This window comes from Diospyros lotus, chromosome 9, assembly GCF_014633365.1.
Source record: "Diospyros lotus cultivar Yz01 chromosome 9, ASM1463336v1, whole genome shotgun sequence".
In the NCBI taxonomy this organism is placed as follows: domain Eukaryota; kingdom Viridiplantae; phylum Streptophyta; class Magnoliopsida; order Ericales; family Ebenaceae; genus Diospyros; species Diospyros lotus.
In genome coordinates, this window is record NC_068346.1 from 29,608,316 (window position 1) to 29,680,404 (window position 72,089).

The window sequence follows — 72,089 nt, forward strand, 5'->3', positions numbered from 1 at the left end:
TTAATTTGCATTTCGATACAGAAAACACAAACTTAATAATCCAATATTTACTCGATAAAGACGATTCTGTCCCAATGCCCTCACCGGGCTATCGTTTCATCCTGAAACCACTGAAGGGTTGCTCGTTATGCAAAACCGGAGCCCCCCTAGGCTTCCGTCGATTTTTCGGGAGTCTTCTACAACGATTCGGTTTTACAGCCTAAATGACAGCTGTATTTTAGCTGTACTGAAAATTGTTCCCGATCCGATTTCTTTCAATACCATAAATCTTATCTCGGAACGCTCGTCGAGACCATATAATTTTCTTTAGACAATTTCACTCCAAGGCATTTCCTGCAGTTGATTTGGTACCTGAAATTGTTATAAAATCAATTTTTCGGTATTCTAAACTCATCAAAATTACATGGCATCCTCATATGAATATGGGGTATTACAGAAACCGTCGCTAAAATTAAAATTTTATTTTTTTTTAAATTTTATTTTTAAAAATTTTAAAAAATATAAAATTTTAATTTTAGCCGCGGTTTCAAAACCGCCGCTAAAATTAATAAAAAAAATTAAATTGTTAATTTTAGCGGCGGTTTTGAAACTGTCGCTGAAATAAAAAATTTAATTTTTTTACTGCCTGCACAAGCCAGCCTGCCCCGCACCCGACTGGCCCTACCCGCCCCGCCCTTGGGCGCCACATGGCGATGCTGGAAATTAAATTCCAACGTGCTTTCCCAAGTTTCGAAACAACACCATTTCTGCGCGCGCGCGCGCGAAACACTAGATTTGTGAAGAACTCTTTAACATATATACACATATATATTTTATATACTAATCTAACAACTAATTTCTAGAATTATATTTTATATTCTTTAATATATATGAAAAACATTTATTAATTGATTATTTTTAAAAGAATAATAGAATAAATTAAAAATAAATTAATTGAGTTAAATTAAATAAATTAATTGATTAAAAATAAAAAAGAAGATTTTATATATTTTTTTAAAATTATTAAAATTTTATATATTAAAATTTTGTCAAATTTATTTTTTTAAATTATATTTTTAATGAATTTTTCTATTAATCTAAATGCAATTTTAAATTTATTTTTAAGATTTTACATTTATTTAATTTTTAATTATTTTCTTAAACAAAATTTAATTTTTTTAATGAAAATAATGAATTTTAATATTTCACATTTTTATTTAATTTTAATTTTAATTTTTTTTCAATTTAGCGGCGATTTTCGAAAATCGCCACTAAATTTAATTTTTTAATAAATTATTTTATTTTATTTTTAATTTTGAATTATTTAATTTTTTTAAATTTAGCGGCGGTTTTTGAAAAACCACCGCTAAATTTAATATTTTTTGAATTTTGCGACGATTTTCAAAAACCACTGCAAATGTTAATTTAATTTTAATTTTAAATTATTTTATTTTTTTAAATTTAGTGAAGGTTTTTCAAAAACCGCCGCTAAATTTAATTTTTTTTTAATTTTGCAACGGTTTTTGAAAATCGCCGCAAATGTTAATTTAATTTTAATTTAAATTTTTTTGTAATTTAGCGACGGTTTCTAAAAAACCGCCGCGAAACAGAATTTAATTTTTTTATTATTTAATTATTTTTTAAATTTAGCGACGATTTTTTGAAAACCGTCGTAAAAAATATGTTTTACTGAATTTTGTAGCGGTTTTATGAAATCGCCGCAAAATTTTAAAGAAACCGCTGCAAAAATCTTATTTTGCAGCGGTTTCAAAACCATTGCAAAATACCATGTTTTGCGGCGATTTTTAGAACCGCTGCAAAAAAACCACCGCAAAAAATCAATTTTTTTATAGTGAGAAGTTGAAATAAATGCTTAATGTGAGGATATAAAATTGGATAGCACTTGAGTTAAGATAATTTCAGCACCAAGCCGTTGATTCCCAAATTTTAGCAGGCAAGGTTAGTAACATTAATTTAATTCCAAATATGAGGGTTTGTTACTAAATGCAATTAGAGATGATGATAGTTCTAATTTAAACAATCCCCATACATGATATGCGGGATTCTAATTTAAGCAACTACCATAAATCCAATTATAATTAATATACAAAACAACTAAATTAATCATCCGATTTTGGGTATGGTAGCATTTCCAATTATAATAACTCTCATGCGTGACATAAAAGCTCTATATTAGGCTTACGCTCCAATCCAAACTTAGTGATTTTCCAATAATTAAAACATACTCATACTGAAATTTAAATTAATGTTACTCATTTAAAGCACAGCTTTCTTTGGGAATCATTGGCGTTGGACACTGTCATTGCCTTAATCCAAGATTAGATTTAGCTACTCATTTCCATTTAAAAGTTAATTGACAAGAATTTAAATGGCGTAAGTTAAATAACAGAATTTAAATGACAAGAATTAAAATAGCAGAAACTAACTGGCCAGGCGATGGATAATTAAAAAACAAGAATTAAAATTACAAAAATTTAAAGGCATAAATTAACCGTCCATTTAGGCGGTGGATAATAAAGTAACAATAAATGACATAAGAATTTAAAAGAAGAAAGAAAGAAAGTAAGATTACAAGAGAAAACAAGAGAGAGAATAAGAGCAATTCTCTATGAGAAATTCTAAGAACAAAACTAAACTTTGATTCAAGTAATAACAACCTCCTCACAAATGCACCCAAGTGAGCTATTTATAGCCCACAAGATGCAATACAAACCACACAATTATTCAACTACTCATAATTATATCTAATGGGCACTCACAAAACATTCTTCTAACTAGTGGAAGAAAATTAAGTAAAAGACAAAAAATACAAAAAACTTTAGGTGGTGGAATACTCATAAGAATGCAATTTAATTTAGTGTTCGAGGGTATAATTGAAATTACGAAATTGCCCAAGTGATATGAGTAGAAATTTGGGATTTATATGTAATTAAATATGTAATATAGTATAAAATATATATATAATATATATATGGACGCAGAGGCCATGCCTCTATAAAGCAACCAAGGCACGCAATGGCCGCCCACCCCTCTGCAAATCTAACCCATTCCCTGCAAAAATCTAAATCTCCACGCCTCTGCAAGATTTTAGCCACGCCGCTCTGCAAAATTTGGAAAGCTTCGCACGCAATAGGTAATGGCGAGATGATACGGACAGTGAGATGGGGGAGCGTTCGGTTGCCTATAAATTGGCAGTGATCGTGGCTGAGGGAGAGGCAGTGCTGGATCGTGGGATCGAGAGAGATAGAAAGCAAGGGAGAGAGAGAGAGCTGGGTCGTGAGGGAGCTGGAGGCAAGCCACCATAGCCGCGAGCTTCGTGCGCAGCCATGGCAAGACGCTGCAACGAGCAAGGAGGTTGCCTCTGTGATGTTCGCACGATGCGGCGACGACCGAAGGGCTTGGTAGAGGCTCGCGAAGCGGCCGCAAGCAAGTAGCCGCGGCCATGGCCGTGAAACTCCAGCAAGCTGCCCCGAAGCAGGGGGCGACCATGGTGGCTGCGGCTGTGCGCGATGGAGCTGGATAGCAGCGAGTGCGCGGTGGAGACGGCGATGCCGGTAGGCAATGTTGGCCACAAGGCAGCCGTGCGCAGGAGGCGCACTGTGCGCGCATGGCAGGGGCGGGAGTTTTAGAAGAAGAAGAAGAAGAGAAGAAGAAGAAGAAGAAAGAGAGAAAGAAGAAGGAAGGAAGGAGAAGAAGAAAAGAGAGAAGAAAAAGAAATAAAGAAGAAAGAAAAGAAGAAATGGTGGCATGGTTGCTGGAGAAGAAGCAGAGGCGCGAAGAAGATGAAGTGAGGAAGAAGAGAAAAAGAAGAAAAGAAAAGAAAAATAAAGAAAAATAAAATAAAAATAAAGAAAAAATAGGAAAACATTCTAGGAAAAATCCCAAAAAATAGGATTTGGAGATTTATTATTATTCCGGAGATTTTGGCAAAGAAATATTATTCGGGCACGCATTTCAAAATTATGGCATGCATACCAAGAAAGTCGGAGAGGCTAAGTCAAGATGAGTAAAATTTCTTAGAAAATTCTAGAAATTCAAGAATATTATTTTACGAATTATCATAGTGAAATAATTGAGAAAATATTTTAGAAATATTTAGTTTGGATTTATTGAGGAAAAATAGGAAGAAATAGAAAGAAAATGCTAGAAATTATGGAAAAATAGGTTTTAATATTTATTTAAATAATTATGGTGATTAGGATGCTTTGAGGAATAAGTTGAAGTGACTTGTCAAATTTTGAGGTTGGCACGCAAATCGAGGCGATGCACAAGGTAAGGCACGGATATCGAGGTAGCCCGATAAGTTCTAGAAGGTAAGTAGTACTCCCCAATTAAAGTTAGTTTTATGAAAAATGCTTGGTTCGTAAGTGGTTTATGTTCCTCGAAATGTTTTCATCACATTGACATGCCCTGATATGTATCCATCATGTAGATTGCATTCATGACATGACTATGAAATGCATGAATACACGTTGATATTATTGATCACTGGCATTTGAGGCCGTAGGGAGTACGAACTGGCACTGCTATTTTATCAAGGGTGCACCCATACACCTCGGCTCTGAAAGAGGTGGCCACAAAAATGGTAGGTAGCATGAGGGGTGCAGTTGACACCTACGAGGTAAGACATTGCATACACACATGATATAGTATTATGTACCCTTACTTAGATGATTCATCATCTAACTTGGGTTTTGCCCCTAGAATATTCAAACGTTCTAGGTGGAGATTGTAGGAGACTCGAGGATAAATGAGGCATGAAATGACACTTAACAGGGTGCATGAAAAATGAAATGTATGTAGCCCATTTATTCTGAACGTTTTGAGAAATGTTGAAGATATAAGAATTTATTTATGATTAATGTTAAGATATCAGGTTTCGATCTTTGCTTCCGCATTTGATATGTATAGTGATTCTCTTTCGAGAAAAATGATTGGAAGTTCTGGGACAGATTCGAGGTATGATGTGATTTAGAATTAAGTTTGAAAGAAAAAAATTATTGTCCTAGAATTTGTCCCAATTTATAACGCGCCCGAGAAAGCGGGGCGTTACAGGGATCTGATATTTCGATAAACTTTAAACACTCATAGCACTTCTACGATTTTCTTGGGGAATGCTTGTTTCTCTTGGGTACTGACTTAAGCATCAGAGGGTCATCACGAGTAAGGATTCGGGAAAACCTTTTAACTCTATTTTTGTGAGTGTCAATAGGAGAACGAAAAACCCTTACGGCAAGCCCAATTTCTTTTATCAAAAGGCTTAACCCTTGCGGCAACATGTGACACCTAGAACTTAAAGTAAATGCTTAATAATAATAATATTCATATGAACTTCAAGGTTTGGTGCAGAAAAACTTGAGAAATAAGACTTTTATAAACTTAAGTAAAGTTTTAAACATAATAAAATTCAAAGCATGTTTCGTGTAAATAAAAAGTTTGACACTGATAACATGGTTTCAACAGAAGAAAGAAAGATTTAGCAAATATGCTTTGTAGCAATAGGATCCATATAGAGAAATCCGAAACTTAAAATGAGATTCGACATTTTCATAAACTTATATAAGCTTTAAAGACATACAATATAGTAATAGCGTACATATAACATAAGAGTTCAATATTGAAAATCTTTCTTTTGATAAAAGAGAGAAAATAAGATTTCAATTCTTGAAAATTTCTTTTAACGAGCCACCACACTCCACGTCCATTCCCCGATCTCCTCATTCATTATCACCTGGGGGGAAAAAGATAAAGGGTGAAATTATGCAAATCTTAGTAAGTACAAAAGAACTATCAAACATATTTAAACATGACATGACATGAACTTGTAATATAAATGTATAATATAAGGGGACACTACAGGTTCTACCAACTTATAGGGGTAAGAACCTCCATGTGTAGTGCTACTAAACCCCGATCACGTAACTTGATTGAGAACATGAAACTTGCTTGAAACATAACATAAGGGACCACATAAACATGATTTATGAGTGTGCTTAAATATCGTAGATAGTTCATAGTGTACTTACCTCAATTTGGTTGGAAAGGACCCAAATTTTTCGATGAGGCTGTTTTTCTCTCATTTCTACACCAAATTCGCTCCTTTTTACAAAACTTTTCCCTCACTTTCTAGCACAAAATCCTTTCTGTTGATTCTCGTAACATTGCCCAAATTCTTCTAAAAATTGTGAACTACCTTAAGTCCTATTTATAGACATTTTTTATCAATCATGTTTTGCCACATGTCCTATCATTACCTTCCATGTGTTGTCAATAAATGCTTGCCACATGTCCCAAACTTGGAGGCTAAGTAAACTTGAAGGTTAAGTAAAAGCAAAGACTTGGACTTCAAAACGATCCAAAAATGGAATAGAATGTTGTTTGAAATTCAAAGCTAGATTTGAAATTCAAAACTATATTTAATAAGATTTGAAATCCAAAACTATATTTAATAAGATTTGAATTCTAAAGCCACATTAGAAATCCATTTGAAACCCAAACTTGGAAGCCAAAATGATCCAAAGTTGAATTGAAATGAGTTCTCAAATCTGCAATCATGACTTCCAATGGTTAGTTGCTAGGTTTCAAAAATTACACCTTGGCCCGAACTTTTCGGGTAATTTCACTTAGACCCCTTGCAAGTAAATCCTTAAGCCATCCAAAAATTACCTTTTTGACCCCTAGAGAATGGATTTATTATGCTAATACCCCAACGATTTTGATAAATTACACTTTTACCCAAACTTCAATATTTATGATTTTGCACCTGGTTCAAAACTGAACTTTTATTTCAAGACTTTCATAGTATATTATTTTCTCAAGTATCTAAATCTAAAAAGCTTGAGTATTACATTATATTTGAGTCTAAAAATCTCAAGTGTTACACAACATCATCCTTGCGGCAACATCCTCCTTGAAGCAACATTATCCTTGCAACAACATCCTTGAGGCAACACCATCTTTTCGGCAACATCCTTGTGGAAACAATATTCTTATGGCAATAGAACCCTTGTGGCAAGCCTAATTCCTTTTAGCAAGAGGCTTAACCCTTGCGGCAAGCCCAATTCTTTTTGGTAAGAGGCTTAACCCTTGCGGAAACATCCTTGAGGCAACATCATCCTTGCGGCAACATCCTTGAGGCAACATCATCCTTGCAGTAACATCCTTATGGAAACAACGTCTTTGTGGCAACAACATCCTTGTGGCGATAAATCCTTACGACAACCTTCTTGGGGCAACAGGATTTTTGTGGCACTCTTATTCTTGTGACACTCACATCCTTGAGGTAGTCTCAATCTTGTGGCAATTTTGTTCCTCAACACAATCACGATACTCTCAGTGGCCTATGTCATTCCAATAGCATAAATTCCCTTTTTACAATATCATTTTGCTTAGATATCTAGCTCAGGTACCCGCAACTGCTAGTCCCACATTATAAAATCTAATTGTTGTATTTTTTACAACACGTCTAAATAAACACTATTACATTCTAGAAAAATTTGAGAGTCTGAAAAGAAGTCTTCAGATGTCCAAATAAAGCTTGTAACAGGAAAGGGTTTCTAGAAAGGTTTTAACGTGTAAAGGGTAACAGTCATACGTCTGACTAAAGTCTAAAATTTGTTTGGGTATTTTGGTCAAGTTCAAACTTCTAAGACTTTTATTTAGACCTCCAAAGCTTTTGTTCAAATTTTTGAAACTTTGATTCAAACTTCTAAACATTTTCTTTAGACTTCTGAATGTGAAGGCAAATGGACAATGCTTATCGGTCATATTCAAATGTTTGAAGTTACTTTTTCCATCGCCTATATAACATTATAATTTTCTTATAATATTTCTATCTTAGAAGTAGATAAATGTGACCTTTTATCTTATTTTTTTCTTTATTTCATATTTCACAAATGGTTTTCTTATTATCAAAATTGGTTTTGTAAAAATTAAAATACAATCCTAATCTATTATCAAATGTAAAATTCAAGAACTAATGATATTCACTATTTATGTTGAGTTAAATTCATATATCACCCCTAAGGTTTGGTTAAATTGCACACTTTGCTCTATACTTTCAAAAGTGGCCCCAACATCCCTTGAGATTAATAAGACAAACTAAAAGCTTATTTTGTCCTTGTATTTAAGATACTTGTTTTCTTTCTTTCTCTCTCCACTTTTATCATGTCATCGATGTTGTTGGTTCCTAATGATGGCAAATATATCCCAAGATGGGGGGTGAATTGGGAATTGTATAGATTTTCGATAATTTAAAACTTTGATTGAATACAAAACATTATGTTTCGAAATATAGGATATATGTTTCGAAATAAACTTTTCTGATAGGTATGTTTCCAAATCTACTATATATGTTTCGAAATACAACTCACTGTTTTACAAGTTTTGAAATATCTAATGTATGTTTCGAAATCTACTTCAATGTTTTGCTTGATTCGAAATCTTTTACCTTGTAGTTCAAAATAACGATCTTTGGAAAAGATGATTTATGTAATTAAGAGTATACCAAAGATGTTTGTATATCAAAGATATGTTTTCTATGTATATGTATAAACTTGTTCTCAAGAAAACTATTTTAGTCTTTGACAACAAAACTTATACAAGCATGTGCAATAAGCAATAATGATACGTGAAAGCTAAAGAACACTTGCACACAAGATATATAGTGGTTCGGCACCCAGCCTAGTCCACTACCTTCAAGTTTTCCTACTTGAAGGATTTTCAATCCCAATCACTTTTACTAGTGATCACCATAACAAGGGTTTTATCACGTATCACTCTAAAACCTTACAAAGTGAGTTTTTACAGACTTAACTCAAACCTAGCATCAAGTGAGTTTTTATGAGCTTAACTCAACCCTTACACCAATGAGTTTTAAGGTTAAACTCGAACCTTTGACAAAGTGAGTTTTAGGCTCAACTCAAACCTTTACACCACAATGAGTTTTAGGTTAAACTCAAACCTTACAACAATCAAGATAATCAAATTTATCTTTACAACCCAAAGAGCAATAAATGTCTTACCACATGGTTGTATAAACCTCTTAACTTGAGGTGAGGAGAGCTGGAGAGATGAGACTCATTGTTTGCACTTGCTTCTCCTTTTTCACATCACAATGCACATCTAGAATCGTATGAATGGATCTTCTTGAGAGCTTGTCAAACGAATTTAGATCACTTGTGCTTGTGTGTGTCTCTAGTGTGTGCTCACTTGTTGTATCTTATTCTTGTCTTCAAACACCTGCTATTTATATCAAGAGATAGAAATCTAACTATTTATAGTCGTTAGAGACAAGACATAAAAGTAGGTTTCGAAATATATATAATAGGTTTCGAAACATACTCCTCATGTTTCGAAACATACAGCCTTTACAGCAGGATATGCACCAAAAGACAGCAATGAGTGAGAGACATAATCTATTCCCCACTTAACACATAATAATGATCTCCATTTCAAATTTGAATTTGAATTTTGCAAGCCATGGAGAATGCATTAAAAAATGTTTTGAGAATCTTTTAGATAAATATTAAAAATGCAAAGCAAAAAGCATCTCGGATCTCTGCTTACGGAGACATAGGTTTCGAAACATACCATCATAGGTTTTGAAACACACCTATCTAGAAATGAGGTTTCAAAACATAGTTCAAAACCTGAAACAAATGCTAATACATAGATGTTTCGAAATAGTATATGCACTTGAAAACATTGAAAACCTTTTCAAAGGGGTTTCGAAACATGCATAGGAACATGACATATATTCATAAACATTTGCATAAAAGCACAATCCACAACATGTATACATCATGGCTTATTTACATTTCTTTAGTTTAAGTAAATGTCCACATTTTTTTTTATATTTTACCTCCATTTACTTTAATATATAAATGCAAATAACAAAGTACCCCTTATTTGGATTAAAAAAAATATCTAGAAAATCAAAATCTAAAACAATAAGAAAGTAGATTTTGGGTTTTAGTACAAACTTAGGATTTTGCAATTTTACCACCTCCAAAATATATATTTTCTATTTAATGAAAAATTCATTAAAAATCGTTTTAGCACTAATGAATGTTAGATATCAAATTACCAAGAGATAGTTTTCCAAAATGAAAACATTTTCATATATGTCTCCTTATAAAGTGCTAACCTTCCAGACTTAGTTAAAAATAGGGTTTTCATTTTCACAAAGTAATACTTGATATTGAAATTGATATATGTTGAAAATCATACACTTGACACATGACTTAGGGATTAAACCAATAGATGTTTTTCATCATTAAAACTAATGTACAAAAAGTTCATCAACATATGCTTGACGAAGGATTACCCAGTGCAAACTGTTAATGATAAGGACGAGATCCTATCGTTACATACTAGCAATAAGGAAGATCCTCATCATTTGTTATTAATGATAGTGAATAACCCCCATCACATGACAATAGGGAAGATCTTCATGGACATCTATTATACATCTTTTTTTCTCTCTCTACACACACACACACACACACACCTAGTGACCCATTGTTGACGATATTTCTATTTTCCTCTGTGTCAACTTATTGTTGACGATTTCTCTTCTATTATCAAACCCATTATAACTAGTCTTTCTTTCTCTATTTATATATATATATATATATCATTTGAACCTAGACCTAATCTGGGTTTCTAGATCAAGTTTTAGTTCTTTTATGAAACCTAGAAAATTTTGGGTTCCAATCTAGAACCCATCACTAGAGCTCATGCTGATGGGTTCCAAATCTCACATTAGATTTTTTAGTTTTTAAATTTTTGATTAAGGAGTAAAGATATGAGGGCATTTTGGATTTTTTTTTTTAAATTTCTCATTATTATTTAACAGTAAGGGTGTATGTGTTGCATGGTCATTAAGCTCGAGCTAAGTCAGTGCCATTTGTGAAAATGTAAAAGGGGCCAATGCAGTTTAGAAAATCTCTAGAGTCATATGTGAAATTTACCTATTTATGTTAGGGTAAATTTCACAAAAACTCTTAGGGCCCGTTTGATAGCCCAATTTTTCCCTGGAAAAGAGGTTTTTTCCACCCAATTTTTCATTTATGTAGTGTTTGACAGCCAAAATTTTCCTGGGAATTCATTTTCCCATTTTCTGTCACGTGATAGCTGTTTCTTTCAAATCAAGGAAACCAAATTCCTTGGGGGGAAGGAGCTCCGATTTTCTAGGAAATTGAGAGAGCAACCCACTTTACTCCCATCTTCATCTCTTTCAACTTCCATGGAGATCTGCAGCGAGAAAGACAGAGAGCGAACGAGAGGGGGGAGGGAGGGAGGGAGGGCGGGCGGGCGAGCGAGAGAGAGGGCGAGCGAGCGAGTGGGTCAACAATGGTGAGTGGTGATGGGTGGGTGAGGCAGCAAATCAGTATGTATGTGTGCGTATATATATATATATATGTGTGTGTGTGTGTATTTGTGTGCGAACGAGAAGAAGGGCAAGCGAGTGAGAGAAAGAGAGGAGAGAGGGCCTCTGTGTGTGTATATATATACATATATGTCTGTGTATGCAAAGATGGAGATGAAGAATTTTCAATGTTGATATATATATGTGTGTATAAGTGTGCGTATATATATGTGTATCTGTGTGTATATATATATATATTTATGTATATATGTATGTTTGTATAGGGATTCAGTATTTTTCAATACATTTTCACCATTGAATTCCATGAAAAATGTGTTATTTTTTCATAGAAAATAATGCGTATCAAACACGAAATGTCAGGAAAATGACTAAATTCTATGAAAAATATTACCAATCAAACACCAAAAGATGGAAAATAATATCATTTTCCAGGTAAAAAATTATATTAATCAAACAGGTTAAAATTTCAATTTCTAGAAATTCATTTTCCCAAAAATTTAATTCTCTGAAATTCATTTTCACCCAAATTCCACCTTTGCAATCAAATGCATCCTTAAGGTTACTCTTGAAGAAGAGTAACTCAATTTGACAATGTTGCCTCCATATTTAAACTAATGTCCTCATTTTCTCTTTCATTTCTACTATCTCTTTCTTTCTCATCTCCGTTAGATCTTTTTCTCTTTTTCTTTATTTCGCTTTTCTTTACAACTTTTGCTATTCTTGATTATACCTTTCATCATTGGATGCAATCATTTTTTTCTTTTTTCTTACCTTCCACCGTCACCTGCCACTTTTTGTTGCACTTAATTGTCATTGCGAAGGGGGTTCTGATTGAGTAAGAGAAACGAAATGAAAAGGCTACATTCATCTTCATTATCTTCGTCAACATTAAAGTCTCTATTTCTTTCTTATTCCCTTTTATGTACTTTGGGTTCGTCTAAATCCATGGATCTATGTTCGAAAAAGAATCTAAATTCTTTCTTTCTCTCCGAGAGTCGACAAAGCTCATTAATAATAAGCGAGTCTTTACAATTATGCTATTGTGTAATTTTTTTTAATTTCAATTTTTTTTATGATTTTAGAAGAGAATAAAGCAAGGAGAAGGGCATTTTAAAAATCTTTACAAAATTAACTATTATTAATAATTGAAAATAAGGGACAATATAAATAATAACTGCTTGAAATTTAACCCTTATGGTGCCGATATGTTTTTGTTAACGAATCAGCCAGGAGGTTAAAACGCTGACTCGGACATTGAGAATATAAAAACCGGAAAACCTGATAGGCCCAAAACCGAATCGTTTCTGTCCTTCGTTTTATTGTCCAGAAGGGAAGAGAGAGAGAGGGGAGTGAAACCCTATAATGGATAGCAAATCCGGCCAAAAAGCCAGAGCCGAACACGAGAGGGATAGAGATTCAACCGATGAATACAAAGATTCGAGTAGAGATCGAGAGCACAAGCACTGTAGCAGCAAACAGAAATCCAAGAACGGCGCCGACGAGGATCGCCGCCGCCACCATCACCACCACGACTCTGGTGAGAAGCACCGGTCCAAGCACGAGAAGCACCGACACCGCGGAGGGGATGACCATCGCAAATCGAGGGAGTACTCTGAGGACCGCGAGAGATCGGTCGAGCCGAGGAGCCAGAGGGAAGGTAGCAGAGAAAGGGTTCACGGTCATGGCGAGAAGGGGGAGAGAATGCACGAGCCGAGGACTGACAGAGAGGGTAGCAGAGAGAGGTGTCGCGATCATCGCGACAAGCGCGAGAAGTCTAACGAGAGAGAAGGCAGCAGAGATAGGTTTTTGAGAGAGGAGTCTGTGGAGAGGCGGCATTATAAGAGGAAAGATAGAGGAGAGTGTGAGGATCTGTTTGAAGGGAGTGAGAAGAGAGCTAGATTTTCCAACGAGGTCAAGGATGAGAGGAAGGATAGGAAGGAAAGGAGGCAGTTGGAAGATCGAGTTGTTGAGGACGGCGATGATAAGGAATTGAACGGAGGAGAGAAAGGAGAGCGGAGAGAAAGGAGGAGATTCGAGGATGGAGTAAAGGAAAGTGAGGCAAACGAGGCTAAGGAGAGTCGTAGAGAAGAGAAGAGGGGGAGGAGGAAATTTGAGGATCGCGTGAAGAAGGAAGAGATGGATATCGATGAGGAAAGTAAACAGAGGGCTTTTGACGAAGGTCTTTTGGAGAAAGAACCCAAAGATGAGCCATATGATGACAATAGTAATGCCAATGCAACAAATGGGGATGGTTCAACTGATAAAGTAAGTTTCTGTGCCACCTCTATGTTTTTCCTATGGCTGCATTTACTTGAGATGGCTTATATTAGTAGTAATGAGGAGAATGCTCTACATGTTAATATTATGATCAGAACTAGAAGATGCAAACTGGTAATGAACTCTTGAATTATCTGACTTAAGGGAAATATCGTGGCATGATAATTGGTCATAATATCATTTTAGGCATATAAACAGATCCAGCTAGCTGGATGATTTGTATAATCTACATCTTTGTGGCCCCATTTGGTCATTTGGCTGATTTGCAAACTTGGTGTCTGACAAATTGGTGTTGCCCCATTTCTTTTTTCCTTTTTTGGCAAGGATTCTGACAGTCAGACTGAAATATGAAATGTGCTGAAGTTTTTGATTTTTCTTCTTTGGGCCTCAAATAACTAAAAATCTAAGAATACACACAGTAAGGGTGATGGCTCTCTGTTTTGCGAGAATTGGGAGCTGTTTCATCCCCTTTATATAGCTTCTATTTGCAATTTAACCCCAGTGATTTTCTCATGAAAGAAAAGGGAAAAACGGAACCAAAAGATCTCAAAACAAAAGTAATTGCTTGAATAATGTTCGCTTGTCCTCTCAGTGTTATTAAAAGCGCCCCTAAGTGTACTTTGGGAGCCTAGAATGCTTCCAGGTGGGCGCTTACTAGCAAGGCGCGCCTGGACCCAAGGCACCTTAGGTGTAGGCGCGCTTGGACTTTTTTAGTTGCTTTTTAGGATTTTTATTTTATTATTTATTACTTTATTTAACTTTTTACTACTTAGGGTTTATATTTATTACTTCAACTACAAATTTGATAATGAGTAAAAGGGCTACTACTTCAAATGCTCCAATTGAATTTGAACTTGATGAAAATGGCGAGGGAGATGATGTGGAATAAGAATGTATTAGAGATGATGTGGGATAAGAATGTATTAGAGATGATGTTTCTAATGATGAAAATATGAAAATATTTAAGATTTAACTTAAGTTAACTTAAAAAATTTTAAATTATTTTTTTTGACATTTTTTATTGTTCTTTTTATTAATATACAACAACAATAACATATCCAGCATTTATCCCACTATGTGGGATCGGCTACATGAATTCTAGACTTCCATGTATTTCTGTCTTTTGTCATATCCTCATTTAGATCCATATATTTCATATCAAAATTTAATGTCTCTCCCAAAGTCTTCTTGGGTTTACCTCTACCTCTTTTTGTGACTAATTGTTCCATTTCATCAACTCTCCTCACATGAGCATCTCTTAGTTTCCTTCTCACATGACCAAACCATCTTAGTCTAATCTCTCTCATCTTCTCCTCGATTGGCACTACTCCTACCTTATTACGAATAACTTCGTTTCTAATTTTATCCTTTCTTGTATGTCTGCACATCCATCTTAACATCCCCATCTCCGCTACACTCGTCTTTTGCTCATGCTAGTATTTGACTGCCCAACATTCTGAGCCATACAGCAAGACTGGTCTTATAGCTGTCCTATAAAATTTTCCTTTCAATTTTAATGAGATTTTACCATCACATAACACCCCCGATGCATTTCTCCATTTTAGCCAACCTGCCTTAATTCTATGTACGACATCCTCGTGGATTTCTCCATCTTTTTGAATCACTGATCCCAAATATCGAAAATGGTCTTTTTTTTGTAATATTTAGTCTTCTAATTTTATTATAACATCATCCACTCTTGCATTTTTACTAAATTTGCATTCCATATATTCTGTTTTCTTTCTACTTAATTTAAATCCCTTAGATTTTAAATTATTTCTCCACAACTCAAGCTTAGTGTTCACTCCTTTTGTTTCATCCACCAACACTATGTCGTCTGCAAATAGCATACACCATGGCACATCTGTCTGAATATCTTTAGTGAGTTCATCCATTACTAGGGCAAATAAGTATGGACTTAGTGCAGAACCTTGATTCAGTCCTATTGTAGTTGTAAATGGTTCAGTATCCCCTCTGCATGTTCTGACCCTTGTCTCTACACCATGATACATGTCCTTAAGGGCTTGTATATAGGCTATTTTGACTCATTTCTTCTCTAAAATCTTCCATAATACTTCTCTAGGGACCCTATCATAGGCCTTTTCTATATCTATAAACACCATATGTAGGTCCTTCTGATGATCTCGATACCTTTCCATTAGACGCCTCAGTAAATATATAGCTTCCATTGTTGACCTACCAGGCATGAAACCAAATTGATTTTCTGACACCTTTGTTTCCTTTCTGAGCCTCTGCTCTATTACTCTCTCCCAGAGTTTCATGGTATGACTCATTAACTTAATTCCTCTATAATTTTCACAGTTTTGAACATCTCATTTGTTCTTGTATATAAGAACCAAAGTACTCTTCCTCCACTCATTTGACATCTTTTTTGATTTAAGGATGGTGTTAAATAGTTGCGTTAGCCAGAAGATGCCCTCTTCTCCCATGCATTTCCATGCTTCTATTGGTATATTATCCGGTCCCACTGCCTTATGATTTTTCATCTTTTTTAATGCTTGCCTTATTTCATTTGAACTTATGCGTCGATAGAATGTGTAGCTCACATTCCCTTCGGAGTTACTAAGATGTCCTAACCTAACTCTTGTGTCACCACCATCATTGAATAATTTTGTGAAATACTCCTTCCATCTCTCCTTAATCGCTCCCTCATTTACTAAAACATTTTGATTGTCATCTTTTATGCATTTTACTTGATTTAAATCCTGTGTGTTTTTCTTTCTCTTGCTTTAGCTAATTTATATATATCCCTTTCTCCATCTTTTGTATCAAGTCGTTTATATAGATTCTCATATGCTTTTGACCTTGCTTCACTAACCGCTTTTTTTGCTGCCTTTTTTGTTTCTTTATAATTTTTTTGATTTTCTTCATTGTTGCATTGATATACCGCCTTATAGCAAGTTTTCTTATTTTTAATTTTCAATTGTACCTCTTCATTCCACCACCAAGACTCCTTAAGGTTAGGGGCTCTACCATTTGTCTCTCCAAGGACTACCTTTGTCGTGCTTCTCAGAGCATTAGCCATTTCTTTTCACATTTGGTTTGTCTGTTTTTCTCCATTCCATTCTCTTCTACCCCTTAATTTTTCTTTGAAGATTAGTTGTTTCTCCCCTTTTAAATTCCACCACCTGATTCTTGGATTTTGTTTTATGTGATTTTTTCTCTTCCAATTTCTTACTTGGACGTCAAGTACTAGAAGTTTATGTTGAGTAGTCAAACACTCTCCCGGTATCACCTTACAATTCCTACAACATAATCGATCCTCTTGTCTCATGAGGAAGTAATCTATTTGGGTGCTTGAGGTGATATTTTTATATGTGGTTAAGTGTTCGTACCGTTTTTTGAACCTAGTATTGGTTATAATGAGCCCATATGCCATAGCAAAATCTAGGATAGATTTACCCTCATTATTAATTTCTCCGAATCCATACCCTCCATGTACCTCTCTATATCCGTTCCCGTCTCTACCCACGTGCCCATTTAAGTCACCTCTTATAATCACTTTCTCTCTTGGTATCATTTGTATGAGTCCCTCTAGGTCCTCCCAGAATTTTGCTTTTATCTCATCACCTAACCCCGCTTGTGGTGCATATGTACTAAAGATATTCATAGTCATTCTTCCTAGACTAACCTTCACCATAATAATCCTATCCCCTATTCTCTTTACATCCACTACCTCATCTACTAAGCTTTTATCCATAATAATCTCGACTCTATTTTTCGCTCAATCATTTTCTGTGTACCATATTTTATATCCAGTTTTTGATAAAGTTTTTGCTTTTTTCCCTACCCATCTCGTCTCTTGAAGGCACATAATATTAATTTTTCTCCTAATCATCACATCCACCACTTTCATAGCTTTGCCTGTTAATGTTCCTATGTTCCATAACCCAATCCTTAATCTATGATTTTGTTTTTGGTCTTGACTTTGGATTTGATTTTGTTTTTGGCCTTGACTTTGAATTTGATTTTGTTTTTGATTTTAATTTTGGTTTTAGTTTTGATTTTGATTTTGGTTTTGATTTTGATTTTGGACTAGCTTCTTTACTGATGTGAACCCCACGAAGGAAGGTGAGACCCGACGATCAAAAATAGTTTCTTTGCCAAGGATTGTTCTAAAATAGATTAATAATAAAGAAAATAAAGGACCTTGACCCGTTATCTATAAAGAGATAAGAACCAAAGGTATAAGAAGGTAGGGTTGACGCCACACTCAAGATAGATGAGAAGATTTGTGAGTGATAAGTCAAGGATGAACGCCATAAGATAAAATCTTGATAAGTTCAAAATAGTTCGTTGAAGAACCAAAGAGAAAACTCTCACAAAATAATATTGATCAAAAACTAAATTCCTCTCGGGTTACATTGGCTTATATAGTCGAATTCAAATTCTAAATTAGAAAGAAATAAATCAAATCCTAGGCATATTAGGAATTGATTACAAGAAGGAAATAGCATAATCTGATAAAGAAACAAGAATTATCTAAAATAGAAAAGATTTAAAACAAAGGAGGAAATAAGGGAAGCTTGGATCAATCTTGTCAATCAATCAATCATCCCCAAATCTTGCAAATCTTGTCAATCAATCAATCAACCAATCAATCTGGCAATCTTGTCAATCAATCAACCAATCAATCAATCAACCCCAAATCTGGCAATCTTGTCAATCAATCAACCAATCAATCAATCAACCCCAAATCTGGAAATCGTGTCAATCAATCAACCAATCAATCAATCAACCCCAAATCTTGCAATTTTGTCAATCAATCAATCATTCCCAAATCTTGCAATCTTCTTATTGGGCCTCCATGAATGCTCAACAGATCTTGTGAGGATTTAGCAAGCTGATTCACATCATTCCCCCTCTCTTGAAAAAGATTTGTCCTCAAATCGTCACCTACATCAAAAGGAGAGAAATCAACAATATTAAAGGTGGCACTTGCAATATACTCACCCGGAAGATCGAACTTGTAGAACTTTTCAAGCACTTGAAATGGATCATCTCCCCTTGAAAGTTGTTTTGAACGCCTTTGAATAGGAAATCGTTCCTTCCTTATATGCCACCAAACCCAATCACCAGGATCAAATACAACTTTCTTGAAACCATTAGGTATCTTTTTAGGGAACACATCATCAATTTTCTGCAAAAAAGAAACAACAACACTCAGCAAAGAGGGGTTAAGGTCAGTAGTACTAAAACAAACCTCTTTGTACAAAGGTACAATCATAGGCTGATTTAAAAACAAAGCCCTTTTGAACTCACTCTCTCTTACATAATAGTTCACTTGTTTTCTCTCTTTTCTTTCCTCACTAACCGAAACTCCTTTTCCTTTTTTGCTCTCCTTTTCTCTCTGTTTGATCTCAGTTTCTCTTACTTTTGAACTCTCACTCTCTTTTTTCATCATCTCAGTTTCTCTTACTTTTGAACTCTCACTCTCATTTTTCTTATCACTCTTTTTTTTTAACCTCACTTGATCTTCATACACTTGTCTTGGGGGTAGGAGTACAAGAATAATTGGTTTTTCATTATGTACAAAAGAGAATCTATTAGTATAACCATCATGAATTGCACACCTATCAAACTGCCATGGTCGCCCCAAAAGAATATGGCCCGCATGCATTGGCACCACATCACACAAAACTTCATCTATATACCTCCCAATTGAGAATGAAACAAACACTTGTTTAGTTACTTTAAATTCTCCACAATCATTCAACCATTGTAGCTTATATGGCCTAGGATACTTCAAAGTCATCAAATTCAATTTTTCCACCAAGCCAGTGCTAGCCACATTAGTACAGCTTCCCCCATCAACAATCATGCTACATACCTTATCATGAACATGGGCACTTGTATCCTCCAAAGGTGGCATGGACTCATTATCAGACTCATCTTTGGTCTCAATATCACCATCATCTTTCAAAATCATCACTCTTTTGTTTGGGCATTGAGATGAAATATGACTTGTTCCCAAACACTTAAAGCATTTGATATCTCTATTTCTAGGAGGTAGAGTATCAAATTTTACCTTATTTGGTGCTCCTCCATCTTTGTTAGTTTTGAAGGTTTCAACATTAGGCCTTTCATCCTTTCCACTACAATTCGATTCCCATGTTGAAGAAGAACTTGAATTTTGCCCAATTCGTGTGGACCCCTTTCTCTTCAATTGTCGCTCCACTTTAATGGCCATGTGCACCATGTCATCTAAGTCAACGTAATGTTGTAATTCGACCACATCTGCAATATCACGGTTCAATCCAACTAGGAACCTGGCCATGGTAGTTTCTCGGTCCTCCTCCACATTGGCTCGAATCATGGCTATTTCCATCTTCTTGTGGTAGTCCTCAACACTTTTGGAACCTTGAGTAAGGCATTGCAACTTCTGAAATAAGTCCCTATAGTAGTGACTTGGAATGAATCGCCTCCTCATAATAGCCTTCATTTCTTCCCATGTCTCAATGGGCCTTTCATGATTCCGTCTCCTGCTCAAAATAAGTTGATCCCACCAAATAATAGCATAATCAGTAAATTCAATGGTGGCCAATTTTACCTTTTTCAATTCAGAGTACTTGTGACAAGAAAACACCATTTCAACCTTTGTCTCCCACTTCAAATAAACTTCTGGATCGTTTTTGCCTTGGAAAGATGGAATCTGCATCTTAATGTTGTCCAAGTTATTATCAATCCTTTCTCCATGTCTAACTCCTCTATCTCTATTCCCACGCCTAATTCGGCCTACACTTACATTAGAGGCACGATCATCATCATCTAGGTCATTCCCATAGTCATCTTCATAATCATACCTAGGTGGATGCCTCTCTCTTCGTTGCACAGTAGGAGCTCTAGGTGGTTGCCCCCTTTGTGAACTAGATTCAACTTTATCTATTTTCTCATTTATCTCATCAAACCTCATCTCCATTCGTTCAAATTTTTGCTCTAAGGACTGAAAGAAGAGTTTGAAATCTATCTTTTCCTGAGCTTCATTCTCTCGAGACATGTTTAATAGCCTGCAAAACAAAGTTAGGAAACCTCACAAACACTCCCTCACGTGTTTCCTCTCAAGATTGATAACACTCACACTCGTGTATTCTCAAACTTGGCTTTTATCCTCTTATGAGCTCACACTCTCCTGCCTTTTTCCACTCTTTAGCCTCCTCTTTTAGTTCTTTATTGAACTCAAATGAACTCAATCAAAATTTTTCTTGCAACAATCCAAATTGAACCAATTAGATCACTAAGAATGAGAATGGGTTAATTTGCAAAGGACGAAAAAAAAATAGGCAGAATTTAAGAAGTCGAAAGGATAGAGTTATAATGAAACAATGGATAAGAAAAGACAAGAGGAAAAGGAGATACGAATTTTGATGCAACTAGGGTCAAACTGTTCTGAATAGACAGAATACACACTTTATGCAATCAAAACTTGAATGACAAGCAACACTTCAACTAATTCAGATTCAATTGATTTCTGAATTTACTTTACTTTTTTTTTTTTTTGAATTTTCAATTTCGCACCTTCTTTTTCTTTGCGAACTTCCAACTTTCCACTCTTTTTTTTTTTTTTTTTTTGAATTTCCAACTTTTCCTTTTTTTTTTTTTTTGGAATTCTCAACTTCTCACTTTTTTTTTTTTTTATATATAATGATAAGTAACAAAACTTGAAGAAATCAAGATGAAAAAAATAGGCAAAGTTGCAGACTTGAAGAACAAACAATGCTGCGAGAATAAAGAGAAACAATAATCAATGAAGGCAAAAATAAGGATAGTTCAAACCTGATTTAGAGCCAAATCTCTGATACCAAATGATGTGAACCCCACGAAGGAAGGTGAGACCCGACGATCAAAAATGGTTCCTTTGCCAAGGATCGTTCTAAAACAGATTCATAATAAAGAAAATAAAGGACCTTGACCCGTTATCTATAAAGAGATAAGAACCAAAGGTATAAGAAGGTAGGGTTGACGCCACATTCAAGATAGATGAGAAGATTTGTGAGTGATAAGTCAAGGATGAACGCCACAAGATAAAATCTTGATAAGTTCAAATAGTTCGTTGAAGAACCAAAGAGAAAACTCTCACAAAATAATATTGATCAAAAACTAAATTCCTCTCGGGTTACATTGGCTTATATAGCCGAATTCAAATTCTAAATTAGAAAGAAATAAATCAAATCCTAGGCATATTAGGAATTGATTACAAGAAGGAAATAGCATAATCTGATAAAGAAACAAGAATTATCTAAAATAGAAAAGATTTAAAACAAAGGAGGAAATAAGGGAAGCTTGGATCAATCTTGTCAATCAATCAATCATCCCCAAATCTTGCAAATCTTGTCAGTCAATCAATCAACCAATCAATCTGGCAATCTTGTCAATCAATCAACCAATCAATCAATCAACCCCAAATCTGGCAATCTTGTCAATCAATCAACCAATCAATCAATCAACCCCAAATCTGGAAATCGTGTCAATCAATCAACCAATCAATCAACCAACCCCAAATCTTGCAATCTTGTCAATCAATCAATCATTCCCAAATCTTGCAATCTTCTTATTGGGCCTCCATGAATGCTCAACAGATCTTGTGAGGATTTAGCAAGCTGATTCACATCATTTACCCACATCCGTCCAAGCAAATGCGGGAACCCTTGCTCATTTATCTCTACATCCGAGTGCCGATGCAGCGGCCCTAGCTCACTTGTCACTACACGAGGGCAGTGTAGCGCGTCGCTATGAAGGGTTACGTCCACGCCCAAATGATTTTTCATAATTTGTCTAGAGTTCATGTTTTGGATCCGACTAAGTTTTACGTTGGCTGTCGGCTACCTAACACAACTCTCCTCCTTTATTCGGGCTTGGGATCGGCAGTGGATAACATCCCCAGGCGGAGTTTGTTCTTTTTATTAATATATGTTGAATTTTTTAATTTTTCTTGATAACATACTTGTGAATATGTTATTATGAATTATGACTTATTTTATATCTTATTCTTCAACTATAATATATATATATATATATTTTAATCAGCATGCGCCTAGTTTCATTAGGTGCGCGCCTTGCCTTGCACCTTAGGCTTCAACAGTCTTGTTAGGACCTGAGAGTATTATTGGAATTTTTTGTAATAAAAGTAGCCACATTGCTACTTGCATGTAAGTAGTTGTAGACGCGCCTCATGGTTATGATCATATTCCTTGGGAGGGGCCTGTATAAGCCATGTATTAGAGGATGAGAGTTATAGGGTTTGAATGATAATCTTTCTCTCTCTCTCTCTCTCCTCTTAATTCATGGTAACTACAAGTCTCTTCTCAGGGATTTGACAATTGGTATCAGAGCCGATCATCTTCGATTGGATTGAGGCGAAGCGATCAAAGATATCAATGGCGGAAGGAAATCGATTGAAACAACTAGAGAATCGGGTGGAAGCGATGGAGTACGAGATGACTCTAACACAAGAAGCATTGACGTAAAACAGAGAAGAGATTAAGGCTATCCGAGATGAATTAAGGGAGGATATGACATCATCCCGAGAAGGAGTCCAAAGGGATGGCGAGGTAGAGGGTGACGTCAGATCAATTCGGGCAATAGATAGGCACTGTGGTCAACATGTTATTCGCTCTCCCTCAATTTCGACTGCCGCCAGAATTTCCATCTCGGTCAGTTCCGAAAATTGGTATAACGGGAGCAGGAATTCTTCCTTGACCTTAAGGAGTGGCCGAAATGGGGAATTCATCATATGAGGATACTACAAAATCAGTAAGGGAATTCAATTCTCCTCAATCTCATCAAGGCTTTGTGCTCATATTGGAGATCCCTCTATTCGAAGGATCCAAGCCTAGGTGGTGGATTTGGAGGTGCGAGATTCTTTTAGTTCTACCAAATTGATGAGAATCAACGGATCAACCTTACCAGCCACAACTTATCTAAATGATACGGCTAATGATTGGTTTCGAGGGTGGTATAAATCAAGGGGATTGGATGCTAGATGGATCAATTTTGCAGAAGAATTGTGTATATGCTTCGGGGAATGAAATATGGCGGATGTGATAGAGGAGTTTAATAAACTCAAACAGGAAGGATCAGTGACCAAATACCGGGAGAGGTTTAAGGAGTTAGGATGACGCAGCGTGGGTGTGAAAAAGACACGCCAAAATAAACCTTTGAAAAAACAAACTTCAATAGCTGAAGTTTGGCTTTCAAGAAGACTAAAAAACAAGACTGTTTTACTAAGAAAACTCAAATAGGTTGCTTAAATTTGTATTGAAAAAAACTTGATTACAAATTCTAGATCCTAGGTATATTTATAATATTTGGCTAATCCAAATCCATCTAATATTTATAAACAAAATCCAACTAAAATCCTAATAGAAATAAATCTTAAGTAAAAGTCAACTAGAATTCTAATAAAAATAAAACCCTAATCAAATATGAAGTAGAATCCTAAATTAAGTTGAACCATAAAATAGAATATTAAATCAAGTAGAATTCTAAAACACATAAAGTATTAAAATATTGCTCCGGTGCTATTATTCCAATGATACTGTTCCGGTTTGGTCGGGTTGGCTTTGGGCTGGGTCTTGATTAGTGATCGCATCATTCACCTCCACTTGAGAAAAAAATCGAACTCGAATTTTGATTCGGGTATGACAACTCAACATCTAGCAAATATAAAGAAAGATCAGCAACATTGAATGTTTTGGAAATACCCATATAATTAGGCAAATCCACAACATAAACATTATCACTGATCTTCTTTGTAATCTTGTAAGGACCATACTTCTTTGCCTCGAGCTTGTTTTGCTTTCTTACTGGAATTCGTTCATTTTTTAAGAATATCATGACTTCATCTCCAACCTCAAATATCTTGTGCTTCATATGCTTGTCAGTTGTTGCCTTGTATTTGTTATTTATGTAATTTTTGCTTGGCATCTTCTTGAATCGCTTGAACTTTTTTGCTAAGGGAACATGAGCAAAGACATTCCTCCCCCTCATAGCCTTATCTTCGTTGGCATTGGTCCAACCATTGCCATGTTTGTTGCCCTTTACTTCTGCCTCCGCCTCCATTGTATTATTACTGTTAGATTGAGGACATTGAACATTCTTTCTTGAGCGCTTCTCTAATCTGGTAGATCTTATCACATGTCCTTCTCATTTCATCATCTTTCTTGATTTTAACTTCTCAACAGCTTTCGAATTCATCTGTAGATTTTTCTTGTCTAGAGAAGCATTCTTTTGCAACTGTTTCGAATAAAGGCTTATTCCATGACTACCAGCAGTCTCTCCATCAGTTAAAATATTGATGCTTGAATCATCCTTTAGTCTAAGCACTTGATCAGCTATAGTAGCAGCTGCTACAGTATTCTTAGTTTCAGAATCTAATTTTAGATTAATACCGAAAATAGTTGTACAACCCGAGTTAACTAGTTTGGGAGATGCAACACCCCTATCCACAAAGAGACCTCTATGACCATCTTGCTTTTGCAATCGTAAAGGTGAATATGTTCATATTGCCTTCGATTTAATCATGTCAGAGCTTAAATAAACTGTAAAAGGATCTATTACCATGGCCTCCATCTCCTTTGCAGTTGCAAGATGATAAGAAGAAACACCACCATCCTTGGATTGCGAAGCAATGCCTGAGCTCTCGAGACTGGAAAATACTCCAGTATGAGTCAACAACCTTGGAGTTTCTGCCATATTAGCAGCGTAAACCAGACTTGAGTTTGCAAATATGGAGGTTGCTGTGATAACATAATGTTCGAGATCAAGCTCCAAACTCATTGAAAATCCATTTTTTAGTTTATACTCATTGTTTTTCCAATGGTTGTGTTGTTGCGCATTCCTCTTAACTCCTCTACCACTAGGGTTGGCTATCATACGACCAAGATCATCCTCATCGTCGCTATCATCCATCATTAGCCTTTTAGGATTAACGAATACATGATTAATGGCTGGTCTTATCGGTTTAACATAGCCGGCTTGATTCACACCATTAGTCCGATTTCGATTATCCTTAACTCGTTGTAAAACTCCCAATTGGTTGTGGATTTGCTCCAATTGCTATTGCATTATACGAGTTATTTCTTGTTGTTTTTCGATTGCTCTCCAAACCGCAGGCAACCCCCAATCACTGTCACGAGGCTAGTTGCTACCGTTACCTTCAAGATTGACCATCTGATTAGTTAATAAACTACTCTGAAATCACCTAACGTAGCGTGTAGCGTGGGTGTGAAAAAGACACACCAAAATAAACTATTGAAAGAATAAATTTTAATGGCCGAAGCTTGGCTTTTAAGAAGACGCAAAAACAAGATTGTTTTACTAAGAAAATTCGAATAAGTTGCTTAAATTTGTATTGAGAAAAACTTGATTACAAACTCTAGATTCTAGGCATATTTATAGTATTTGGTTAATCCAAATCCATCTAATATTTGTAAACAAAATCCAACTAAAATCCTAATAGAAATAAATCTTAAGTAAAAATCAACTAGAATTCTAATAAAAATAAAATTCTAATCAAACATGAAGTAGAATTTTAAATTAAGTAGAAACATGAAGTAGAATCTTAAATCAAGTAGAATTCTAAAACATACGAAGTATTAAAATATTGCTTTGGCGCTACTATTTCAATGATACTGTTCTTGTTTGGTCGGGTTGGCCTTGGGTCAGGTCTTGATTGATGATCGCATCATAGGAGCATGGATGTGGAATGCTCAACCAACCCTCACTGACTAGTACTTTGTATCTAGCTTCATTAGTGGTCTTAAGGATGAGTTGAGGTCTATGGTAAAAATGATGATGCCGACGACAGTTAGTCAGGCAGTAGAAAATGTCAAGTTGCAAGAATTGACGCTAGAAGCGATATTCAAAAGGAATAGGGTGGCTACTAAGCCAATGCTAGTCCCCAATTACCATGTAGGAGCGAATAACAGGGCATTAGTATTGGGAAGGCCATATGGGGGTCCTAAGGTTAACCCTCTATCGCCTGGGTCTACAACTATGGAGTAGAGGCTACTTATGGGGTTATGTTTTAAATGTGGGGAGAAGTATAATGGAGGGCATCGGTGTAGGAGATAGTTCCTGAACATGGAAGGGGAGGAGGAGCAAAAGGCTGACGAATTGGAAAAGGAGGAGAAGGAGTAGCAAGAGGTAGTTGACCTGTTATGGAAGAAGAAACAAAGCATGAGGGAAAAGAAATTTCCTTCCATGATTTAAAAGGGGGGCTTACTGGCCAAATCATAAATGTGCAAGGGCAGGTGGGACAAAAGAGGTCGTATTGATTGCTAGTGACAATACCCATAGCTTCTTGAATGAAGCTACTACCATGGAATTAAAGTGCAGATTTAAAGCTACAACTCCCTCCTCGATGACAATGGCTAATGGGAGTAAGATGTACAACCACAAGAATTGTGAGGATTTTTGTTGAGAGATGCAAGGGCATGCATTCCAAGCTAACATAAGGGTCTTGGAATTAGGTGGCTGCAACATAGTGTTGATGGTGGATTGGATGAAGACTGTTAGCCTTCTCACTTTTGACTTTAACAAACTGGAAGTCACGGAAGAAAAGAGAAATTCCAAACCCATTGTTAAAGGAATCTTGGAGCAAGGAGAACGCAAGTGGATAAGGGGAGAAAAACTACAGAGATGGATGAAGAGTAAAGAGGAGTTAGATAGCCCAAATGTATTCAATCCACGCATTGGAGTGGCATGAACCAGAGGGCAGGGATATAGAAGGGGATCTTCTATGGAGAGGAAGCTTGGCATTGCTCCAATCCACCACTCAAGTATCACTTTCGAATAACTTAACTTTATTATTAAAAGAATTTCAGGATCTTTTTGTTGAACCTCATACCTGTCTTTCCAAAGGACCTTAGACCATTTTATATGTCTTAAACCCCATCCTGACCCAGTGAACTTGAGAGCTTATAAATACTTTCCCATACAAAAAGCTGAGATTGAAAAACAAGTGACTAGCATGTTCTCTTCAACCATCATATGCCCTAGTCAAAGCCCCGAAAATTTTAAATATGTAATAATATACTATTTTTATAATTTTAAATATGTAATAATATTTTTATAATATTTTATTATAAAAATATTATTAATAAAAAAAATTACCTACAAATTTAATAATGACACTTTTTAGCATTATTTAGGGTAATTAAAACTCCTAGTTATTTGTCATTTTAAAAAAAAAAAATCTAAATCTTAAATCAATTTAAAGAGTCCTCCCTTCTTTCCTTCCTTCTACAAAGGCAATAGCCATTATGAATTATTCTCCTATTTTAAATTTAAACTCTGAAAAATTAAATTAACTTATTGATAGATTTGAATTATGTGAAATTATAATATCTTGTAACTTACAAGATTTGAAATACTAAAATTAAAATTATAAAAATTTAATTAGTGACTTTAACTTAATTAAAAGGGTCTTTGAAAAATTATACAAGCCACAATAACCTTGAATGATAAAAATAAAACTTTCTAATTTTTAAGGATAAATTACACCAGACCATCTTGAAGTTTCACTAAATTACATGTAACCCATTGAAAATTGCAGTAACTTTTTTCAATTAAATATTTATTAAGAAATTCATGTAAAGTTGGCAATTTTAGTGCTTAAAACATTTTTAATTCTAATTTTTTATGGAATAATTAGATCTCTAATAAAAAATAAAAATCTCAATTTTCTATTTTTAAAATTTATATTATAAATTATAAAAGGAATGGTTTTCTAAATTTTTTGAAAATAAATATTTTTGAAACATAAAATATTAAAATATATCTAATTGAAGTTAAAAATTAATTTCCACACCGCAACACTCCTTGTTGTTGTAGTTTTCTATTTGATTATTTGCTTTTATGCTTAATTTCTTTTGAAAATTTTAAAAATACAATAAAAGATATTTTGCATATTTTTATTTTATATTCATTTCCTTTTCCTCTCTTTCTACAAACTTGGCTTCACCTTTGCCCTTCTCCTTCTCTCGCTTTCGCTTGTTACCTCTATCTCGCTCCATCACTTTGTCGCTCGTGGTCTCCCCCTAGCCTCTCACTCTCGCTGTCGGTGACTTACCCTAGCCTTTGCCTTTTGTTGTTTCGTCGCTCATCCTCATGGCTGGTGGCTCGTTTTCTGTCGCTTGCTACTTTTCTCTCGCTTCATCACTCGTCCTCCGTCGCTTGCCTTTGCCAACTCGCCCTTGTGGCCAGTGGTTTGCTCTTGCCTTTTGCTTCGTCGCTTGCTGTCTCTCTCGATGGTTGATTAGCTCATCAGATTTAGATTTGCTTTTCAGAGGCTCTGACTCTAGATTTGCTTCAACTTTTTTTCTATCCGACTTCTTAATTAGCGGTCAGTTGCTCTTTCATTTTGTTTTGTTTATGATGCATTTGGAGATTTGGCTCACTTGCTTGTGTCTATTTTACTAATGTTGGCTAATCTGGCAAAAAACAAATTTAATTTTATTGATGTTAAATTTTTCATAGAACTATGTTATGCAGTTAAAGATTTGATTCAATGCTACTTTACTAGGGTTTCAATAGACATGAATTAGTATTTTGTTTTCCCCAATTTTTTGGTCTTCCTTGTGATGCCCCCACTCATTAGTAAATTAAAAATCACATTTTGTATCATAGCCATTCAATTTTTAAAACTCTTACAATTATATAAATAGACTTTTATTTAAATGGTGTTTCTGGTGTAATTGATATTGTTTTTTAATTCATACAGGACAAAATTTCTGAAATTGAGAGTCAGAAGCACGTCTTCACAGACAATCTCTTTAGATGATTCACTTGCTCGGGTGCTAGGAAAAGAACAATCAGGTTGAGTTCGAGGTTTGGGCTTCGGTCCAAGTCCAAACCAAGTTTTTGGGACCACTAGTCAATTCAATGGGATGTCTTTATCTTTTAATAATACCGATTCATCTACTGTAGAGTGCCAACAAGAGTTGCAAAGATTGAAGGAAGAATTACAAGCTTATAATCAAAGGATTCAATGTCTAGAGATGCAGGTGCAAAATCTTCTTAGTGTAATTGCTTATTTTTTCACAAATCTTGTGGGGAATATACCACCTGAGTTTGCTGCTATGTTCAATTCAATGGTATGTTAATTCTAAAATTATGAATTTTAATTTTTCATTTTAAGTGATTGTTTATGTTTATCTTCACAAATACTCTTCAAAGTATGTTTTTGCATTTTGTATACATCTAATACAATTTTAATTATTTTAGGCACCAGATGCACACAGTGAACAAGCATCACCAGCGACAAGGCCCTCTTCTATATCTAGTCATAACACTCGTAAGACACAGTCACCTTCACACCAACAAAGTTGATGTATTGTTCAAATATTTGAACTACTTGAATATTAAACTTTTTAAATTTTATTTAGATATGTAAGTCCATTTTGATTGGACTTTAATACGTTTTGGATTGGATTGGATATTTATGGTTTGTTGATTAAATAGATTGAGATATTGTGTTTGTGAATTTGGTATATAGATTATAGATTTTAGGTTATTTGTGAGTTGGATATTTATGGTTTGATGATTAAACAGGTTGAGATATTGTATTTGTGAGTTAGGTATACAGATTATAAATTACAAATTCTTTGTTTTGTTGATAAAAAAATAAATAAATAAAAGAATTAAATTTGTTATGTTGCTAAAGTCATAAATTTGTTAATAAATAAAAGAATTAAATTCTTTGTTTTAGTGGTGGTTTTGAAACTGCCGCTAAAGTCATTGTATTGAAATTTAGGGATAGTTTGAAATCGTCGCTAAAGTTGCAGCTAGAATTGTAATTTATATTGAAATTTAGCAATGGTTTTAAAATCGTCATTAAAATCACTATTAATTTATATTGAAATTTAGTTAAATTGGTGTTAAAAATAAAATATTTAATTAAAAAATCATATGGACATTCAAATTTAGCGATGATTTTCAAACCGTTGCTAAATGTTACTAACTGTCAGGAAATAATAGATTTTGCGGTGGTTACTCCAATAATTGTTGAAAATCGTTGCAAAATCACTTCGTGATGGTTAAAATCATCGCAAAATGACAAAAATTGTCACAAAAGTTTGATTTTTTTGTAATGTGAGTTGATTTTCTAATTAGAGTAGGACTCATAATAAGGACATTCTAGGGCTCCTGCTTATGAGGCTCTCCATTGGGTATAAACTCATCTTTTACGGCAACAATAAGAGAAGAAGCTCATAACATAAGAAAAATAAGAAAAAAAGAAGAACTGTTAGAGAAAGAATTAGGGTTTCTTGTTGAAAACCTAAAGGCAACATCTCCTCTTCTTCCCTTATGCGTGGCTTACTTCTAGACTTGCAAAAGCATTCCAGCCAAAAGTTTGAAGGTTTGGAATGCTGGTTTTCTATTGGAAGAAGTCACAGCATTGGAACCACGATTCAGCTTTGTTGTTTTTTTCAAGCAAAATCGGATCTATATTAATCACTTATTCTAGTATTTTAATATGCAATGAAACTTGTGTTACAACCCGCCTCTCAGAGCCCCCGCTAGCATAGAGGATCCGTGAAAGGGTTATTATTTGAATGATATAGAACAATTACGCAAGCTATAAACATACATCAAACTCTATATATTAGAAAGTATAGCCTTTTGATCGTACGACATATCATAACCATTCTTACATAGCCACTCATATCACATTCTCAACTCAGGGCCACATAGCATGCTTCGGTTTCCAAAATCAAGATACATTAACCTGACAAAACCAAAACGACACCCAAGACCCTAGTTTTAGGAGAACTCTTTACATGTTACCTTAGCTCCATGGTCTGGACCCAACCTTGGACGTACCCGCCACTCAGACGATTCTCTTATCTGAAATGATGGAAAGTAAGGGTGAGTCACAAGACTCAGAAAGTGAATACAAAAAAACAAAGATTAAGGTTTAAAGAGAATAACCTCGTACAACCCGCACATCAAGTGCCCAAACACATACACATTCACAACATGAGACACTAGACAAAGATTAACCACATAAATAAGCATGCACATAATGGTCATTGGGGCCCACATAGAAGACATCGACATCCAAGTCCCTAACAAACCTGTCGTTGCCATGAACTAGTAAGCGATAAATCTTCTGCACTTTAATATTGAATTCCAAGCTTCCGATACTCTGTGTTCCAGCATAGGATCCCAAGCCATCTCAATCCCTTCGTTCGTAAATCATGTATGCAGTTCTCATGTCCAATCAGGTCTTTCTTCGGGACCTTCCCGAGCTAGTCTAAAAGTCTTCCCTCGGGATTCTCCCGAGCTAGTTTAAAAATCGAGCCAAAGCTCCCATAGGTCGGTACTTCTGTCACCTAACCTGAGCCAAAGCTCCCTTGAGTCGATACTCTTGTCACCCGGATCGGCATGGCGCTCTTGCTCGGAATAACAGTAATAATAGTACTAATAATAATCGCGTGCAATGGAACCATGTAATGCACAAATAAGAATGCAATGGCGTAATAAGTATAAACGTGATACAATGCCCCCATAAACCAGGCATCATGCCATGTTTCGCCCACATAGTAATACGCATTCAATGCGATGTTCATGCTAGACACTCTAAACACCCTAAGATGCCCATGCTCAAACATTCACAAGACATGACCTCCCATTAATGCAGTTCCCAACCCCGACACACATTGTCAACATCAACTATAATTAAATAAATAATAATTTCACACACAAAGATCCAGGACCCACAACCGGCACACACACACCCATTTAGAACCTAACCCAACTAGGTGCGGCATTATTCCCAAGAAAGTGGGGCAATACAAAACCCCATGACGGACATAAATAAATATCGTGAAGGGGTTCTTGATTTAGCCTAAACCACCATCAACAATTAATCAACAACACACAAGTTTAATATTCATAACCGAGTTAGGATAAGGGAGAGAATAAAATATAAAAACGATAGGGACTTGTAGAGGGATTAAAGCACATGATGAGAGGGTTAGGAACTTACCTTTAAACGGTCGATACTTGTCCTTTTCGCACTCCCACTGCAAAGTAAAACGTTTCCTAAGAAGATAATAAAATTATGACTTATAATAATCAAATCTAGTTGCATGAAATATAGAATCTAACCGTGAAAAATCCATAAACTAGACATACAACGCTTCCACGAATTTTACCCATTTACCTAACTATTTTAAACACAAAATAATCTCTAAAACCCTTTGATTTTCCCCCAATATTTCCCTTCCTTCGCTACTGGCTGCCTCTATTTCTTCTCCCCCAATTTTTCTCTCTGTTTTGGGCTCTAAAATGACCAAGATTTGGCTAAAATTGGCCCCATATATTGCACAACAGAACTGCCTTAGCGAGCAAGGCTACAACATGCCACGTGGCATGCTCAACCACTGTTGCGCGACCTCACTCTTGCCTTCAAAACGACACTATTTGGGCGTTGAAAGTTGATTAAAATTAGCCAAAATCCCCTCAGAGCCCGCGAGCCCCTCCACGGATCGAACTCGCAACCTCACCCAGCACACACGCATGCGCGATCGCCTGCACCATTCTCAACCTATATACTCCACCAATTAATTTTAAGCCAACCCTCAGCCTACTTTTCGAAATCGCACCAATGCCCCCAAATTTCTAAAACTCCACACATACATCCTAGATTGATATTTGCACTTATACCCCGAATTTACCAAATATTTACCTACTTCTTCAAATCAATATAAATTAACATTTTTCCTTTAAGTCCACAAATATTCAATAATTACCTCAAATACTGGAATTATTAATTATCATTTATTTCTAAAATTTTGGGATGTTACAACTTGTTTAAATAGTCCAACCATTGGTTGCATTGATTGTTTTGCTATATTTATTTTGTTCTATATATCCTTTAATGCTTGTAATTTCTTACCTACCAATTGCTTGTTATGTGAGTTTTTTTTACGTGGCCAAACATTGATAAATAAAGAATAGACTCATTGAATAAAGTAACACATGATTCACATTAGAGTAAACACACACTTAAAGGGTTTGTACCATCCATGTTTAGGTTTAAGAGTTCCTTAAATATAATCATACTATATGTGCGTAATCTTAATTTATTTTTTAATATTAATTTACATAGACATATAGTGAGTTAAATTAAATGAATAAACTCTTTAAATCTAGACATAGGCTATTGAATACATTAGTGCACTTGATTGACATAACTTGTGGAACTTTCAGGTGAAGTTAATTACCTTAGAACCTTTAGATCATTGAGTTAACCTCTTAGTTAATGTAGTTTTTAATCGGTTTTTCGAATAAAGCTAATCCTATATAATTTTAGTATTTAGTTAGTTTACTAGCTAATTTTTATAAAAATAATATTTTATTCATGAGTTTATTATTTGGGATGTTCTTTCTTGTCGGGGTTTTCGTCGCTTGGTCTTGTAATTTTCGGCATGAAAGATAAATCTGAATTTGATTTACAATAACTGTGTAGAGAGTAGATTCAAACTTGAGAACTCAAGTCGTCCACTATTCCTCACTGACCACTAGAACAACCCCAGGAGATCTCATGACTTTATTACTTGTTAACTATGTATATTGCACGTTTATGTGTGTTTACATATTCCACAACATCAAACACCTCAGTTTATAACCAAAATTGAGTATAATCAACCAATCAGAGACCATATTCTGGTTGTATGCCTATCATTAAGCCTCATCCAAGAGTTCTAGGGATGCCACGGTGACCGAAATGGCCATATGCATTGGCCGCTTCTCGATAATTTTAAATTTTAAAAATTATAATTTTGCCCTTATATTTATTTCACCAAGGCCTAAATAATTATTGTTATTATACTTAGACCCTTTCAACTTACAAAAATTTTATTTTGACCCTTAAAACTTTTTAATTTTCTTCCACGAGTTCCTAAGATATTTCAGGAATATCTGTAAATCAATCTCTAAGATATTTCATAAATATTTGCAAATTGATCTCTTAATCATTACTAACCTTATTTTTTCTTAATATTTATCCAAAACTTTATCTTTAAATTTTAATTTATTTTAGTATTCTAATCTTATCCACATATTTAATATTATATATATATATTTTCCGCACACACATATTTACATATGCATTAATTCATATAAAAAAAATGCACATATATATTTCTTTGAGAAAATTTGTTTTCAAAAATTCCAAATAATTTCTCGAAACTCAAAATTTCTCCCATTTTACACATTTTTCATAAAAAGTTAATTTTCTTAATGTTCCAAAATTTCTAAAATTTTGAAGCATTACAGTCCACCTCCTCAAAGAAATTTTGTTCTCCAAATTTTCTTAATCTTATACATATTTTTAACTTTAAATTTTTACTAATTCTAAGAAAATACCTTATTCTTCCTCTAATATCAAATAGTTGAAAATAATTTTTTCTTTTCCTATTCCAGGGTAGCTTCTCTCTAAAAAGCACTTTGACATAAGAATTTTTTTTTCTTGGTAGATTTGGTCCCCTTTCTCTATAATTTTAGCAAAATGGTCAATTGTTCCTTTTTTTTTTTTTTTAGCTTCTAAAATGGAACATCACTTTATTACCATAATCTTACCATTCCTTCTTGAAAACCATGTCATCTCATCCCAAAACTTGCATTCTAATTCTTTTACTTAACACTTTTGTAGGTGCCTTATTGTATCATCTCCCTAGTTTAGTGAGTTCTAGTTGCACATTCCCATGATTAATTGCTTTTGGTGACAAATCCGCGTGTGTTAACCATGTACTAATTAGTGACAACTTTTGGATTCATTTAATACCTATATGGTGATAAAGGGTTCAATTATGAATAATTTGTGTGACATAACATCTGTGGTAGAACTTCTAACAAATTGCTTGTGCGGTAGATCTCTTATGTCACGTAGTGATAATTAGTAGCATGAAAACATGTTATATTTCCTTGTATATTTTAATACATATCTATCTTAACCCTCATTAAGATGTTTATATCTTACGACGACATATTCAAACGTGTTATGTAGTTGAGTTATAGCAATCAAAGGCGAACAAGTGATGAAATCTCAATATGTGGCAACTATTGTCTAATTTTCACTATTTATTTCCTACATAAGGAAACTATGTACCATGAGAGGCATAAACATGTTAAATTTGTTATAGCCTTTCAAGATTTAAAGTACTTATCTGAAGTTGAGAATTTTGTTTTGTTTGGAAAAATAAGAAATTTTATTTAAGATAATTATTCACTAATTTTAGGTTTGATCCATGTCACAATTTGTGCTAAAACTCTTAATACTTTCCTTAAATTTATTATTTTATTTTCTTCAAGATACTATGTTAAGGGAGTGAAATAGGAATTTTGAAAAATCTTTTGGTAAAAATGTAGCCAAAAAAAAAAAAAAAATTGAATTCCCAAATTATAACATGCCTAAAATGGGGAGTTACAGTCTTTATTCATATATCTGAATTCCTTGGTTAAGACTTTTAAATATATTGGGCATTGTTGATTTTTGCCTTATTTCTATCGCCTAAGCAAATTTCACTCAAACATCTAAATAAACACTATTGCATTCTAGAAAAATTCAAACGTTTGAAGGGAAGCCTTCATATGTCCAAATAAATCTTGTAATAGGAGGGTTTCTAGAAAGGTTCTAATATTTGAAGGGTAACGTTCATACATTTTTAAAATTTGTTTGGGTATTTTGGTCAAGTTCAAACTTCTAAGACTTTTATTTAGAATTCCAAAGCTTTTATTCAAATTTATGAAATTTTTATTCAAACTTCTAAACATCTTCTTTAGATCAATGGACAATGCTTACCAGTCATATTCAAATGTTTGAAATTACTTTTTTCATCGTCTATATAACATTAGAAATTTCTTATAGTATTTCTATCTTAGAAGTAGATAAATGTAACATTTTATCTTATTCGTTCTTTATTTAATATTTGAAAAATGGTTTTGTTATTAACAAAATTGGTTTTGTAAAAATTAAAATACAATACTACTCTATTATCAAATGTAAAATTCAAGAAGTAATGGTATTTACTATTTATGTTGAGTAAAATCCATGGATAACCCCTAAGGTTTGGTTAAATTGCACCCTCAACTCTATACTTTTAAAAGTGGCACCAACCTTCCTTGAGATTAATAGAATAAATTAAATGACTATTTTGTCCTTGTATTTAAGATACTTTTTCTTTCTTTTACTCTCCACTTTTTTCATGTCGCCGATGCTTAGCGAAATGTTACCCAGCATGAACTATTAATGATTGAGATGAAATCTTATTATTACATATTGGCAATAAAAAAAATTCCCATTATTTGTCATTGGTGATGGTGAAGAACCCTTATCACATGTATTGGCAATAGTGAAGATCCTTATCGCCATCCATTATATCTTTTTCTTTCTCACATACATATACATGCATTTAGTGACCCATTGTCAACTATATTTCTATCTTTCTCTGTGTTAACCTATTGTTGACAATTTCTTTTTTATTATCAAATCCATTGTAACTAGTTTTTCTTTTTATCTCTTTATTTCTCTCTTTCTCTCTATATATATCATTTAAACCTAGACCTGATCTAGGTTTCTAGATCAAGTTTCAATTCTTCCATAAAAACTAGAAAATCATGGGTTCCAATCCAGAACCTATCACTGGAGCTAAGTTAATGCCATTTGTGAAAATGTAAAAGTGGTCGATGCAATTTAGAAAATCTCTAGAGTCATATGTGAAATTTACCTATTTATGTTAGGATAAATTTCTAAAACCACCCATAAAGTTTGCTTAAATTGCATTGATCTCTTTTGTATTTTTAAAAATAATATCGACCTCTCTCACCCTTAAAGAGTACCTCAATTTGACAATGTCACCTTAAAAGAGTACCTTAATTTGACAATATCACCTTTATATTTAAATTATTTTTATCCTTTTCTCTTTCATCTTTACTATCTCTTTCTTTCTCATTTCTATTATATCTTTTTCTTTTTTTCTATTTTCTTTACTATTTTTGCTATTCTTGATTGTACCTTTCATCGTTAGGTGATGTCATTTCTTTTATTTTTTTATCTTTCACCATTACTTGCCACACTTAATTGCCATCGTCGACGAGCTTCTAATTGAGTAAAAGAAACAAAATGAAAAGGTTTGCGTTCATCTTCATCATCAGCGTCAACGTTTCGTGGTCATTCTTGATCGTCAATATAGAAAGTCTCTCTTTTTTTTTTTTTTTTGCACTTTGGCTTCGTCTAAATCCATTGATCTAGGTTCAAAAAGGAATCCAAATTCATTCTCTCTCTTCGACTCATTAATAATATGTGAGTCATTACAATTATGCTATCGTGTAATTTTTTTTAATTTTTATTTTTTTATGATTTTAGAAGAGAATAAAGAAGGGGAGGGTATTTTAGAAATCTTTATAAAATTAACTATTATTAGTTGAAAATAAGGGACAAATATAAATAATCACTTCTTGAAATTTAACCCTTACGGTGCCGATACGTTTTTGATAAGGAATTAGCCACGAGGTTAAAACGCTGACTCGGACATTGAGACTATATAAACCGGAAAACCTGATAGGCACCAAAACCGAATCGTTTCCATCCTTCGTTTTATTGTCCAGAAGCATAAGGGAAGAGAGAGAGAGAGAGAGGAGTGAAACCCTATAATGGATAGCAAATCCGGCCAAAAAGCCAGAGCCGAACACGAGAGGGATAGAGATTCAACCGATGAATACAAAGATTCGAGTAGAGATCGAGAGCACAAGCACCGTAGCAGCAAACAGAAATCCAAGAACGGCGCCGACGAGGATCGCCGCCGCCACCATCACCACCACGACTCTGGTGAGAAGCACCGGTCCAAGCACGAGAAGCACCGACACCGCGGAGGGGATGACCATCGCAAATCGAGGGAGTACTCTGAGGACCGCGAGAGATCGGTCGAGCCGAGGAGCCAGAGGGAAGGTAGCAGAGAAAGGGTTCACGGTCATGGCGAGAAGCGCGAGAGATCGCACGAGCCGAGGACTGACAGAGAGGGTAGCAGAGAGAGGTGTCGCGATCATCGCGACAAGCGCGAGAAGTCTAACGAGAGAGAAGGCAGCAGAGATAGGTTTTTGAGAGAGGATTCTGTGGAGAGGCGGCATTATAAGAGGAAAGATAGAGGAGAGTGTGAGGATCTGTTTGAAGGGAGTGAGAAGAGAGCTAGATTTTCCAACGAGGTCAAGGATGAGAGGAAGGATAGGAAGGAAAGGAGGCAGTTGGAAGATCGAGTTGTTGAGGACGGCGATGATAAGGAATTGAACGGAGGAGAGAAAGGAGAGCGGAGAGAAAGGAGGAGATTCGAGGATGGAGTAAAGGAAAGTGAGGCAAACGAGGCTAAGGAGAGTCGTAGAGAAGAGAAGAGGGGGAGGAGGAAATTTGAGGATCGCGTGAAGAAGGAAGAGATGGATATCGATGAGGAAAGTAAACAGAGGGCTTTTGACGAAGGTCTTTTGGAGAAAGAACCCAAAGATGAGCGATATGATGACAATAGTAATGCCAATGCAACAAATGGGGATGGTTCAACTGATAAAGTAAGTTTCTGTGCCACCTCTATGTTTCTCCTATTGCTGCATTTACTTGAGATGGCTTATATTAGTAGTAATGAGGAGAGTGCTCTACATGTTAATATTATGATCAGAACTAGAAGATGCGAACTGGTAATGAACTCTTGAATTATCTGACTTAAGGGAAATATCGTGGCATGATAATTGGTCATAATATCATTTCAGGCGTATAAACACATCCAGCTAGCTGGATGATTTGTATAATCTACATCTTTGTGGCCCCATTTGGTCATTTGGCTGATTTGCAAACTTGGTGTCTGACAAATTGGTTTTGCCCCATTTCTTTTTTCTTTTTTGACAGGGATTCTGACAGTCAGACTGAAATATGATTATTTATGTTAAGTTTTTGATTTTTCTTCTTTGGGCCTCAAATAACTAAAAATCTAAGAATTCACATAGTAAGGGTGATGGCTCTCTGTTTTGCGAGAATTGGGAGAGGTTTTTGTATGTAGCCTTACCCCGGCATTGCGGAGAGACTATTTCATCCCCTTTATATAGCTTCTGTTTGCAATTTAACCCCAGTGATTTTCTCATGAAAGAAAAGGAAAAAACATGACCAACAGATCTCAAAACAAAAGTAATTGCATGAATAATGTTCACTTGACTTGGGGAAAAATTGTCTTCCTCAGTGTTATTAAAGGCACGCCTAGGCACACTTTGGTAGTCTAGAATGCTTCCAAGTGGGTGCATACTAGCAAGGTGCACCTAGGACCAAGGCGCCTTGGGCTTGGGCGCGTCTGGACTGTGTTAATTGCTTTTTAGGGTTTTTATTTTACTGTTTATTACTTTATTTAATTTTTTACTATTTAGGATTTATATTTATTGCTTCAACTACAACAAATTTGATAATGAGTAAAAAGGCTCTACTTCAAATGCTCCAATTGAATTTCAACTTGATGAAGATGGAGATGGAGATGATGTTGAAGAAGAGGATATTAGAGATGATGCTTCTAATGATGAAAATATGGAAATGTTTGTTCTTAATGATGAGGATGATTTTTAGATTATTTAAAATGCATAATTAGTTAATGTTAATTAAGATTTAAGACCTATAAGTTGTTTAAGATTTAATTTAACTTGGTTTAAAGACTTTTAAATTGCATTTTTCGGCATTTTTATTGTTCTTTTCATTGATATATGTTGAATTTTTTAAATTTTCTTGATAACATGCTTGTGAATATGTTTTTCGGAGTTAGTACTTATTTTATACCTTATTCTTCAACGAGCATATATATTTTTCATTTTTTTTAGGTTAGCATGCACCAAGTTCCATTAGGTGCGCGCCTCGCCTTGCGCCTTACTCGTTAGTGTCACGACCCTAGGGATGAATCAGTAAATGGTAGTTAATAACTACTTGTATGTGTTGTTAGTTGCTAACTAGATGGGGGTTAAGACTTAAATGGTTAGGGAATTAGCTTACTATTTTGGCTGTTATGTTAGTTAGCTGTTATATTGTTGGAATGTTGTTATGATTGTTGGAGTCTCTATAAGAGACCTACAACAGTATGAGAAAGGGGATTGGAGAATAATTCAAAAGTCTTTCTCTCATTTCTCTCTTCTCTTTCATTCCCTCTCATTCATCTCTTTTTCCCTCCCTCATTCTATCTATCTTCTTACATTCATTTCTTTCTCAGAATTCAATCGGAATTCCCTCAATTGTCCAGCCCATAATCTAAGGGCTTGACAGTTAGGCTCCAACACCCTTGTTAGGACTTGAGGGTATTATTGAATTTTTTTGTAATAAAAGTAGCCACATGGCTACTTGCATGTAAGTAGTTGTAGACACGCCTCACAATTATGATCATATTCCGTGGGAGGGGCCTATATAAGGCCATGTATTGGAGGATGGGAGTTATGGGGTTTGAATGATAATCTCTTTCCCTCTTAATTCATTCTCTCTCTCTCTCTTTCTCTTCCTTTTCCCTCCAAATTTCTCCCTCTCTCCTTCTAATTCACGGTAACTTCAAGTCTCTTCTCGGAGACTTGACAATTGGTATTAGAGCCGGTCATCCTCGGCTGTGGTTCCGGGACCAGGAGTTAGTACATTTGGTTGGATTGAGGCGAAGCGATCGGAGATATGGATGGCGGAAGGAACTCAATTGAAACAACTGGAGAATTGCATGGAAGTGATGGAGTACAAGATGACTCAAACGCAGGAAGTAGTGACACAGAGCAAAGAAGAGATCAGGGCGATCCAAGATGAATTAAGGGAGGATATGGCATCATCCTAAGGAGTCCAAAGGGAATTGAGGGAGACGCTATATCAGTTGGGGCTGCAGATAGGCATTGTGGTCAACATGTTGTCCGCTCTCCCTCAATTTTGGCTGTCGCCGGAATTTCTTCCTCGGTCAATTTTGGAAGCTTGTATGGCAGGAGCGGGAATTCTTCCTCGACCTCAAGGAGTGGCCAAAATGGGGAATTCATCATACAAGGAACCTACAGGGCTGGTAGGGGAATTCAATTCTCCTCGATCTCATCAAGGTTTTATGTCGAGATTGGAGATCCCTTTATTCAAAGGATTCAAGCCTAGGTGATGGATCTGGAGGTGTGAGAGGTTCTTTCAATTTTACCAAATCACTGAGAATCAACGAATCAACCTTGCCATAGCCTATCTAAATGATATTGCTATGCTTGGTTTCAAGGGTGATATAGATCAAGGGGAATGGATGCTAGATGGATCGATTTTGTGGAGGAGCCATGCATATGCTTTGGGGAACGAACTATGGTGGATGTGATAGAGGAGTTTATTAAACTCAAACAGGAAAGATCAATGACCGAATACTAAGAGAGGTTGGAGGAGTTAGGAGCATTGATGTAGAATGCTCAACCAACCCTCACTGACTATTACTTTGTATCTAGCTTCATTAGTGGCCTCAAGGATGAGTTGAGGTCCATGGTAAAAATAATGACGTTGACGACGGTTAGGCAGGCCGCAAAAAAGGCGAAGTTGCAAGAATTGATGCTAGAAGCGATATTCAAAAGGAATAGGGTGGTTGCTAAGCCAGCGTTAGTCCCCAATTTTCATGCAAGAGGGAATAATAGGGCATTAGTATTGGGAGGGCCATCTGGGGGTCCTAAGGTTAACCCTTTACCTCCCCGGTCTACAACTATGGAGTAGAGGCGACTTATGGGGTTGTGTTTTAAATATGGGGAGAAGTATAATGCAGGGCATCAGTGTAGGAGATAGTTCTTGAACATGGAAAGGGTGGAGGAGCATAAGGCTGATGGATTGGAAGAGGAGGACGAGGAGAAGCAAGAGGTTGTTGGACCCATTATGGAAGAAGAAACATAGCATGAGGGAGGAGAAGTTTCCTTCCATGCTTTGAAAGGGGGGCCTATTGGCCAAATCATAAAGGTGCAAGGGCAGGTGGGACAAAAGAGGCTGTTGGTATTGATCGATAGTGACAGCACCCATAGTTTTTTGAATGAAGCTATTGCCATGGAATTAAAGTGCAGATTAACGGCTACAACTCCCCTCTCGATGATAGTGGCTAATGGGAGTAAGATAGATGTACAACCACAAGAAGTGTGAGGGTTTTTGTTAGGAGATGCAAGGGCATGCATTCCAAGCTGACCTGAGGGTTTTGGAATTGGGTGGTTGTGACATAGTGTTAGGAGTGTACTGGATGAAGACTGTTAGCCCTCTCACTTTTGGCTTCAACAAACTGGAAGTCATGGTGGAAAAGGGAAATTCCAAGCTCATTCTTAAAGGAATCTTGGAGCAAGGAAAATGCAAGTGGATAAGGGGAGAAAAACTACAGAGATGGATGAAGAGTAAAGGGGAGTTAGATAGCCCAGATGTATTCAATCCACGCATTGGAGTGGCATGAACCAGAGGGCAGGGATACAGAAGGGGATCTTCTATGGAGAGGAAGCTTGGCACTGCTCCAATCCACCACTCAGGTATCACTTCCGAATAGCTTAACTTTATTGTTAAAAGAATTTCAGGATCTCTTTGCTGAACCTCTTACCCTGCCTCCCCAAAGGACCTTAGACCATTCTATATTCCTTAAACCCCACTATGACCCAGTGAACTTGAGAGCCTATAGATACTCTCCCATACAAAAGCTGAGATTGAAAAACAAATGGCTAGCATGCTCTCTTCAACCATCATATGCCTTAGTCAAAGCCCTTTTATATCTCCTATTTTACTCGTGAAAAAGAAAGATGGGACTTGGAGATTCTGTGTTGACTACCGTCAACTCAACTCCAATACCATCATAAACAAATTCCCTATACCTCTCATTGATGACCTTTTATATGAGTTACATTGGGCCAAAATCTTTTCTAAATTGGACCTAAGATCCGAATATCATCAAATTCGGATGTCACCCCCTGATATACCTAAGACAGCATTTCGTACTCATCAAGGGCTATACGAGTTTGTGGTGATGCCTTTTGAGCTCATCAATGCCCCAACAACCTTTCAAGCCTTGATGAACCAAGTATTTCAGCCTTACCTAAGGAAATTCATTCTAGTTTTCTTCGATGATATCCTTGTATATAGCCAATACTTTGACCAACATTTAACTCACCTAAGAACAACATTTGAGGTCTTGAATTTTAACAAACTGTATGTTAAGCTATCCAAGTGTACATTTGCTCAAAAGGAGGTGGAGTATTTAGGCCACATTATTTCAGGGGAGGGGGTGAGGACCGACTCTCAAAAGGTCGCAGCTATGGTTGAGTGGCCTAGGCCACAGTTGGTAAGGGAGTTCCTTGGTTTGACTAGTTACTATTGGAAGTTTGTGCAGAATTATGGGCTCATCAGTAAGCCCCTTATAGAGCTCCTCAAGAAAAATAGCTTCTAGTAGAACCCTCGGGCTAAGGTTGCTTTTCTAACCCTTGAGAAGGCCATGACAGAGGCCCCTGTTCTAACCCTTCTAGATTTCTCCAAAACATTTGTGGTGGAGGTAGACGCAAGTGACAAAGGGATAGGGGTTGTGCTAATGCAGGAGGGTAGGCCCCTTGCCTACATCAGTCAGGTCCTAGCTCCCAGGCATTTGGCCTTGAGTGTGTATGATAAGGAGCTGTTGGCACTACCTTGAGGCTAGCCTTTTTATAATTCAAGGTAGCCCTTTTATAATTAAAACTGAGCACGGGAGTTTGCATTTTTTATCTCAGCAAAAATTGCACACCCAACTGCAGAGGAAAGGGGTCTTAAAGCTGATGGGGTTGGACTACTCCATTGAGTATCGAAGAGGAAATGAAAATGTGGTGCCAGATGCTTTATCAAGGAAGGAGGGGATTGGACAATGCCAAGCAATTTCTACGGTAGTCCTAGAATGTATAAAGTGGCTAGAAGTTATGAGCAAACACCATGGTTCAGAGACTTAATGAGCAAGACTGGCAGTGCAACCATTGGAAACCTCAGAGTACACCCTTACTAATGGGTTGGTGTGGTTCAAGGGAAGAGTGGTGGTTGGTGATGATGAAGCATTGAGGAAGAGGATCCTAACTACCTTACATGAGTCACCAGTGGGAGGCCACTTTGGTGTTAGGGCAACCTACCATAATGTGACACTTATTTTTTTGGCCAGGTTAGAGAAAAGTAGTTAACTTTGTCTTGTCGTGTTCAATTTGTCAGAGGTGTAAGCATGAGAATGTAGCCTACCCGGGGCTTCTACAACCTCTGGAAATTCCAAAACGGGCATGGGAGGGAGTATTTATGGACTTTGTTGAGGATTTGCCAAAATCTGAAGGGCGGGATGTGGTTATGGTAGTGGTGGATAGGCTGACCAAGTTTGCACACTTTCTCAGCCTGACTCATCCTTTTACAATGCAAGGGGTAGCAAGGATGTTTATGGACTCGGTGGTGAGGCTCCATGGGGTGCCAAAGTAAATTGTCTCTGATAGGGACAAGATTTTCACAAGTACTTTTTGGAAGGAGTTGGTTAAAGGCTTGGGAGTTGGATTACACATGTCTACAACCTACCACCCCCAAACAGATGGCCAAACTGAGAGAGTCAGCCAATGCTTGGAGAGCTACTTGAGGTGCACGTGTGACACTAAACCTAAAAGTTGGCATAAATGGCTGTTGTTGAGTTGTATATAGAGATCACACTTGTGTGTGTATTATAGATTTAGGGTTAGCCTTATGTCATGCTTATGTCATGGCTTATGTCATAACATATGAATGATTTTGTATAAATAGGTGTACATTCTATTAGTTAAGATAAGCAAAAATTTCCAATCTCTTTAAGTTTTACATGGTATCAGAGCTGCCATAGAAACCTTAGTTGTCCCCTCCATCTCCGGTGTTGCTTCTATTGCTGCTTCCCACTATGTTATCCCTCCAACGGTGCCTTCTTTCCCGCTGTGTAATCCTTCCAGCGGAGCCTTTCTTCTCAACCTGCTTTGCCACCACCATCTCCTCGCTCTCTCAGTTCTTCAAGCGGCCAATCATTGCTGTTACCATCTCTCGCTGGTCTAGATCCGTCGCTTTTGCAACGATAACATCGAACTCCTTCGCCATTCGCTGTTGCCACATCCGTAACAGCCTTTGCCAGATCTGTTGCCACGCGTCATCGCTGCCAGATTTGCTTCCACATCTCTGCGCAGTTGCCAACGCTGCTGTTCTTCTGGATTCGATGCCAGTGATTTCAGATCCACTGTCACAACCCTCCTGTCGTCGTCACTGGCACCACCGTTACAACTCACGACCATCGCCGTCACCATTTAGATTGCCCAACTCACCCAGGTCTCGCTGCCGCTACTGTTGTCGCTTGAGTCGCTGATGATCGTCGTTGCCTACCATGCCGTCTCTAGTTGCCATCGCTAGATCTACGCTGCCTCTAGCATATTGGGCCGTCTATCGTCTGATTTTCTTCTCCTTCTGCGCTGATTCGTCCTCTTCTTGGTCGACGACTTCAGATCTGTCACCACCAGTCATCGCTTTCATTGCTTAGATCTTCGGCCACTGCACCTCCTCCAGATCTGACCGCTTGTCTCTAAATTTTAGATCTGCCAACAGGTGCGATTATTTCAATTTGGCCTTGCAATTTAGATCTAGATCTAACCCAACATATCGGATCTGTTTAGCCTAGATCTGATAGATCCATTTTAGATCTATTTAGCTTAGATCTGACCCAACAAACCAGGTCTATTTAGCCTATATTTGACAAATCCATTTTAGATTTGTTTAACCTAGATCCGATAGATTTGCCATTAAACATGTTTGGACTCCGTAAATCCAGTTCCTTCTCCAGTATCTTGTCTCCCTCTCCAGTCATAGCTATTGAAAAGTTAATGGGTAGTCTAAATTATCTCTGTTGTTCTCTAAGGTTGTTGAATTGTGGTGTATAGGTCAAGGTTTAGATGATCATCTGACTACTAAGTCTGAGGATGTAACCACAAACAAAATTGCGTGGGTGAAAGCTGATGCTTTGTTATGTAGCCTTCTGTGGCAATTAATTGCATGGTGTTAGGCAAAGGCTTTCTATATCAACTATACCACCTGATGTGAGTTGTGGAGTCAGGCAAAGGCTCTCTATATAAATGACATCCAATGCTTGTATTTAGTGGTATCTAATCTAATTAATTTGAGACAACATGGTATGACTCTTCTTGATTTCCTTGGTCGGATGGCTTCACTTAAGGTTGAGTATAACTCTCTTCTTCCTGTTGGTAAGACTATTACAAAAGATCTTGCTCAGAGAGATAAGTTCTTCATGGTATGTACCCTTGCTGCCATTGGTCCCGAACTTGCTCTGGTTCGTGACCAGATCCTTGCCAGCCCCAACGTCCCTACAATGGATGAAGTATATTCTTGTCTTCTTTGGGTTTCCTCTGTTCCTGCAATGCTTATCTCTTTCACTAGTGATAATTCAGTTATGGTTTCGTAGATTCTGAATTGTGGAGAACAGGGAGGGGGTCGTGGTAGTAATCGGCGCAACTGCCTCAAGTGTGACTTATGTCACAAGTTGGGGCATACTAAGGAACAATGTTATAATTTGCATGGTCGCCCTCCTCGTGCGAATGTTGCTTCTGTTAATAGTTCTCGATCTGAATCTTCTGCTAGACATCCATTGAACTCCTTACTTCTCATTGGGGACGACTATGACAAGTATCTCAAGTATAAGACATCCCTCCCATTGTCCTTTTAATCTTGTATCTGTCAGTCAACTTACATGTGCCTTTAATTGTTCTATCATCTTTAATAACAATTTTGTTACTATTCAGGATCGCGGTACGGGACAGATGCTTGGCTTCGAATGTGAGTTGCAGGGTCTTTATCACCTGATCCTTCCTAAATCTCCTATTGCATGCTCAGTGAGTGAGTCTTTTGCTCTTCTCCACAATTGTTTGGGGAATCTTAGTTTGGCCAAGTTTTAGAAGATGATTCCTAGTCTGCCTACATTGTCAACCTTTCATTGTGAGTCTTGTTAACTTGGAAAACAGACTAGAACTTTTTTTTCAAAACGTGTTAATAATCGAGCTATGTCCTCATTTACTTAGTTCATTATGATGTTTGGGGTCCTAGTCGTGTTGTGTCTGTCTTAGGTTTTCAATATTTTGTCACGTTCATTGACAATTATTCTTGATGCACTTAGTTATATTTAATGAAAAATCGTTCTGAGTTATTTTCAACGTTTGAATCCTTTTGTCGTGATGTCAAAATGCAATTTCATATATCTGTTCAAGTATTGCGCAGTAACAATGCCCCCTGAATATTTTTCTACCCCCTTCACTACCTTTGTCTTCTTAGGGGATCTTACATCAGTCGTCATGTGCTTACACACCACAACAGAATGGGGTTGCTGAGCGTAAAAATAGACATTTGATTGAAATTGCTCGCACTCTCATTTTACACCATAATATTCCCTTTCGTTTTTGGGTTGATGCTGTCATTAGTGCTTGCTATCTCATTAATAGGACGCCTTCCTTTGTTCTTCAGGACAAAGTTTCTCACTTTCTCCTGTTTCTTGATCAACCATTATATGTTCTTCCTCCTTGTGTCTTTAGTTGTACTTCCTCCCTGTGTCTTTAGTTGTACGTGCTTTGTTCATAACATGTCTCTAGGTCGGGATAAATTGTCTATTCGGTCCATCAAATGCATTTTTCTTGGTTATTCTCGACTTCAAAAGGGTTATGTGTTACTCTCTTGCCACCCGACGCCTTTTTTTATCTGTTGATGTTACATTTTTTGAGTCATCCCTTTTCTACGCTTCCCCTCCTTCTGGGTGCCATCCCATTTTCGAGGCCATCCCTATTCCATATAGTCCTCATGTTCCTCGTTTCCCTCCTCATCTATCCCATTACAGGTCTATCATTAGCGCTCTCTGCCTCAGTCACATGATGGTCTTGTTGATGTCTCTGCGCAACCTCTCGCTTCTTCTATTACACTAGCGACTCCTACTGCCTCACCTTCCACTGTAACATCTCCACCTACTGCAACTCTACCTCTTGAGGATTAATTTCCCATTGCCCTTTGGAAAGGTACTCGTTCTACACGCAATCCTCATCCAATTTATAATTTTCTTAGTTATCACCATTTGTCTTCTCCTTATAGTGCTTTTCTTTCTTCCCTATCATTTGTTTTCGTTCTCAAAACTGTTAATGAGGAACTTTTTGATCCGGGGTGGCAACAAGCAATGGTAGAAGAGATGATCGCTTTACATTCCAATGGTACTTGGGATTTGGTTCCATTACCCCCAAGTAAATCTCTCATTGGATGTTGATGGATCTATATTGTCAAAGTTGGTCCTGATGGGCACATTGATCGGCTTAAGGCCCGTTTGGTAGCAAAAGGGTTCACCCAAGTGTATAATCTTAACTATGGTGATACCTTTTCCCCTGTGGCTAAAATGTCTTTAGTGCGTTTGTTTATCTCTATAATCGCTTTGCGCCACTGGTGGTTGTATCAACTGGACATTAAGAATGCCTTCTTACATGGTGAGCTTCAGGAAGAGATTTATATGGAGCAACCTCCTGGGTTTGTTGCTCAGGGGGGAGTCTGGTTTGATTTATAAACTCCGACGCTCACTATATGGGTTAAAACAGTCTTTGTGAGCTTGGCTTGGTTGCTTAAGTACTATTATTCAAAAGGTTGGTATGACTCGCAGTGAGTCTGATCATTCAATTTTCTACAAACATACATCACAGGGAAACTGTATATGCTTGATTGTCTATGTGGATGGTATTGTCATTACAAGTGATAATCATGATGGGATTGCTCAACTGAAGAGACATCTTTTCCATCATTTCTAGACCAAGGAGTTGGGGTTGCTTAAGTACTTTCTTGGCGTAGGAGTTGCCCAGTCTAGCTCTAGTATAGTCATCTCTCTGCAAAAGTATGCATACATTCTGGAAGAAACTGAGATACTTGATTGTAAACCTATACTCTCCTATGGATCATAATGTAAAGTTTTTACAAGGACAAGGGCAGCCTCTTGCAGATCCTGGGAAATATCAGAGGTTGATTGGAAAACTTAATTATCTAACTATCACTCGTCCTGACATTTCTTTCTCTATCAGTGTTGTCAGTCAGTTTCTGCAGTCTTCTTGTGATAGCCACTGGAATGCAGCAATTTAGATTCTCAAGTATATTAAGGGAGCTCTAGGGAAAGGACTATTGTATGAGGACAGAGGTCAAACTCAGGTAATCGAATATTCATATGTTGATTGGGTTGGTTCTCCATATGATAGACGATCTACTTTAGGATACTGTGTTTTGGTTTGATGGAACCTAGTATCTTAGAAAAGCAAAAAGCAATATATTGCTAGGTCAAGTGCAGAAGTAGAATATCGTACTATAGCCTTGGCAACGTGTGAACTTATCTGGTTAAAACAATTGTTTCAGGAACTCAAGTTTGGAGAAATATCATAGATGAGATTAATTTGCGATAATCAAGTTGCGTTACATATTGCCTCCAATCCAGTCTTTCATGAGAGGACCAAACACATTAAGATAGATTGACACTTTATTCGAGAAAAGATTTTATCTGGTTGTATTATCATAGTTTTTGTCAATTCAAATGATCAATTAGCACATGTCTTTACTAAATCCCCCTCGAATTGGGTATATATGTAACAAACTTGGTGCATATGATATAAATGCGCTAGTTTGAGGGGGAGTGTTGAGTTGTATATAGAGAACACTTGTGTGTGTATTCTAGACTTAGGGTTAGCTTTATATCATGCTTATGTCATGACATATGAATGATTTTGTATAAATAGGTGTACATTCTATTAGTCAAGATATGTAACAATTTTCAATCTCTCTAAGTTTTACCGCTGTCTTTAGCCTAGTGGTGGTACAATTCAAGCCACCACGATGTCATTAACAAGAGCCCTTTCGAAGTAGTATTTGGTTACAAGCCTTCTCCGATTCCAATCCTATCTAATGCCACAACAACCATGGCCACGGTGGAACAGCCTCTCTAGTAGAGGCAGGAAGTTCTGAGGATACTCAAGAAGGAACTAAGCATAGCTCAAAACTGCATGAAGCAGAACACTGATCGGAGAAGGAGTGGTTGGTCCTTTGACGTGGGGGATCGGGTCTTCTTGAGGTTGAAAAGGTTCTTACAACAACCTTTTACAACCATATTAGCATCTAAACTAAGCCCCAAATACTCCAGGCCCTGTGAGGTGGAGTCAAAGGTGAGGAAGGTGGCCTACAAACTGAGATTGCCCGAAGGAGTCAACGTTCACCCGGTGTTCCTCGTGTCTCTCTTGAAGAAGTCCATTGAGCCCCATGCTACTATCAGCTCAGACCTACCCCAGGTGAATGTAGAGGAAGAAGGAATAGTGGAACCTCAAGCTATTCTAGATAGAAGGGTGATATATCAGAGCTCGGTGCCCTTTACCCAAGTGCTAGTTAGATGGACATAGGAGGACCCCAACCACACAACATGGGAGTACTTGCTTGAGTTACTCAATCAGATCCCATGAGCTACAGGATTCCTTTAGATTCTTGGGGACAAGAATTGTTTCTAGGGGTGGGGAAATGTAATACCACAAGAGCTTAGAAAAATGTAGTATATATCAAGGATAAGTAAGGAAGGAAACATACACCAATTGGATACCTTTTGGGATGAATGTAGGTAAAGAACTCTTGGGTTAAGCGTTCTTGAGATGGGGAAGCTCAAGGATTGGCGACCCCCTAGGTAGTTCGCGTAGACTCATTAGGGTAAGTTGTTTCGGTCCTTCTTATCGCTCGATGCGGGATGTTACATGTGGTATCAAAGCTGACCCTTGGTGAAGGCGATTCGATGAGGGCGAGGAGTGGCGCTGGGGCTCAAGGGCCTATACAATGAGCGGCTTCTGGCAGGCTTTTAGGATGGAAGCCTCCAAAGGGGAGAAGATCTGGACCAGTTGTAAGGTCGCATGACGAGAACGTCATGTGCTCAAGGGGAGAGAATATAATACCCCAAGAGCCCAGAGAAATGTAGTATATATCAAGGATAAGTAAGAAAGGAAACAAACACCAGCTGAATACCTTTTGGGCTGAATGTAGGTAAAGAACTCCCGGTTAAGCATTCTTGAGTTAGGGAAGTTCAATGATGGGTGACTCCCTAGAAAGTTCACGTAGGGCCATTAAGATAAGTTGTTTCGGTCCTTTGCTTTCTATTGCTCGATGCGAGATGTTACAAGAAATGTTAGGACCCGAGGATATTATTGAAATTTTTTGTAATGCAAGTAGCCACATGGCCACTTGCATGTAAGTAGTTGTAGACGCGTGTCATGGTTATGATCATATTCCGTGGGAGGGGCTTATATAAGGCCATGTATTGGAGGATGGGAGTTATGGGGTTTGAATGATAATCTTTTTCCCTCTTAATTCATTCTCTTTCTCTCTCCCTCTCTCTCTCTCTTCCTTTTCCCTCCTGACGCAGCTAGAAGTAAAGGTTTCAAGCAAAAACATTAGGGAAACAACGAGAACTTATTCCACCAGCAACTTAGGGTAAACTCATAAGTTTATGGAAAAGAAAACTGTCTTTCAAACAAGAGAAAAGTGTTTAAATACTTCCTAGCATCGGCAACCCTAAACACAATTGAAAAAAAACCCTAAAACAGAAAAGACTAAAATAGACATCAGCTGTAATTATAAAATTAAATCAATTAAAACAGAAACTAATGGAAGCTAATGATGGTTCTGCCCCTCATGGTCACGCCTCCCTTTCTCGTCCCTAGGGTGTTGCTTCTTTTGGTCCAATTCTTCTTCTGTTTGTTTCGTTAGTCGTCCTATATCACCTCCAAATTCTTATCTCTCTCTCTCTCTCTCTCCTTCTAATTCACTGTAACTTCAAGTCTCTTCCCGGAGACTTGACAACCCTTTTGCGTCTTAGTGTGCCTTGGGCCTTTAATAACAATGGTCTTCCTAATTTGCAACAGCTCCAACGATAAGAGAATGCCAAGTTTGTCTTCTCCCTGTCAGGAGGTGGTGATGGCTCTTCATTTCTCCGACATGTATTGCTAGGATCAATCTTGCATATGTGAAATGAAGTAAATTTTATGTAAACAGGACACATGATGCTATGGTGTAATTCCTATATAAGATAACAAGAAGTATTCTTTTATCTGTCATTTCAGTCTCCTCTATAGGATGTAGAAAGTCTGAAAATCCATCCAGAGAGAAGTCACCTTAGATACTTGTTTTAAGTATGATATTTATGAATTCTTCCTATTCCTTTTCTTAAACTTATTTTCTTTTTTTATTCATCGAGAATTATTTGAAAGAAAATTTTGAAGTTTAGCTGAATTGAATGTTGATGGCAGAAAACTATTGAAGGGAATTTTCAAGTTCTGGTGGTTAATTGATAAAATTGAAAGCTCTAAAAAAATTTGAAATTCAGATCAAAATTTTGCATTTTTTTGGCATTACCTTAATAATTAATATATTCAAATTTTGGCTATCTACATTATCACTCTCAGATTCTTTTGCCTCCCATTGTGCGTTCATTTCTGATAAGTAATAAAGCATGTGGGATATGTTTTTAATCCTTGTGCCCAAAACAGATGTCAAATCCGTTAATTCTTATCAATGTTTGGAGAAGAAGTTCAGATTGGATAATCAACATAAATAGTTGGCTTTTCACATTTATAAAAACTCATTTTATCATATATTTGTTTGATTTCTATCTGGTCACAAAATAATGTAATGTTATAACAGAATATTATGCAATACAAGTGAGATTTTCTTTGTATTATGTGGTGTACCTGGCATGAGAGGAACTCAAAAGCTTTTCATGGAGTTGCGTTTTATTTTTATAGCTTGAAAGGGTCCATTTTCACAGCTGTGCATTGGTTGAGAGGGGACTGTTCCTTTTTCCTCCTGTGACGAGTCTTTATGCAGTTCATAGATGATTTTCTGATTTTCAACTGTATATCGACAAATCACAGATGATTTCTTTTGTATCAGATTTGCCTCCTTTTTGGCATTTCTTTTTATATTGTGTTACACACACACACACACACACATATATATATAAATTACATATTATATTCCATTATAATTTTTTTATGCGCTCTTACCAACACCTTTTGGCGAAGTTTTTGGAGGGGACTGATGCTTTGACACAACCTGATACTCGTATTGGAGTCTTGTATATAGTTTTTAAGTTTACATTGTTGGCTAGGACTGGTAATTCATGAATTATTTTATTATAATTAAATTTGGTGGTATAAAACCATATAATAGTCATAGACGAAGGGCGCGCCCAGTGCACAGGGCTCTCCAAGTTGCAAGAGTAGGGGGAGGATCGTTTTTGTATTCAGTCCTACTCTTGCTTTGCGAAGAGGCTGTTTTTACTACTCAAACTCATGACATTCCAGTCACAAATGAGTAATCCAACTGTTGCTACCAAGGGTTGCCCTCAATTGAATATTTATAGATACATTTTTTCAATTTTTCCAGTGGTTTGATACTTCACTTCTGTCCTTAAAGTGGATTTGTGTTTTGTCATCTGTATGTTGATATGAACACTATTTCTTGCAGGTTGATGCTTTGGGTCTGGCAAATGGGGCCTTTAAGACTCTACCTGAGACATCATTGGCCCCTATCCTTTCCCCTCCTACCAAGGTATCTTCAATTTCTACCGCAAATGAAAATAAGGGAGTTAATATTACCGGATCTCATGAGGTTACTGAAAAATCTAGTACAGATGGGGCAGCTTCAGCTGGCAAAAGTGGAAATCTTTCTCTTGATGCTTTAGCAAAAGCCAAGAGAGCTTTACAAATGCAAAAGGAGTTGGCAGAGAAGTTGAAGAAACTTCCATTGGTAGGTTGTCAATCAGGAAACTAATAACCTCTTTTATGTTTTCTAATTATTTCTTATTTGTATTTGGACTATTTTGCTAATTGTCTGTTTAATTTTTTCTCATTATGGAATTGATGGAATGCTCTAATGTTGCTTTCTAGTCAAATAAAGGGGCTACCTTAGATGGTACCCCACAAGTGGCATCAAGGGAAGTTATCAAGGCCCCATCATCTAGTTCTGGATTACTTCCTACACCTGTGAGTACGTCTATTTTCCCTGCTGCTCCTGCAGCTTCTATCAATCCTGCTGCAAGTGCCCTGGCTCAGCAAGCTGGCCTCACAGCTCCCAATCTTGAAGCTGTAAAACGTGCACAAGAGCTTGCTGCCAAGATGGGATTTCGGCAAGATCCACAGTTTGCTCCTCTTATAAACATGTTCCCAGGACAGTTGCCACCAGAGGTTACCTACCAACCCAAGCCTGCTAAGGCCCCTGTTCTTCGTTTGGATGCACTAGGTAGAGAAATAGATGAGCATGGAAATGTGGTGAACACCACTAAAGTAACCAACCTGAGCACTCTGAAGGTCTGTAACTTATTTATATCCCTCCCACTAGTCTTTTTGTCCTAACCGAGTCCTACTGTTGGTTCTTGCCTCTAATATTGAAATGAACTTGCAGGTGAACATTAACAAACAAAAGAAAGACGCATTCCAAATTCTTAAACCTGAATTGGATGTGGATCCAGAAACAAATCCTCATTTTGATGCCAGAATGGGTATTAATTCAAAAAAGCTCTTGAGACCTAAGAGGACTAATTTTCAGTTTGTAGAGGAAGGTAAATGGTCGAAAGAGGCAGAGATCATTAAACTGAAGGTATTTAATGTGAATTGTTTTTATTCTTACATTATCTCTGAATTATTTGGTTTTGATTTTTTATGCTATTAATGCCAGAGTCAATTTGGAGAAGCACAAGCCAAAGAGCTAAAGGCAAAGCAAGCGCAGCTGGCTAAGGCAAAGGCAGAACCTGATATAAATCCAAACCTAATAGAGGTATCACAGAGAGTTATCACGAAAGAAAAGCCAAAAGAACCAATTCCTGAAATTGAGTGGTGGTAAGTCTTTTTGCCCAGGATGGTGTTAATTGAAATGGTGAAAGGGTCTCTGATTTGGCTATATTTGTTTTACCTCTTCTGCCCCTTGTCTTTTCCTAGCACTGATGTTCACTGATAAAATTTGAGACTGGAAGCTGAAAATTTGGATCTATGAGTTGTCTTGTTCAAAACAATTTATTTGTAGCAGTGGTTGAAAAAAATATTTAATGGCTTCAATTCTATATATGATTGACAAAGGAATGACTATGGATAGAGATGGCTCTAAATTATTTAATGGCTTCAATTCCATGTATGATTGGCAAAGAATACTCCATATATGATTGACAAAGGATACGACTATGGATAGAGATGGCGGAGAGCAAGAATTTGTGTAGCCTGTCCCATTTAGTAAGATAAAAGGCTTGTGATTGTTGTTATTGTAATTATATACACACTTGATGATTGATACCGGCTGCTGGTTTGTGTTTCTTGATCATTATGTTAATGTACTTGTATCTTGATGTTGGTTGCCATTGGTGTTTGCTACTGCTATATGGTAATAATGCTTTGCTAATTCAGTTTACTTAATTTGTTAGGGATCAACCTCTTTTACAATTGGCTGGTTATGGTGATATCATTGATGGTAACGTAACTGAAGATAAACTGAGGATGGAGAAGATCACTATTTATGTGGAGCATCCACGTCCAATTGAGCCCCCTGCTGAACCAGTTCCTCCGCCTCCTCAACCCCTGAAACTAACCAAGAAGGAGCAGAAGAAACTCCGTACACAACGGCGTCTGGCTAGGGAAAAGGATAGGCAGGAGATGATTAGACAAGGCCTGATAGAACCACCTAAACCAAAAGTTAAAATGAGCAATCTCATGAAGGTTCTTGGCTCAGAAGCAACTCAAGATCCCACAAGGCTTGAAATGGAAATCAAGAGTGCTGCTGCTGAGCGTGAGCAAGCGCACATTGACCGGAATATTGCACGCAAACTGACTCCTGATGAACGACGTGAGAAGAAAGAGAGGAAGCTTTTTGATGATCCAAACACAATGGAGACTATAGTTTCAGTATACAAGATCAATGACCTTTCACATCCACAGACTCGCTTCAAGGTTGATGTTAATGCACAGGAGAACCGGTTGGCTGGATGTGCTGTTATTTCAGATGGTATGAGCATTGTGGTTGTTGAAGGTGGTAGCAAGTCTATTAAGAGGTACGGAAAGCTTATGCTTAGGCGTATAGACTGGGCTTCTGCCGTGAAAAATGAGGAGGAAGATAGGGATGAAGACGAGGACAAACCTGTGAACAAGTGTGTGTTGGTGTGGCAGGGGAGTGTTGCTAAACCCAGCTTCAATAGGTTTTCTGTCCATGAGTGCAGGACTGAAGCTGCTGCTCATAAAGTCTTTTACGATGCTGGGGTCGGTCACTATTGGGATCTGGCTGTTAACTTCTCAGAGGGTGAAATGTAATGGAGGGTGGTGCCTGCACTGGTGGAAGTAAAATCTCAGAGCTGGCTGGCGGGCTGGATTTGCTTCGCTTCTTCCCATTTGCATTTTGGTTACTGGTTCGTTCTTCTTCTTCTTCTTCTTCTATTATGTGGTAAGTGCATGCTTTAAGATGTAGTGTTACATTTTACAAAAATGAAAGTCCCATAAATGTTGCTGAGTTTCCTAGTGAGAGAGTCCTAATTGATGATATGATTGTATCTCGAGATAGATTTATATGTATAATGCCCATTTTATGGAACCTTTACATCAGAAGACCGTATCCGGAATTTGCATCAGTTTCTGCAATATTTTCAACTCTCTTGAGTCGTATACCATGTGTGTGTGCTGGCCTCCTTTACATAGATCATGCTTCTTCTGTTTGTGTTAACATGCTGCTTTGATTTGCATTCCCCGCAGAGAAATCTGGCTTCTTTTTCATGTTATTGGAGTAGCTTTGTTGTGCACAAGGGGAGGGTTGTTTTTATAGGTAAGGCACTGATGTGTCATAAGTCAAGCCTCTTCAATAAGAGTGAAGGCCTAAAAAGGTCCAAAAAAGAAGCTTAAAAGTCCACGGAGAGGAAAATACCTCAAAACCCAAGAAACTTCTCAAATTGTACAGAGTCCCCCAGAGACTATCAACAATTCCTTAAGATTTGCAGGAGACTGTCTCGGAAACTATTGATAGTCTCTTAAGATTGTTGATAGTTTTGAGTAGATTAGACTCTGAGAGAATTTATGGCAGTCTTTGGAAGAAGGCTAACAAGCAAGGCTCCAACAGATTGTAAGGTCTTCTAGAGATAACCTCCTACAGATAACCCCCTTTCACGTGGAAGTCCCAACTAATACGTGAATATGATGTAAAAAGTTTATTTGAAAAATTCATGGATAAGTCTTTTGTCCATAGGAAGTTCAAATTTTAATTGATCTTAGAATATTAGGGATACTTATTTTAAAAATGGTATGCCATTAATATTGATTCAAAAGCTTTATAATTTTTAAGTATTTTTCAGAATTTAACTTAAACATCAGGGCGATTATACAGGAATTGTTTTGCGTGCTCTGCCGGTGTTCTGAATTTATTTGTTTGAAGACAACTTTTAGACATATATATTGGTGTATGTGGGTAAGAGAATAGGGAACATTCATTCTGCAAGCCTTCTCCAGTTTCCCCTCGTCCTGTACACTCTGTTTTCCTTTGCTTATTATTTATTATAATAACTAGCAAATATGCCTGCACTAAGTAATTAATTTTTAATTTTAAAATATAATTTAAATATATTTTTGCTAATAAATAATACTTTCAAATTTTGAATTTTTAAAACAGTAATAATGGGAATGAGCGAGTGTTTTATATTTTATAGCATTCTTTTGAAGGAAAAGAAATAATTATCTAACTGAAGACTTATAAAATAATGGTAGTAATTTTTTTTATTTAAATATATTATTTACATTTATAAAATTTTACAAATTTATTTTAATAAATTCTTTTGAATAATAAAAATGAGAAAATAGAAAAAGAATTAACTGTAATGATTTTAATGTAATTTATTAAAGATAATAATGTGAATCAAAATGTAATTTTGAATTCATCAAAATTAAAATTAATAAAGGATTATCTATCAATTTTTTAAAGTCTATTCTATATATTTATTTAAATAGTTTTTCATTTTTAAAACTTTACATATTTCTTTTAGTCTGTTTTACCCTATAAATTCTTTTCAGTGACGAAAACTGAAAAAGAAAAAACACGTATTTAAAATATTTTAATGTAATTTAATAACTTTAATGAAAGATAATTAATATAATAATGAAAATAAAAAATGAAAGACAACTAATATAATTTTTTTTTATTAATTTTTATTTTTCTTATTAGAGTTTTATTACTTTCTATTATTTACCAAAAAAAAGAGTTTTATTAGTTTTACGACATTGATTTATCTTTTTATTTATTCATTTGAAGTTTTTAAATGATAAAATTTTACAAATTTCTTTAAATTTGTCATTTCAATAATAAAATGAAAAATGAAAGAGCACTTATGTAATTATTTCTATGTAATTTAATAGCTTTAATACCGATTTAACAAAAAATTCTTTCAATACTTGAAATAAAAAAAATGAAAGGACATGAATTTTGATAATTTTAATATAACTTTATGGTAAAATTGAAATGAATATTCATTAGTTTGTTATTACTTTGTGACATTAATTTTCCTATTATTTATCCACTTGAAGTTTTTAAAATAATTTTTTAATTAATAAACATTTCAAATTCCTTTGAATTTGTTTAAACCATATCTTTTCAAAAGCAAAAATTGGAAAATAAAGAACACTTATTTAAATTAATTTAATAAATTTATTGATTTTAAATACTCTTTTTGAACTTTATATATATAAATTATGATTCAAACAAACAAAAGTCTTGAATATTCATTAATGTTATAAGGACCTAATTAAGGTATGTATATGGCACAAGTGTAGCATGGTCTATTGCTCCCTAAAGGAAAATTTAGAGGTTAAACTCAAAGATTTGGTTGCTGGTCTAGTGGTTGATGAAAAAACTATTATATAGCATCTTTGTTGTTTATTGCAAGAAATCTTATACTAGAGGGGAAAATAATCATAATAGAAATCCAATTCCAAATAAAAATAAGAATTCAAAACCAAAAGGAAATAAGAATCTTAAACCAAAAAGAACAAATAAAATATATTCTTGAACAATTAGGATTCGTAAATCATATCAAGTTCTTCTGGTTGGAGAAGACTCGTACACGAGTCTTTGTTCGTCTTTTAATCTCTACTTGATCACCTTTAACGGTCCATCAACTTGAGGACTAAGTTTCTTGTAAGGGCTTTAGAGGAAATCTTTCTTTCCTTAGATGAATCATACCAAATCTCTTTTCTTGAAAGTAGCAGGCTTGTAAAGCTTGTTTGTTAGCTTTGGATAAAGCTTATTTAGCTTCAAAATCTGTTCTTTGACTTGCTTTATGTAGTTTCTTGATCCCTAGCCCACTTGTTAACATCTCCACTAAATTGTTGTTTAGTGGCATTTGGTGCAAGTTCAATAGGAGTGATTGGATTTTGTCCATAGACAATCTTAAAAGGACTTCGACTAGTAGTTTCACTTGGAGATCGATTGTAGGCGAACTCCACTTGAGTTAGTAACAAATTCCATTGGCAAATATTTTTTCCAATAAATCTTCTCAATAAATTTTCCAAACTTCTATTTACACCTTTAGTTTGACCATTAATTTGTGGATGTGCTGTCAAACTAAACTACAATTGCGTCCCTATCTCTCGCCATAATGTTCGCTAAAAATGCCTTATGAACTTCATATCATGATCGAAAGTAATAGTCTTTGGAATCCCATGTAGACGCACAATCTCTTGAAAGTATGAATCAACAACTTGAGTGGCATCAAAAGTCTTGTTAGATGGAACAAAATGAGCCATGCTTGAAAATCAATCAAGAACTACCATAATAGAATCTTTATAACTTTAACCTCAAGATAACTTAATAACAATATCCATGCTAACATCCTCCCACAGAGCCGTAGGAATTGGCAATGGTGTGTGAAGATTTGTATTTTACCTGTGAGCTTTTGCAATGTGATAATTCTTGTGCCTCTTGATATGACAGTCCACATTCGTACCATATGAGACCAAAAGAATTTTTTTTGCACAAGTGCTAAGGTTGTGTTTCACCCAAAGTGTCTAGCGAGGCCACCATCATGATATTAATTAATATTATTTCTCTCAAAGAGCATAAGGCACACAATCTCTTTCCCAAGAATATGTAATCGTTTTGAAGAAGATATTATCTATGGGGACTATCTTGACACTTCTTCCATATGACTCCAAAATCTAGATCATTGTTGTATAGCTCTTTGATAACTTCAAAACCAATAACTTTTACTTGAAGAGCAGAAAGAAAAGTGTACCTTTAGCTTAATGCATCATCAACCTTATTTTGGACAAATTTGTAATGACCCGTTATCGAGGTCTTGATTTTTTGTGGCATTGAAGTATATTTGGTGTATGTTTGTAGTGTATAAGAGGGTGAGGTGGTTGTATGCAATAGCTGTTGACAAATTTGTAACACTCGATGTTAGTGGTGTTAGAAAATATGAAAGGTTAATAGAAACTTTTGAAAAGTTCCATTGAGATAAGTGGATCGATGGAAATAATGGTGCCCTCTGGGGGGGGGGGGGGGGAGGGGTATTTTGGTAAATTGGGTAGTGAGACCCAATGAAGGCTAATTGGGAAATTTGGAAATTATTCTCTTGTTGGAATGAAAATGTGTTGGGAATTATTCTCATTTGTGCAATTGAATAGAATTGATGGAATTGTTAGGGAATTATTCTCATTTGTGCAATTGAATAGAATTGATGGAATTGTTAATTCCTAAGGGTATTTTGGTAATTTGGAGTATAATTCCATGAAAAAATTTAATTATTAAAGAGGAAAATTAATTATAGTTTATTAATATGTGAGTAATTTATTTTTCCCTAAATTAGAGATTAAATGTGGAAAATTAGATGGCTTGGATTAATGCTTGGATGACAAGATTAGTGTCTAGAGATGACACTTGGCAAAGTCTTGTTCAAGTAAAATGGTGAGATTAAATAAATTCAAATGTTAATGAAAATTAGTCATTCATATAATGATGGTGTTGGAATAAAGAAATTCCAAATGAAAATGATAAATTGTCACCCATTAATGGTTGAAAAATGTGAGATTTAAATAAATAGGAAATATGAATGAAATTAGTCACTCTCTTGTGATGGCTTGAAAATAGTCAATTAAAATAAATAGAAAAGAAATTTTATTTTGGGATTGGAAGATTTGATCCAAGGGTGGAAAGCTTGTCTGATGAACCCAAAGGCTTGGATTTAAGATGAGAAGAGCACATGGATTGTGCTTTCTTGTGTGATTAAGATCTTGTCTTGGAAAGTGAATGAGATCCAAGGGTGGATATTAAGTAAGACCTAATGCCATGGATTGTGTTTATTTGGAGGGTGAGGATTTATTCTTACAAGATAATCCAATGGCTAAGGGTGGGTTTTGAAGTTATTAGATATATAAGGGCAAGTTGTCTTCCAATTTAAGAAAGAATGGAAGATGAAGGGAAAGAAGAAGAAGAAGAGAGAAGAGTTATCTTCCAAGAAGAGAAATGAGAAGAAGAGGAGAAAGGTAAGGAAATATCATGTTTTCAGACATTTAAAGACTAGATTTTTTCTCTTTATTTCTCCTTCACTAATATAGGTCTATGTTGTTCAAGGATCTCTTAAGGAGAAGAGTTGGAAATGAAGCTAGAAAGTTCTTGAAACTTCAAAGAATGAAAAAGGTAAGGGATGGCCACATGTGGAGGTGGCCTTGCAAGTTGGTAAATATGTTTGATAAAATTTTTATGTAGCATTTGCATGTAGTGGTTAACACTTGCATAATGTGAGTTTTAGTGGACTTATGGCCATATGGAGGACTAGTGTTGTGGGAGGGGTAGGTGGATGCCTCAAACCTCGGTGGGTTGCGAGGATGAAAGGACCTAGCCTCATTTGCATATACTTGGCATACATAATCATGTTTATATTCATATTTACACGCATTGCACTCTTACTAAGCTTTATAGCTCATGAGATTTTCATCTTCACCTTGTAGGTTGTTCATATGGCAAGAGGTTGGGAGTGTTGCAAGCTTGAAGTTTGGAAGCTCATGGTGGATTTTTGTTAGTTTTATGGCTTGTTGAAGCCTAAAGCATGTGCTGTAATTTTTGGTTTATTTATGTTGTGTAAGTGTGGTGTGTTGCCATGAGTATTTGGATTAGGCCCTCATTGTTTATATTGGTGGCTCAAGTGAATAAAATTTTTTGTAAGGCTTTGAAGGCCAAAGAGTTGGAGTGGGGGTGCAAAATGACAAATTTTTTATGTATGTTGATGTGTATTTTTAGTGATGAAACTTTGAAAAAATTGGGCTAAGAAACCTAAAGAAAAAAAAAAAGAAAGAGAGAAAAAGGGTGAATGATGGTTGTTGGCAGCAACTGGGGCTAGCAAGTGGCCTGCGGGCCTTGGGGCGCGAGTGCGGGATAGGAGCAAATGGCCCGCAGCCAGCCTGCGTTGCCAATGCACAGCGGGGCCCTGTTGGCCAATTTTTTTTAAAAAATTTGAAAAATTTGGGATTTTGGAGAAATTTATGAATTAATTTTGGGCCTTGGAGAAAATTTCAAAATAAAAGGGATTTTTGGAAAAAATGCTAAATTTTATTAAAATTTAAATTATATAAGTTTTCCCTCGAAATTGGGAAAATCATTGGGTGGTTTGGAATGTTGAATTATATGGAGCCTGGTGGAATTCTTGAGAAAGAGGAAAAAAAAATTATAAATAATGGGATTTTGGGCATCTTAAATGGAAATTATTTAGTTAGGTGTGGAATTTCTAAAACCAAAATTTTTTAGTCGATTCTGGGGTTGAGGGAAGGGAAGGACGAAGCCTAGCTCCCACATAGGGCGCTTCGTGTTGAAACATAGTCCGCTCTTCACGAAAGATCGGGCATGTGAGCAATTCGGTTGATTGTTTATGAGTGGTACTCGTAAGTGGGAGTGGGGCGTCACAAAATCTCCTCAAACTTTTGATTGATTGATAAAGTTGTCGATAGATTACATTGAATATGTTGATTAATTGAAGAAGTTGTCGACAGATTCCATTTAGACTATCGATCGATTGTTATCGGGTTTAGCTCGGGCTAGGACATTCCTACATCTAAGGAGCTATATAAATAGAGGAAAAAGAAGAGGAGAAAGGGAGGAAGAAGCAATCAGCTAAGAGAAACTAAGAGGAAGAAAGGAAAGGAAGAAGAAGAAGGCTGCATCTAGGCATTTCTAGCCCCTCTCTTTCACTCTCAACTTGTTTAAGGCAAGTTCCTCTTCCTTTTTACCTTCTCTACAGTTTGAATTCTCTATTTTCTAGTCTCCTTTGTGCCTCTTGAGTTGTGAGCTCATTTAAGGGGCAATCTTATTGTATTTCTTCCAAGAGCTTGAATAGGGCTTGGTTCTCCCTATGTTTCTTCATGGAATGATGCCTAGCCATGTTGGGGGCAGGCTCTAGTTTGATGCATGCATGTTAGCTTATGTGATTTGGGACCTTTATGTTGTTGCTCAGATTGCTGGATGCAGGGGCTGTTGACCAGTTACCCTTAAGACACAAACTGTTGACTGATGGTCGGGAGTCTATCGATCGTTCTTGCCTTGTTTGTATTTTACAACCTTTATTGATGTTAATGTGATGTTAGGGTTCGGGTTTACATCATTTGGGAAGGGGGGGGGGGGGGGCACATACTATGGATGCTTAGGCATGGGCATACTAGAATGACTAGGGTGTGGTTGTGCACGAGCATTGCATTGCGTGTGTATTATTACATGGGCGAAGTGTGGCCTAATGCCTAGCTTATGGGGGCTATGGTATCACGTTTATTCTTACTGCACCATTGCATTTCTTATATGTTGCATTGCATGGTTCTAGAGCGCGCTACGAATTTATCTACGGGATGAACATCCATGGGCTCAAGTGACGGGAGGACCATCCCGAGGGAGCTTCGGTTTAGTTTATTGCTATGGGAGCTTTGGCTCGGTATATTGGTATGAGGATTTGAGCACATGGTGCGGATTTTGGAGTAACGACTCATGTTGATTTGCCTATCAGTTCATGGCAGCAGACAGGTTTGGATTCAGGGACTTGGGTGCTGGTATGTTTTATGTAGGCCCCAAGGACCATTATGTGTATGTATATTTATGCATTTATTGCATGGTTTGAGGTTCATGTTATGGATGTGTGTAACGCCTCGTCTTTCCAGAGGGCACCACTATGCTGGGGCCCATCATATAAATACATATTCTTATTTTTAAGTACATTTCTTAAACCTCAAATATCGTATTTCAAAGAGAAACCTCCCAGCATATCATTATAAATGCGGAAACAATAATCGAAACCTGATATGGTACATTTAATCATAACATAAGAATCCTTATCATAGTTTAACATCATATCTATAACAACCTTAATACATGGAGACTCAATTCCCGAGGTAACAACTAAACACCTCAGGTGTAATCAAATGATAACTCAAACATACATTGACATTTCTTGTGTAATACCTGAAGTTTTCCTAGGCATTGTTGTTCAAGAAATAAAACATTTCCTTGGAAATCGAAAGATACATATGAAGTTCCGAGGTAATCGCCGAGGAATGAATGAAGGGTTTTTCGAAAAATCATGGAAACTATTGCAATGGGGCATCATCTAAGGTATTTTGGAGAAGTTTAAGGAGTTTTAGGGCTCAAGGGATATAAGTGCAAAAAAGTTTTGGGCTAAAGAGTTATTTGGAAGAAGTTCAAAAAAATCTTGTGACTAGTTAGTTAAAGGAACCAAATAAGCTAACTTAGATAGGAGACATAATCATGAGTAATTATGAGGAATCTTGAAAAACCTAATTAACATGTGGTGGCACATGTTTCAAAGGACACATGTCGCAAGGGGGAGAAGTGGCACAAATCTCTAGGGACACGTGGCGCGATCCTACGAAAGCAATGATTACAACCTTATCTAAGTGACACATGACAAGTGACACATGGCACTCTTGGATTGGCCATATATGCCTATAAATACCAAGCCCTTAGAAGGGACAATCTCACCATTAATCAAGAGCAAAAAGGAAGTGAGTTTGAGAGGAAAAGTTCTGCCCAAAAATAGATTGAAGAAACGCTTCGTTGGAAAATTTGGACCTCCACCATAAAAGGAGCCAAATAGCATCGAAATAGTAAGTTAATTCTAATTTCTTTACATATTTTATAGAGAATTGAATAAGGAGCGTGTGGCTTCAAACAGAGGTCAAATCGAAGTCCGGACGAGGGAGAACGGGCCGAAATACCTCAAGAGGTCAAAACGGGAGGGGCGGCGCGTGCAGCTCACGCGCCACTTGACTGCTGAAAGTGCAGCGCGTGGGGGTCCTTCCCCCAGCGCGTGAGGTCATGTGAGGGGCCCCCCTGGCCCCAAATTTTTTGTACTTGGTCCTTAAATTTATTCCTAGGACCCTATATAAAAATATTTTAGGTTTGAGTTTTGAAAGTATGTTATTTTTGCAGAAAAGCATTCCCGAACCCTGTGATCGGGTTGTCGAACACCGATAGATTAGATGAATAATGATTTTGATTTGCAGTAAGGGTGCAACCCAAAGTCGTCTCCCAACGAACCTCAAATGGATCTGTCAAAACAAGACTAAATGGGGGGGGGGGGGATTTGGTGAAAAACAGAAAACAAAATAAACACGAAGACAGTAAACCGAGATGCAACCAGTTGCAACCTTTCCTCCCTACCCGGTTATCATCATCCACCATATAAAGAACCTATTTATCTTTAATCCCCAGATCTAACAAAATATGCTTGACAATCGCCGAAGACTAAATCGAAACAAATATAAAAATCACAGAAGATCTTCTTGATCAATATACAAGTTTCAATTTCTTTTAGCACAGATCTAAAACCGACATGAACAATTGCCCACTAAGTTTATGTTGTTTCTTGCAAACCAATACCCCAATCGAGCCTATTAGTCAAATCTGCCCAAGCATCATGCATGCATTCGTACGATCGCATAAAATACATACACACTTGAGAAGAAGCAAAGAAACAAAACCATAAGATTAAAGATGAAAACAGATATACAAAAACGTCCAAAGATTCAAACCAGATAAGGAGTATGGCATGCAACCGGTTACAAAATCCTTAGCCTTCCATCTTGACAAGAACAATGGAGAAAAAGGAAAATAAGCTACTGTTCACGTGAGAAAAGAAGCTCCCCAAAATCGGCCACTTAATGTGCTTAAATAGAGCTTAGGGAGGAAACCCTAGGTTATCGCCACTTCACAGCCGATTTCGAATAGGATAACGTGCGTTCTGGGCTTCGGCCCCTTCATAAAAATTGTGCATCAGGAAGATTATATGAATTTTGGCTTTTAAATCACTTCATTTGGACATCAGAAGCTCAAGTTATGGCCTTTTAAAGATTCTATGTTTGTGCAGAATTCTAATCCAATTAGGATTTGGCCCAGCTTTTCGGCCCTAACTTGAAGCAATATTTGGAGGCCCAAACGAACTCGGATTTGGACAAATCATACCATTATGGAAAGCCCAAGAATTCCTCTACAATATCTCTGAAGACATCATTCACGTTCTGGGATTATAACTTGGCCAAAAACTTGAAAGAAGCACAGAAGGTCAAATCTGTGAGCACACTTTTGCTTCTTTGTCTCCAATCTCCTTGTTTCCCTTCTTGCCATGAAAATTCCTCATGACCCAGGAAGCCCTAATCTGTCCAAAATAAGATAAAATAGTGTGAAGCCCAATTCCTATAAAATAAAATAAAACAAAATCAAGATGAATAAAATGACACAACTAACGTGCAAAAAGACTAAATATGAGGGCTAAATAATATGAAAATATGCGCTCTATCACCCTATGAATAGTATCTTAGCGCTTCCAAATCGGCAAGGTCAGTGATTCTTGCATCTTTATGATACATACCGAACATTTTGTCTTCACACGGGTAAGGGTGATTACTTGCATAAGCATGACTTTCCTTTAAACCAAGCATTTTCTCTTTCTTTGTCATGCATCACTTGGTGTGTGTGGCTAGCTGAAGTCAGGATCTCATGTTAGATTGGTGAAAAGTCTTGGAGATGTGAGAACATGATTGATCAGCGGGGGTGATTGCAACACCTCGGCGTTACTACCACACAGGCGGCTTCATATCATTTTGCATATGTCATATACATACATGCTATCTCTTCTTTTTGCACTCACTTAGATATAACTATCTAACTTGGGTGTCTCATACCCCTAGAACATTCAACGTTCCAGGTGGGTTAGTCGTGACAGGTGCCCTAGAATCAAGTCAGAGGAAAGGAAAGGAAGTGGCTCTCGGATAGCTAGCTATTCTACATTTTAATTGTAAAAGCATTGTACTGTGGGTTTAGTGTGAGTTTTAATTACTGTAAAAAGGGAGCCTAAATGATCCCTAGATTCCCAAGTTGTATTATGGCTTTTCAGGTGATTTTTGTGTTAAAAGCATACAGTGGAAGCCTTAAATATCTAGCTTATGGTTTTTACAAAGCTTTCAGGTTCAATCCTTTGCTTCCGTTGGCAAAAGCTTCCATAAATGCCCTTTGATTACCATGTGGAGAAAAGAAAAGTGGGCCGTTACATCTTGAGTTAACTGAAATATATCCCGATCTTCATGAACAAATGAAATATCGGAACCACATGCTGAATCCACCGAACACGTCACTCCGTGCCGTTAGATCTTAAAAACCTCATTGCCTAAGCTACAAGTCTCAACTGGAATATTGAATATTTTAGGGGCATAACCCAAGTTAGATGATAAATCATCTAAGTAAGGGTACAAAACATATTTCGTGCATGAATGCAAGATGCAAAATGTCATTTCCATATCATTTCAGTTTAAGTCGACCACACCCAACTGCTACTATAATACCCCATATTTTCGTGAAGTTGTCACGTATTTGAAGTGAGATTAAAATACCAAAAAATATACTTGAAATGGCAACAAGTGATTGAATCAACTGTAGGGAGTGCCCTGGAGCTTAGATGACTAAGGACAAAGGTATATTTTTGATGAGCGTCTTGAGGCGAGATTTATGGTGCTAAAAGAAATCAAATTAGAGACGATTTTTCGGTTAAGCGAAGTTATAGTCTAAAAAGACCGAATGATGGTAAGGGCTTCCCAAAAATCATACATATCAAGTAATTTTGAGTTATTAATTTTGAGATTTTAAGTATCTCGAAAAATTTGACGTTTGAGGGTATAATTGTAATTAAAGAATTATCCAAATGAAATAAAGATGAAATTAGGAGCTTATGTGGTAAAATATTAAAGTTGAGAACTTTAAATAAGGGCCAAAACGTCATTTGGAAGAAGTTTGGGGTATCAGCTTGGATTTCAAAAGTTAAATTCATTCTAGCTTTGGATTTGAAAATCCATTCAATTATATCTTTGAGTCTTTGGAGTCCAGTCCATGGCTTAGATTGTGACAAGTGGCATAATGTGATTGGTTCAAGTAATCTATAAATAGGCACCATAGGTTATTCTCAAATCATTCAAGAGATCTTTGAGGAGTAAGGCACTCTAAGTGGAGAAGCTTTCTCTAGAGAGGGAGGAAGTTCTGCAAGAAGGCAGGAAGAAAGCGGCAGAGAACGAGCCTCGTCGGAGTTGCGGGTCTTCGTCGGAATTCACCAAAATTTTCCAAAATCAGTCAGAAAAAGCAAGGTAAGTCCCAATTTTTTTTGATAATCCTGTAGAGAGGGAAAAGAAGGTTGCGTAGGTTCAAACGGGGGTCGAATCGAAGTTAAAATGAGGAAGTTATGGCTGAAAAACCAAACCGAGGCGAAGCTGTCCTAAACTGCTGTGTAGCGAGTGAGTTACACGCGCCAGAAAATGGATGCGTGTGAAGGCGCGTGGCCCACCATTCCAGGGCGCGTGAGAGGCCCATTCTTCTTCAACCTTTTCACTTTTGTCCCTAATTTAATGCCCTTCAACCCTATGTAAAAATATTTGAGGTTAGGTTTACCAAAATGCGTATTTTCTCTAGAAACCTAGGCCATTTGCAGTGAAATCATACTGTCCAAGAGATAAACCAACAAGTACGCTCCAAATCCTATTTTCTATTCTCTTATGAGAGACTTTTATTGCATGAGACATGTTTTGTGAAGTTCTTGTACGTAGACTCTTGTTATTCTCTTACGTGAAATCATGTTGTATATATGAAATGTATTTTTTTCTGGAAAATATATGCTATTGGCTTTTTAACTGTTGTATTTATAAAATTCATGTGGCCATACTGTTGTACCTATTTATTGTTGGTCGAGGGCAAAATTCGGATATCCCCCAAGAGGCACTATGCGTGCCCCATCGAGAAAGCTCTCATGGGGAAGATCGTGAGTCTAAGGAACAACGGATGTGGTGCTTGCATGAGTTCTATGAGGTCAGGCTGAAGTGACATGGTTAGGGATCTCCCGAGAGGCGCTATGCGTGCGCTGTTGAGAAAGCTCTCATTAGAGGAGGCTGACGTATTCACGAGGCACTTCCCAGTAGTACTCCTTGTCTTCTCATATGTTTTATACCTGATCATGCATCGATATAAACTATTTTTGGAGTTTCTCACTAGAAGATTCATCTTCTAATTGGACTATGTCCCTGGAATATTCAAACGTTCCAGGTTCGACAAGCGGCCCTAAGGGAAAGGAGGTAGCTGAAGAATAAGCTTAATTTATTGCCTGTAACACGTTTAGCATATTTTTGTTTATGTGCGAACCTATGTAATTTTGGATATGTTTAAAATGTTCAATTATCACTTGTTAGAGATGATGTCCATGTATTACATTTTGTAGACGTCTTGAACAATTTTATGATAAATAAAGCATTATGGTTGTGAACCATATCTGGTTCGATCTAGCTTCCGCATTTGAAATTTTAACGCCTGTCTTAGCTATTCGATTATTGGGTTTGTTAAGCTGAGAAGGTAAAAATTAGGGTTTTTGGGATATTGTGTGATGTATGACAGCTATTGTGATATGAAAACTTTTTATATTCCCAAAATCCTAAGTTATAACACGCTCAAGAAATTTGGGGTGTTACAGCTACTCTTCATTTTTACAGCCCTTACATTGGCTGAGGTGTATGGGTGCACCCTTGGTAGAGTATCGGTGCCAGTCCATAATCCCAAACCCTTATGCGATGCATGATCAATAATAATATCGTGTACATATGCACATTTTATCATAGCATATAAATGCAATCTACATGACATATTCCCATTAAGACATGACAACATGATAAAATTATTTACTTAAAATCAGGTTTTTGGGTGGAACCACTTACAAACAAAGTATTTTTCATAAAACTAAATTCAGTTGGGGAGTACCACTTAGGGTTGAGGGGCATTAAATTAGGGACAAAACTAAAAAATTTGAAGAAAAATAGACCCCTTACGCACCCTGGGAAGGTGGTTCACGCGCCTTCACGCGCAGCCCCTTCTCGGCGCGTGTATCTCACGCGCCACCCTTATACTTCGAACAACATTGCACTGTTTTTGCATTTCGGCCATATCTCCCTCATTTTAACTCTGATTCGACTCTCATTTGAACCTACGCGACCCTCTCTTCCCCCTCTATAGGATTCTAAAAAAAAAAAATAATTGGACTTACCTCGCTTTTTTTCTGACTGATTTTGGCCAACTCCGGCGAAGACTCGCAACTCCGGCGAGGCTCGTTCTCCTCCGATTCTCCGCCGCTTTTTTCCCTTCTTCTTGCAGAATTTCCTCTCCTCTCTCAAGAGTAGATCCCCACCTTAGAACCTCTCAAAACTCAAACTCATTTGGAATGATTTGGAGACAACCCCATGGCCTTATTTATAGATTCTTTGAACCAATCACAAAGTGCCACTTGTCACAAGCTAAGCCATGGACTACAAAGACTCAAAGCTATAATTGAATGGCTTTTGAAATCCAAAGGTAGAATGGATTTAATTTTTGAAATCCAAGCTAATACCCCAAACTTCTTTCAAATGACATTTTGGCCCTTATTTCAAGTTTTCAACTTTAATATTTTACCACATGAGCTCCTAATTTCATCCTTATTTCGTTTGGGTAATTCTCTAATTATAATTACACCCTCAAACATCAAATTTATTGAGATACTTAAAATCTCAAAATTAATAACTCAAAATTACTCAATATGTACGATATCTCGGAAGTCCCTTACCATCATTCAGCTTTTTTAGGCTATAACTTAGCTTAACCGAAAAACCTTCTCTAATTTGATTTCCTTCAGCGTCATAAATCTCACCTCGAGACGCTCGTAAAAAATATACCTTTGTCCTTAGGTATCTAAACTCTAGGGCACTCTCTGCAATTGATTCGATCACTTGTTGCCATTTCCAAGCATATTTTTTCATATTTAAT

The 72,089-nt window shown here is 36.6% G+C and overlaps 1 protein-coding gene across 3 annotated transcripts; it reads left to right on the top strand.

The window, feature by feature from the left end:
- Positions 1-12,681: 12,681 nt before the first annotated feature.
- LOC127809659 (protein RDM16) lies at positions 12,682-57,383 on the top strand. Of its 3 annotated transcripts, none has more exons than XM_052348637.1 (6): positions 12,682-13,657; positions 54,225-54,506; positions 54,647-55,066; positions 55,161-55,355; positions 55,434-55,594; positions 56,170-57,383. In XM_052348637.1, exons 1-6 carry the CDS (start codon positions 12,755-12,757, stop codon positions 57,047-57,049), a joined length of 2,841 nt encoding a protein of 946 aa, XP_052204597.1. In that variant the 5' UTR covers positions 12,682-12,754; the 3' UTR covers positions 57,050-57,383. The 3 variants fall into 3 exon arrangements, with proteins under 3 accessions (XP_052204597.1, XP_052204596.1, XP_052204598.1); XM_052348636.1 differs by lacking the exon at positions 12,682-13,657 and adding an exon at positions 38,265-39,253; XM_052348638.1 differs by lacking the exon at positions 12,682-13,657 and having other exon boundaries at positions 54,225-54,308; positions 54,391-54,506.
- Positions 57,384-72,089: the final 14,706 nt, after the last annotated feature.

What these genes read in the sequence shown, in the direction of transcription:
- LOC127809659 (XM_052348637.1), top strand. Translation starts at nt 12,755, where the DNA reads ATGGATAGCAAATCCGGCCAAAAAGCCAGAGCCGAACACGAGAGGGAT. An exon ending in AGTTGAAGAAACTTCCATTG is followed by an intron (nt 54,507 to 54,646) that starts GTAGGTTGTCAA and finishes GTTGCTTTCTAG; the next exon opens with TCAAATAAAGGGGCTACCTT. An exon ending in CCAACCTGAGCACTCTGAAG is followed by an intron (nt 55,067 to 55,160) that starts GTCTGTAACTTA and finishes ATGAACTTGCAG; the next exon opens with GTGAACATTAACAAACAAAA.